A 72089-nucleotide genomic window follows, 5' to 3' on the forward strand; every position below is an offset into this window, starting at 1 on the left:
TTAACGTTTTTTTATGATTTATCATGCATAAAGAAACCAAAATAAATTCGAGTATTTATAATTTATAATTTACATGAATCTCAAACTTTTTGTGTAGCTAGATACATAGAGCTGGCCGATCCATATTGTCACCCAAATGTCTCATCAATATCAATATCTACAACATTAATGTATAAATACGATATTTATATTTGATTTTTATAATTACATAGTTATTGAGAAGAATATAATGAGTCTAGACTCTAGAAAACCAACTTGCCATATGTGCCCCCACACTAAAAGGCTGTGATAGATACATACACATGCACACGAAACTTTGTAAATACTTTTATAAAAATCTTTTTTCAAATTATAATTTAGGTTGGAATTTTATTTGAATTGCTATTCTTATTACAATAGTTTTTAGTTTTTGTAACGAATTTAATCGGTAAAGTTGTACTTACATTTTTAGTTAGTGGTAAGGCGGTGGTGGAGGCATTTAACTATACTTTTGTTGGTAAATATCTAGTAAAATTAGGTTAGAAAATGAATCACATGTCACTTTAATTATTGTATGGGTGGTGTGAGCCTATGATATTATCAAGCAATGGATATTAAAATATAATACACGCTAAGCTAGTTATGGGCTGACATTTTAGTTATATTCTAAACATCTAAATAAATTGAATAAATATTTGATATTTAACCCAAAAGAAATTGGTAATAATAATACAATTTTATTTTATATTTATATGATAGTGGTTACATTCAATATCTCTGTCATTATTAGAAGAAAAGAAATCAGTTAGGGCTATGAGTAGTAGAGGGGTTATAAACGGGGCGAATTGTGACACGTGGTACCCAATCAGCAAAATGGGCGAATTTGTTTTTGGGGTGTAATGGTGTAGGGGCTACAAATTGAGCCCACAGTATCTTTTTTTATTATTTTCTTTTTATAATTAAACTAATCAAATAAAAACAATTTCTTCAAATAATTAAATAAAAACGCATTAAAATTAAAAAGAAATACAAAAAAAATACATAACTAAAAATATAAAAAAAACATATAGCTCGGTTGGCGTACATGTTTAGGTTCGGGTCGGGAAATTGAAACGGATAGTTCGGTTGGTTTAGGTTCATCGGGTTCCATTGTAAGTTCACGTTCGGTTGGTTTTGCGAACCATGATGTTGACCGAAAGGACGGAATGGGTGGTTCGGTTGGTTCGGGTTGTTTCTAGGATTCATTTTTCATATACATATATATATACACACACAACATATATACATATACATATACATATACATATATATATCACACACAACATGTATACATATATCTATACTATATATAATACACCAAACAAGGGCAAATTAAGACACCCATTTTAAGTAATTTACAACACTTAAAACATAAGGTACATGTGTTAGTAAGGGTAAACATGTCTTTTAAACACAATCCATTCAACTTACAAGTTTGGTCCCTCATCTTTAACCATATTATGTTTTTAATTTAACTTGTAAACTAACTTCCCACCCATGATTTTTAAACGCCTATAGCCTTTTCATACGTTAATATTTTTATAAACAAATTGCACTATAAAAACTAGCATTTTATTCCCTTTAATTTGGATATGATACTGTTGTAATTTTTTTCATTTTAAATAAATTAATATGTTACGTAGGGGTGTTCAGTGTCGGTTTTGATGGTTTTTAAGTTAAACTTGTGAGTCCAACCGTTAATACTGATTTTTTGTCGTCAAAACCAAACTCAGCCATTGAAAGTTAAAACCGAATCGTTACTAACGACCTTGTTCCAGTTTGGTTTCACAGTTTAAACTTTAATAATAAATTTAGTTTAAAATAATTAATAATTTAAATGTACCGTCAATTTTAACTAAAAACCAACATAATGTGATACTTGAGATGATCATAAATAAAAAATGATAATTCTAGCCACATAAATGGTAAATATTAATGGAAGATCTATGACGTGAAATAATAACAATAAAGATCACAAAAAGAATCATATTGCAATTAGGTTAATTTACAATCTATTCTGGTTTCAAATGGCCAGTTGCCGATATAAACTGCGAACCAATCGTTCACTACGTTTTGAAAATTTTGAAACCGACCAACAAACCGAAAGTAAAAAAGAAAAAGAAAAAAGAAGTCAAACCAATGACCGATTTAAACGATTTCAAGGTTTTAACTGAACCATAAACACTTATATTTGTACGTGATTAACAGGTTCAAATACCCGCTGCATCGCGCAGGCACCCATCTAGTATATATATATACACACAGACAACACATATACATATACATACACACACACACACATATATATATATATATATATATCACACACACAACATATATACATATACATATATATACAATAGTAATATAATAATATATAATATAATAATAATAACCTTCATCTCCTCTAGGCGATAATTAAACCCCGCCCCCGTCCCAAATCGCCCACATATCGCCGGGGGGGGGGGGGGCGGTGTTCGCGCCCAAATTCGTCCCTTTTCACTCCTAACTCACGCCCACTACAGATAGCCTTACATAAAAGTTAGATCCTTGAAAAGTAGATGTGTGTAAGACTATTTATAACCCATTAGGGACATGCCAAATAAACGTTACCTGATGGTCATCACGAACTTCACTCTATCTCTCTCCTCTCCCATGTATTGCATACTTTTCTCTAACCACCCTTCTATGGAAAAGGCTAGGGCCTCACCATGCACGATTTGTCGATAAACCGAGTAATCATACGGGTTAATGAACGACAACCTTATTTTAAACCCTTTAATAGTAGATAAAGGGAAAAGGCGATCACTTAATAATATATATACTTTCCTAAACAAACACTCAGGGCCGTCTTTGAGGCATGACAGGGTAGTCGACGACCACAGGCCCGACACCCTGCTAGGCCTGAATTTTTTTTTCAAAAAAAATTATATGTATTTTTATAAAAAAAAATATGTATAATCAATGTTTCAACACAATTACATAACTACTAGTTTGGTCTAGTAGTAAAGGGCTATGACATATAACCTAAATGTTGTGAGTTCTAGTCTTATTTAAGACAATTTTAAGCTTATTTTTATACATACAGTTTTTACACAACTCAAATCATAATTAAATAAGCCCATTTAAATTAAATTGTTATATCCAACAAAATGTTTCTTTTACTTAAGGGTAAAAAAATTTTTCGCATTTGACCCAAAAAAAATTTCGCCTTCTTAGAGCCGGCCCTGCAAACACTATATGACTTATATTCCAATACATTTTTATTGGAATAGTTTTACATAGTTTCCAAATTCTATTTTTGGTGCTAGTGGGTGTATTATCTTGTAGCTTGCCACATGGAAGTATTGAAACATAACACGGGTGTCTGGCCCTGGAAGATAGTCCACTTGGATATATTCATACCGACTTGTTGGTTCCCAAAGCCACCAAGGTTGGTCTTTTATTGGAAAAGATAAAACCTTTAATACAATAATAGGTAGGGAAGTCTTTACTTCAAATATTTTTCAAGTATTTTAGATGACAAAAATTCGCCGTTAAAAAAAACTGAGATTTATAGCCTAAAATACCGTGTTTGGGTTCATCCGTCCTATAGTTAATATTAATAGATTTACATTACACCATGCTTGTAAGTTCTTTTCTTTTTTGAAGACTTGTACCCAATGCTTTCAACCCTTCGGCATTTAAAAGTTTTACCTTTGTCAGCCGACTACCAACCCCTTGCCCGTTCGTTGCAAGTAGAGTAACATATTTCACACTTTTTTTTAGAATCATTTAATCGTAGTTTGATTTCTTTTTTTGTTAATTTGTAAATTAAAATTACTTAATACATTTAACAACATTTTTGTTTTTTTATTATTGATCAATACATTTAGAGAAAAAGTTTTCTAAATCAAATTCTATACGTTTCTGTCAGAAAGGCCATTTTAACTTGCCACTATGATGATTTGGAAAGAGCATCTTTTCCACAAAAGGAACTATTGAAGCAATAATAATAGGACATGTCACTATAATAGTGATTAATAATTTTTATTTTTTATAGTTTGTAGTGGGGAATAAAGTTTCCTCAGTACCTTTATCCATTTTATAAAACTTTATGATTATTCCACGAATTTTATTATTTTTCTGTTATATTATAATGTAGAATAATAACTTTGATCTAAATTATCACACGTTAATATAGTTTAGACGTAACATGTTATTTTACTTAAACTATAGAGAAAAATTATATAAACAGTCGTGTAATTAAGCCAATTTTATGTATTACGATGATTGAAAACTTTGTATCACATATAACTTGATTTAATTTGTGATAGGCGTGTGGCAGCAAGACAATGTAACTGAAAAAGAGAGGCCAAACATAAAGCAAGCCTTGATATCGTCTTACAACGATTTGCTAGCATCGAAAGTAAGAGACGCGTGTCTGGATACTGTTTCGAAAGGGCATGCGCTTACGCCTGTGAAGAGTCGAGAGCCAAAGGAGTACAGGACGAAATGCACAAACGGTGTGACCACATGGTTCAACCAGTTCTTTGTTCTCATCCAAAGAAGCCTCAAGGAAAGAAAACACGAGACCTTCAACCCACTCCGCGTCTTCCAAGTAATCGCAGCCTCGTTGCTAGCCGTTTCATGTGGTGGCATTCAGATTATAGGGATGTCCAAGACCGACTCGGCCTCCTGTTCTTCTTTTCCATATTTTGGGGCGTGTTTCCATCGTTCAATGCAGTGTTCGCGTTCCCTCAAGACCGAGCAGTTTTCATGAAAGAAAAAGCTTCCGGGATGTACTCGCTATCCTCGTATTTCATGGCCCGAATAGTCGGAGATGCACCCATGGAACTCATTTTACCAACCATGTTTCTTTCAATAACCTACTGGATGTGTCGGCTAAAACCTGAACTTGGTGCCTTCCTATTGACCTTGTTGGTCTTGCTAGCATATGTTCTTGTTTCCCAGGGACTCGGGTTCGCAGTTGGTGCGATTATAATGGATGCTAAGCAAGCATCTACGGTAGTAACCGTGACAATGCTTGCATTTGTTTTAACCGGGGGGTATTAGGTGCATAAAGTGCCTAGTTTCATTGCTTGGATGAAATACATATCTTCAACATTTTACAGTTACAGGTTACTCATCTATGCACAATATGGACAAGGGCGAGACATATGGTATATGTTGGGTTGTTTTCAGTATCACAATAAACATGCAAGCTGCAAGTTTATTGAAGACGATATTGAAGGTCAAGTATCCATTGCTTCGTGCATAGTTGTTTTGCTTGTTATGTTCTTTGGTTATAGATTATTGGCGTACCTAGCCCTAAGGCGAATCATGGCATGAGTCGAGTCATAGCGTAACTATGTTTTGTAACAGCCACGCGCGATAGTAGGAAAACGCACACAAGATGTTGCGATTAACGGATTCAAGTTATAGATACTTAAATAAATGTAAAGTGTTCTATTTTTCATCTCATTTGACAACAACGGAAAGAACTAATTATTTCTTTTGTTATTGCACCCGTAGTAGGTTGTATTTTACATAACTTAGATACCGAACTTTGTAACACAGCACACACATTGCAACAAAATTGTGTTGTCTAACAGACATCGACTTGTGTGGTTGAATGACACGATTGTGTGTTTATCGTCATGGTTGAGTAACGATATAATGAGACATAAGATTCCTTATCTAAAATCGTTTTTCCCGCAAAATAGACATGTTAAGAACTTCCTCTCGTCATTTGCCTGCTCGTGTTTTGGTCGTATCAGGCTTACGCAGTTTGATACTACGATTACTCTCAACTTTTGGGATTTGAAAAACCAATACTTTGTCAATCCGTTCACACTGACCGTTATATATGCATCTTAGTATGATCATCATGTTTTATCACAACAAATAATGGTAAAGTGGAACATCATATACTTTCGACACAAACAAAGAAAAATAAAGGTTTCCACCAAAATCAACAATTGTTTATTAAAGTATCTAGAATTCTAGATGCAACATATTACACAGGGGATTAATTAAATTTAACCTATAGTACAAACCAATAAAATCAATTATATATTTAACCAACCATAATATTAACGAGTTTACTTGACTATGTCGCCAATCGTCATCACAATTCACAAGATCCTTGTTTGTGCCGAAGACCCTCAAAGTTTATCTCAACATTATGAAAACTTAGCGAACACCATGTTTAAAACTTCTCACGTTGTAATTATCACTCAAAATTTTTAAAGAGTTTTACAAGTTCTTATTTAAAACTTTTTAACCATGATTTTGAAACCACATTTATAACACTTCGTATCCAACTTAAAGTATTGCAGTATCCTCAATGCAACTTCTAAGTTACAATTAAGTTAATAATAATTAAGCTAGAAAAATAAAAAATATATGTATTATTAATCATTTTTTAAGGCCTCACGATTGCTTTTTGACGTATACAACATCGTTTTTAAACCTCTCCATAAGCCTGTGGTGATGGATGAAATCTTGCAAGTGTATCTAGTGAACACACCCATATAGTTCTGGGATAGCCTCTCGCCCTCTCGACAAAGTCTTTATGTGTATCGTACCTGTTTTTCGTTTAAAAAAAGTTTCCAACATGTGCTCGATGGATGACATGTAAATTACACATATGTTTATCGTGAAATTAGGGGGCTCTTAATGATTTTCCAATTCCTTTCATTGTCACATTCTCATTTTTATTTATTTAAATAAAGTGAGTTTACAAAGAACCAATCACAAACCGAAATAACAATCAACAAACCTCACTTTTCATAACTAAAAACCCCAAAACTAATTTAGCTTGGCCAACATGCCCGAAGTTTCACATAACCAACGCCTTCAGTTATAGTCCAGTTAGAGGTAACCGACCCATGCACACCCGTGATTTAAGCAATAGGCAGAGCGTGACGCAACAAAATCCTAAATAGATGTGAAATGTGATGCAAAGTATATGAGTATATCACACATAGGGTAATGTCATGTGTCACTTACATTTATCAATAACAAGACGAATTTACTTGGGATACACAAATAAATGTGACATGCAACATACATCATAGCTATGATAAAGGTATTTTGGTAACATTTTATCTATACGTGTGATTTAACTTCAGTCATTACGGAAAAACGACGAGTGGCAAGTAATCCAAACGTTGTAACATTTTATTAGCCTATATTAATACTATATATAATGCACTACTCATGGGCAAATTAAGACACTTAACTTTAAGTAATTTACAAATTTTTAAACACATAGTACAACCTTACATAGGGGTAAAATAGTCATTTAAAAACTAAATTTCACACGTATTTTATATTTATTCAAACTAGGTAACTAACAACCAGCCACGTTGCGACGGCGCAATGAACGTGAACTAAGTCGGTATCAGTTAAGTTCGTTACAACACTGGTACTACAAGTGTCCAAAACGATTTTGGCACACACATAACTTATGATTAAAATGACATTAATTTGATCGGTATTGGTTTGGTTCGTTATGGTACCTCAGTAGACGCCGATAATTGTAGCAACACTCGTATAACTTATGAACAAAAAATTAAAATATTTAAAACGATGTTTATTCGATGGGCAAAACTTTTGCTCGACATTGCGACAAGAACCGACTTTAATTCAGTTGGTTTCGGAATATAGCCAAATAATAATTTCATCATATTAAATTATTTAAAACACATAAAACATTAAAAAAAAAGGAAGCAAATGCAATGCTAAAGAAAACCAACTGCAACAAAAGAAAAGGTCTATCCCATATGTCCACAAACAGGCTCAAACCCGCGTTCAACATATCACTATGTTTTAACACAGCCACAAACTACCAACACGCCACACAATCACATTTGGTAGAATTTCATATTGATATAACTAAAACCATTAACAAAACTAATAAAAAAAATCCTAAAATAACTTTGTGGCACCAACCACTAATATTTATCTATGTATACTAGGTTATTGACCCGTTGACGTCACGGGTGGAAAAATATAAATAATGTAACATGCACACTTTTCTAGCATCAAGTGAAATATAAATAATGTAAAAACATAACATTCAACTAAAATAACATCGATTTTACAATTACAAATTAGTAAATAGTTCCTTATAAACCACATTTGTGGTTTTATTTGTAACTTATCTTCCTTGTTTAATATAAGCATTTTAACACCGTCTCTACTCTTCACTCGTGATAAAGCCACACATAGTTGGCCATGTGTAAAAACCGGTTCTCGCAGGTATATGCCAACTCTTGCTAGTGATTGGCCTTGACTTTTATTAATGGTCATTGCAAAACAAACTGCAACAGAAAACTGTCTTCGTTTCAATTTGAATGACAGTTTCTTATCTAAAAGAGTTAGACCACTACGAGTTATATAAGTGCGAACCCAATGTTAGTACCTGAAATAACCTTTACTTCGATAAAACGCCTCCCTAAGTTAATTACTTGTAATCTGGTTTCATTGCATAAACCGTTATTCTAATCAATATTCCTTAGTAATATTATTGGCACACCAACTTTTAGAACCAATATATAATTAGGCATACCAGGCATATTTAAACCATTAAAAAAATTCAGTTAGTGTAATACTGGATCGAAACCAGGACCAACACCATCAGAATTTTCTATACTATCAGAACGGAGATGTTCAACTTCTTCTCCAGGAAATAAAGACAAAAATCTGTCATTAATATCTTGGACAACCTCATTTAAAGGTGCAAGTATGACCCTTTCTTGAAAAGATTAAATATCATTAAAATTTTCCAATAATAATCGGATGAATCACTAATCAAAATATCATCTGGTATATCTATAATGGCGTTACCGTCATTGTCACCGCCAAGTTTTCCTTCACCAAGCTCCAACAACCATTCGGCAAAATCTACTGGTCTCTTCCAAATTTGATGCCTGACATCCGACCATTAACCTCATGTTTTTTGTTAACCTAAGAACCTTGCATTTGGACCAAATGTGGGATGAACTAAGTGAAGCATTAGCAATGTTACTACGTGATCCGTTTTGTACTACTGGTAGGATTTGTCTAAAATCACCTCCAAAAACAATAACTCTCCCCATAAATTGATGTTCATAAGTGTTACGGTTACCACTTTTTAAAACATCTTTTAAAGTCCTATCCAAGGCTTCAAAAGCATGTTTATGTATCATAGGAGCCTCGTCCCAAATAATCAGATCTGTTTTACTCATTATGTTGCAAATATCTGGATTCCTTGTTATTGAACAGGTAGAATCCTCAGTTAGATTTATAGGAATTAAAAATCTAGAGTGAGCGGTTCTACCTCCCTCAAGTAACAAAGATATACCGCTGGAGGCAGCGTTTAAAACTATTTTAGCTTTAGATCTTATGGAAACCGATAATGTCTTCCAAATAAAAAGTTTTCCCCGTCCCTCCATAAACTATAGCTACGATTTGAAAATATTACATTAATTAGAATATTTTGTGTTGTTATTTAATTAATCTAAATTTACACTTTTAGCTGTAATATTAAAATATTACATTATTACATTATTATTTGAGTATTCAAAATGAAAATTAAAGAGTAAAGGAAAAAGGAAAGATAATAATTAAATAGCATTGATGAATCTTATTTTAATATATTATTGATTTATTTTATTCACTTGAAAATTAGAGAATGCATTGATATACATGGAAAAAATAAGAATCAACCAATAGAAAAGGGGTATATGGACTTAAAGCTTATTGCTTTAATAATATAGTTAGATACTAGGTTATTGTCCCATGGGCGCCACGGGTGGAAATATAGAAATCGTCTAATAAACACATATAATTTCAAACGACAATATTTCCCATCCTCGAAAGTAAGTTAATAGAACTTGTCTAAATTTGAATGATAGACAAAGTCTATTAAATCAGATATTGGATATAATGAATTGTTGATTAGAAGATCATCGGAATTTGTACATTCATCTGTCGTCATTTGAACCCCCCCCCCCCACACACACACACATTCCCTTCACCTATATCCAATAGTCAATTCGCAAATTATTTTATCTCTTCAACATGTAAGGATTGACATTTAACTATGAGCCTCGTGTTTTTTTGATAGTTTAAGTACATTGTGCTTTTACAAGGTGTATGAAGAACTACTTTAAGTGTAATTTAAAATAAACATGAATAAACTTCTATACAATTTAACTATTTATTTAACAAAAGTATCATAAATTTAGTATCTACAACTCCCTAAATACTTCCATGTATATAAGGTTTATACTTTAATTTGTAATTAATCAATTTAAAGGTCAAAATTAAATTAACTACGCAATTGACGAATACATAGTAAGAAATTACCTTGTATTCAAATTCCACTGTCAAGCTCTTGATATGTAATTATAATAAAATATAGTTTATAAAGCTTTCGATAAATAAAGTAAAAAACCTTATACAACAAACACCAAATAAATTGAGGTTTTAATAATTTCTACAAAAGTAATTGATATAAATTTAAGTAAACATAATAAATAAATTAAATATGAAAATTTGTTATTAAGCTTGGTATCAAATGTTGTGAAACTGAATCTCTTAATTTCTTAAAATTAAAAAAGTCAACACATTTTTCCATTTATATAAAGAATAATTAAAGATTTTAATTACAATTAATTCATAAACTAATGATTTCGCATAATTATGGTAAATTGAATGATATGTGGTTTTGGTAATTGAATGTGATTTTAATCTGATTATTCAAATGATTTTGAATTTTGGGATATTTAATGATATTAGAAAAGTTAGTCTCACTATTTTTATTATAGAAAGTAATTAATTTTGATAAATGACTATCATAAAGTAAATTAAGAAATTTATTAAATGATTTATCATAAAGTAAATTATCCCTTCTTCAGTAAACATCATTTTAATAAAGAAATATAGTATATACATATGCTTAATTAATTGCATCATATCCCGTATAATAAACATCCTTTGAAGTTAGTTTATACATTTATTTTTAATTAGTTGACTCAATTAAAATTTTCAATTTCATATCCCGTCTCTAGTAAAAATTATTTTAATATATAGGCTTAATTAGTATACATTATTTTTTTATAAAGCTAAACAAAGTTATATTCTAGGCTTAATTATTATGTTATTGCTAAATGGGTCTAATTTTAGATGTATGGTAATTGACAATTCATACCAGTTACCAAAATTCATTTAATTGATATGATTAATTATATTAATAGTAATAAATATCAATTACTAACTTATTTTTGTACATTACTAATTTTATGCTCTAGCTTGAAATATGGTGTAGAGTTAAACATATCAATTTTAATTATATTGTAATTAATCGTGTTTAAAACATTATATCGCCTAACCTAACTAAAACACGTATTATAACAATCTTTATAAAAACGTAAATACATTAATTAATTAACAACAATAATTTATTGGTTACCTTAATTAAAACACGATAATTAAAAAATTATAATAAAGACATATTAAATTGGTCAAATGTATTAAAGATTCCATAATGTACGTGAAAACCGGATTCTTAACTATATAACATATTTTTGTAAGTGGTCAAGAATTCGAATTTCAAAATGGTTCAAATAATTAATTTTTATTATTCACTTAAGGAATTTAGTTGAAATTGACATTAAGTTCACAATAACTTGAAATATTTAGAAGAAATTAATAATTTTTTTATTTAATGCACGAATATTGAATAATTATGAAATGAGTTTATATTTATGGATGGTATTCAAAAAAATAAAAATGGTTGAAAAAAATTAGTCAAATTATGAATGAAAATTATGTTTGTATATGTAAATTTTATTTAAACCTATTCAATGTAAATGGTCAAATTGAGTCAAATAGTTAATTTATTCAAATTGTTGTTATTTAAACATATTCAGTATAATCAAATATGTAAATGTTATTTAAACCTATTCAATATAATTGGACTTTGACCAACAACAATATAAGATTGATTATCTTACTATAGATAATTTAATGTATTATAGAATAATCAACTAAATTTCATTTCGGGATTATATAATAATCAATTAAATTACATAAATTGTGAAAAATAAATAAATACATGAATACTAACATAAATATAAATCAATATTAAACAAAAATAAAAGATATCTTATCAAACAATTCTCAATCCATGAAATTAGTTATATCAAGTTGGGGACAATAACCTGAAATGATAAAATTAAATACTAATATTAATATCACATAATAAATATATTACAAATTATGGAAGATTTGAATCATGTGAAAAAACGTAAAATTGATGTTATAACTTACAACCGAAAATTTGAATCGCGCTACCGGAAAAACGAAATGGTGAATATCTCCATTGAATCTTCGATTTTGATATATAACATAAATATATTATAAGAAAAAATCATATAAATATTAATATAAATACAAACAAAAACTGAAAATTATCAGTTTAATCTTGAATTTTGATATAGAATCTAAAGATACTATAACAAAGTAATATAAAAATTAAAATAAATACAAAACGTTACCAGAAAACCGTAATAACTTCAACATATTAATTCAATCTTGGATTTTGATTTACAACCTAAAGAGATTATAAAAAAATTATATAGCAATTAAGATAAATATAAAACATTACCGGAAATATGAATACAAAAATGGACGGTAAAATAAAAACAACACAAAATAAAAACCTTTGGCACAAGGCTAATCTTTTTTGCTAAAGAGGGTTTGATGGTGTAAGAATTACCCTATCAAAGTTACGTATTTATACGAAATGAATTATGGGAGACTCATTTATAGAAGGAAGGTATATAGCTAATTGATTAGAAACAAACATTTAGGAAATTTCAAAAATTTTCAAATAACTTTTAGTAAGAACGAATAAGAGGGAAATCGTAATTAATGAAATTTTCAAATTTTGAATTTAAATCCGTAATATAAATCTAAATGCTGACTATATTTAAACATTTAAACATCAATTATAACACAATATATTATGTAATGTAATTTATATAAGGTGCGAAAATAAAAGTTACTAATTTTGTTTTTATGTATTAACATTAACATAATTTGAATACAATTGAACACTAATTATCAAATCCAATATAATCAATTAGAATATTTAAAATCAATAATTATTTAAATTAGTCAATAGGTCAACATTTGTATTTATAGTAAATCTTAAGAATGGTTAATAAAATATTTAATTAATTGAGACGAATTATGAGAGACTTTTTAATCTAGGAAGGTATACATGTAATTTATTAGAAACAAAAATGTAGGAAATTTAAAAAATTTTCAAAAAATTTATAGTAAGAACGAATAGAATGGAAATCGTTTAATCTTGGAAGGTATACAGGTAATTGATTAGAAAAAAATGTAGGAAATTTCAAAACTTTTCAAAAAACTTATAGTAAGAACGAATAGAATGGAAATCGTAATTATGGATTTTCCAATTTTGAATTTACTAAAATGCAATGTTACAAAATTAGATTAGTATATATATAATATTATTTAATCTAAAAGTTGACTATATTTAAACATTTAAACATCAATTGTAATGTAATTCATATAAGGTGTGAAAATAAAAGTTAATAATTTTGTATTTATTTATTAACATGCGCCGGATACTATGATGTATAGTGTTTTAATTTATCCAATATAATCAATTTTGTTATTTTAAATCACCAATTATTTAAATCAGTCAATAGGTCAAATCACCAATCTGTATATTATTTGATTTGATTATTTGTTAAGTATATTTGTTATGATTAACCATCATTAAGTTTTACTATATTTACTAAAATCAATTATTGTATATTATTTGATTTAAATCCAATATAATCAATTAGAATATTTAAAATCACCAATCTCTATATTAAATCCGTAATCTCTTCTGTTGATAAAATATCAAGTAATTATCTAAATTATATATTATATATTAAATCCGTAATCTCTTATATATTAAATCCATATATTATATATTATCTATATCTATTACATATAAAAAAAATAAGCCTGATGTAAAGAAAAAAAGGTTGTGAATGAAATAAACCAAAAATAATAAAATAAAATTAGTTATAAAACATAATTATGTGGAGAATTATTAAGTTCAAATATAATTATAAAATATTCAAAATTCAAAATTAAACATTAAATGAAAATGAAAGAAAATACTTTAATAGCATTGATGAATCTTATTTAAATATATTTTTGATTTATTTTATTAAGATAAAAAATAGAGAAGCCATTGATATACATGGTAACTATAGTCACTAACCAATAGTAAGGGGGGATTTTGACATAAAGTCTATTGCTTTAACAGTATAGCTAGATAATTATTTACAAACTTGCCCCTCAACTTTAATCAACTTTTGAAAATTTAAAGAATAGTTACAACTTTGATCCATATATTATTTATAATTTCACTTTTAACCTAAATTCCTTCACGATTTTTAAACGGCTATAACTTTTTCGTACGTTAATATTTAAAAAAAAAAATGCACTAAAAAACCAAACATTTAATTCTCTTTTATTTGAGTATGATATTGTCATAGTTTGTTTTCTATTAAAAAATAACACTTACGTATATGTGTTTGTGGTCTGGTTTTGATGGTTTTAAACTAAGCCGTGAGCCAAGCCGTTTTTTGTCATCGAGAACTGAAACCAAACTGTTTTGAAAATTAAAACCCAACTAAAACAAGCCATTAACAATGGTTTGGTTTCGGTTTCATTTGTACTTCAATACTAAATTGAGTTTAAAATAAGAATTCTTAATCCATGGTTTCAAACAGAAGGTTGGGCACCCAAAAATCTCAGTACATGTTTGGGATTGCTTCTTTAAAATGTTTTTTGCTTTTTGAAGGGACAAAATTTCCAAAATGCTCTCTTCAAAAACATCTAAAAGCACTAATTTGATACTTTTAGGTACTTTTGAAGGGTATTTTAAGGGTATTTTGAACATTTTTTTACTCCAAAAACAAAAAAGCAATCAATCAATCAATCAATCCCACACACCCCCTCATGATTAATAGAACCACCACACCTGTTAATAGTCTCACTTTCGTTCCTCAAAACAGAAGAGAAGCGCGGGAAAAAAGCAGAGAGGATGGCGCCATTGATGCAGAGCTCTCAACCTTGGGTCGAGAAATAGTAATCATTCTCCGTTTATCGTTCTTACTGATTTCAATTGTTGTTTTATTATTACATATACAGTTTTATTAGTTTAAATGTATGTAAAATGAAATCATCGCAATTTCAGTCGACCGAGGCGAGTAAACGAAGTGGCTCATCAAGATGAGGTTGTTAGAGTCCTTACCAACACGCTCGAGACCACTAATGTAACGTCACATAATTTAATCTGCTCCTATTCTTGATTTTAAATTCTAGGGTTTCTTTTATTATTTAATAGTTCATAGTTATATGGTGTTAATTTATAATTTTGCCCAAATTTTGTGATTGGAAGCCTTATGTTTGAAAATCGATAAATGAAATCCAAAGCTTTTAGTTGGATTGATGGATGTGTTTTGAGTTGAATTGATTTCTGGTGCAGTGTCCTCACATGCTGTTTTATGGCCCGCCTGGGACCGGCAAGACTACCACTGCGCTCGCCATTGCTCACCAGCTTTACGGGTAACAGTGACTGCATATATTCTAATGTCATTTTTTTCTTGTTAGGTTTTTTAGCCTAGGGTTGTATGAGTGAGTCTGTACATGTTGTAATACTTTCTGTAGAGATTGAATTAACTTTGATGGTAAACAGGCTGAGTTAGAACAAATCAGTTTGTTTTAGGCAGTGTGGATTTGATTTCTTTCTATATTGATTGTGTTGTACATACTTGTATGATTTGTTTTGTTTTTTATACTTGTATGATGGAACTACCTTCACTTATCAATTTGATGTCATCACTGTCTCTTTTTATTTTACAGTCCTGAACTCTACAAGTCTAGGGTTCTTGAGCTCAATGCTAGTGATGACCGTGGAATTAATGTAGTTCGAACTAAAATTAAGAATTTTGCTGCAGTTGCTGTTGGTTCTGCTCAGCAGGGGTATATAATACACCCCTTCTCATAAATATTTATGACCATCCAAGGACCTTTTGAGTTAGTTTGATGTGCTGTTTTCTTGAATTGCATTTGTTGCTTTTTGTAATGCAGGGGTTATCCTTGCCCGCCTTTTAAGATTATCATTCTTGATGAGGCAGATTCAATGACTGAAGATGCACAGGCAAGTTCTCTACTATGTTTTTTTTACCAATATCACACTTGAATGATAATTATATAATTAATCTAATGATGTCCGTGTGTATCTTGTTGCATGCAAAAAGGGATTGATGTTTTTAGTTTTAATAATGCAGTCCAAGATTGTTCGCATTTAGACAGTGATTCATGTGTAATATGTTTTTTGTATTGCAGAATGCTTTACGTCGTACTATGGAAACCTACTCAAAAGTAACAAGATTCTTTTTTATATGCAATTACATCAGCAGGTCAGTACTCTAAATTTTCTATGATAATACTTGCTTTTGTGTTAGTGACATATCTATATACATTTCTTTACTTATGTAGATTCTTTGATTTGATTGTTTCTAAATTAATGAACACTCTTAATTTTTATACATTTCTTTTTGATTTCTTGTTCATGCGTCTTCAGTATTTCAATTTTGTTTCATACCTGGTGCAGGATCATAGAACCTCTTGCTTCTAGATGTGCCAAATTCAGGTTCAAACCACTCTCAGAAGACATCATGAGCATTCGTATACTGCATATATGTGCTGAGGAAGGCCTTAACTTGGACCCAGAGGTGCTGACCTGGTCAACTCTGCAGTTTCTACATTTTATTGTTGTTGAAATTGGCCTTTTGAGTTTAAACAAATTTAGTTGGTTTGATTGTGATTGCTTATAGGCTCTCTCAACCTTAAGTTCAATATCTCAAGGAGATCTTCGCCGCGCTATAACGTTCTTGCAGGTAATAAAAATTCTCATTTTTAATCTAATTTGTCCAATTAGTTGTGACATCTGTCTTGTGTTTTGATGTCTCACAGGGAGCTGCTCGCCTGTTTGGATCTTCAATTTCTTCCAGGGATTTGATTAGCGTTTCTGGGGTAACAAAACTTATTTTAAACAATTACACGAACAGGGTTTTCTTGTTTGTGTTCGTTTGTTAAGAAAATGAAGTTGTTCTTGTTCGCTTATGTTCATTCGTTAAACGAACATAGATGAAAGTATATAAACGAACATAACTGAGCATATACCAATTAAAAGTAAATGTGGATACTAATATGTTGGACCTAAAAGAGTAATAAAAATAGACTAAATTGTAATGAGTGATATTTTAAATTCAATAAAATTAGACTAAATTGTAACAGGCCTGACAATTAATGTATAAAAACAAATGTAAACTAACGAACGTAAATGAACGTCCACAAACATAAATGAACGAATGGACATAAACGAACTTCAAGCCTAACGTTTCACTGAACGTTTGGGTTGTTTACAGGCGTAAACATGATACATTTTGTGATTATCTAATTTGGTCTGCCAAATCAGCGAATAGTGTGAAGTGTGACTTGTTTAATGCTCTTTTAGATGCAATCCTTTTTCTAATTATTTATCAAATACTGAGATTTGGAATTTTTTAGGTCATTCCACGTGAAGTTGTTGAGGCTCTTCTTGCAGCTTGTAAAAGTGGATCATTTGACAATGCAAACAAAGAGCTCAATAATGTTATTGCAGAGGGGTATCCAGTCAGCCAGATGCTTTCCCAGGTAAATGCTGTTTTCTTAATCTATGATATAATTATGTCAAATTGTGTCTTAAATAGTTAATTTATGTGATTGCAGTTGTTTGACATGGTTGTTGAATCTGACGATGCATCTGATGAACAAAAAGCAAGAATATGCAAGAAGCTTGGTGAATCGGATAAGGTACTCATCATATCAAACTACTAATCCAAGTATTACCTGTGGTTTTTTAATACCTCCTGACACATTTTACTGTAATATATATTTTTTCAAATCATAATGATAATGTTAGCGTTTAGATCATGATTAGGGTTTGGGGCTAAGACTTATTATTATGGGTGTCCCACTTAGAACACATCCATACATTCATCTCTAATGGGACATGAAAGTTGACATTTACCAATGATTCAGACCATTTTGGGACAAGTGGTAGGGTCAGACTTTCAGCATGAAAGGGGCCGACTATATGTTTAATTTTAATATTAACTTTGGAGAGATAATAACACTCTTCAAGTAAAAGAAAAGGGTTGGTGTAAAGTAACGTATTCCTGTTAAAAAGACGGCAACGTTTGACCGCAGATTTTTGTAGTCTTTTTGACTAATAATCAAATTTGAAAATATACATTAACAAAAGAACATTGAGAATATGTTAATGGAAGTCAAATGTCATAATTACAAATGGAGAAATCGGCATATTTAGATTGAAATTTTTATCAACTCGAATATCGGATTTGCCTTTAAAAGTCAGGCACACTTAATATGTTTGCACTTGCTAAACAATACGAATATGCAAAGTTGATTGTTCTTGTATTATGCAGTGTCTCGTTGATGGGGCAGATGAGTACTTGCAACTGCTGGATGCTTGCAGCTCTATGATCAAAGCATTTACAAACATGCCTGAAGTATTTTCCAATGAGATGTAATGTTTCTCATCATTTTACTATGAGCCCGTCCTTGGATAATTTTGGTGTATGACCGTGTTAGGCTTTATCCTAATCACGCAATGCATAAAATCTTCTAAAGTACCATATTCTAATGAGTTGGTTTGAACTGACCAACAAGTGTGCTCACAATGCACAAAACCTCCAAAAATGTCACATATTGAAGGGCTTATAACATTAAAATATATTCTACTTCTTACGTGATTTGTTAGATGTGTTCTAAAACTTACGTTCTAATGTAATCAACTTGTAAAACTTCTGTTTTGATGTAGATGATTACCCAAAACCAGCTTGTGTACAAACTAAACAATTCAATTTATATCACACATTATATTATATTATATTGGTGATAATTGATAAAAGGAGACTGGTTCACATAATAAAACCAAAACTTAAATCATTAAAAGGCTTGAGTCGGATTCACACTGACACTTCAACATCTCCCATATGAATGCATACAATCATACACACACAAGGGATGTAAACTCGGTACTTGAGATTGACTTGTTAAAAGTTTGAATGGATTCGAGCTAGCCTAGCTCAAACTTATATTATAAGTTTTGAACCCACTAACCAATAAATTGTGTAGTCTCACATTCCCACACAACCCACTACTCACATTCATTCTCCAAGTTCTCTTACCTGTATATATCCACCTCGGTGCACAACTGCCACACCATGGTGGTGTGCTGACCTTAATTAACTTGCAAGGTGGCGAGTAGAACACTTTGTCCTCACTTAGAGATGTAAGGCTTTTAACAAGCTAATTTCAAGTAACTCATGAGTCGTTTTGGCTCATCTACGCCCCCTAATTCAGCCATTCTGCATTTTAATGGCGAGTTAATTAGGATTCGTGAATGAAAAAAATTGATCCTTCCACTTTAGTTCTTTCACAACCCTTACTGTTAGCAATTGTAATTTGGTTTTTAACTCTATTTCAACCATGAACCGAGCCAAATCGAACGCATGCTCTCTCATAACTGGTTTGGTTTAAAACAAGGCTGAAATGAGCGATTTGAATTTAAAGAAACGCGCAATATGTTCATGCTTGAGCTTGGTTTTGTTTGAAACCGAGCGGCTTGTATCGACTTGGTTTCGTACAAAGATTTCAATTTTCAATTTCTAAAACTCCAAAGTCTCATTAATTCAAGACTTTCAACATGAATAGACTTCAAGTTCTAATTATAAAATGTCTAAAACTCAAAGTTAACAAAATAACATACATAAATCAAGCAAATGCGTTTTAAAATTGAACTTGAAGTCAACGCAAAAGAACAAAACTTAAAAAACTTTAAAATAGTTGTATGCATAAAATATATACATAAACAATAATTATTATACAATACATATAAGAACTTTGGTGCCGCTAAGTCCTCATTGGGCCACTTAGCGGCACTATTGGTCAAGGTGTTTTGAATTTTTTTGGTCTCTTTTTTGCTTTTCGTTTTACTTCTGGTACCGTAACGAACGTAACAAAAACATACCGGATGCCAATTTTTTTTCCGGGTTTAATTTCGATACCCTAACGAACGTGACAAAAACGGACCAAATTCGCGAATACTCACCATGTTTTGTTTTAGTTCTGGTATCGTAACGAACATAACAGATGTTGATCGAATGACAATTTTGTAATTGTTTTTTGTTTTAGTTGTGGTACTGTAACCAACGTGACAAAAACTAACCGAATTTGAGTAGACTCACCGCCTCAACATCCAGAATCGACAACGTTTGGTTTTATTAATGTCCGAGTTTTACCCACTGACACCACCCGATTATCCACCTCAATTTTCATATATATATATATATATATACTTTTAATTTTGCTTTTAGTTCCGGCATCATAATGCGTGTATTCGAAACCGACCGAATATGTGTTAAATTAACGCCTCAATGCTTGGGTTTCTCACCGTCTAAGTTTTATTGACGTGCCCGTGACAGGTAAAACACTAGTTAACTATAAAATAATTCGAGTAAAACAAACCAGTTGAAATCGAAGCAGCATTTTCCGAGGCATTTTGGACAGCCCTGGTAGCAAACCTCAACTCCACAGACCCAATAATTAGGGTTTCTTTCAAGCCGTTACTTCACTCCACCATTGACACTGAGAGCGGCATTTGTCAAAGAAAAATATTCAAGTTAATAGTTGTCAACGGAGGACTTTGATTCATAAATTTGAAGGTAATTAATTTTGTTCTTACTCTCCAATAGGTTTCAATTTTTGCAATAGCAACTGGTTATGCTTTGCTTGCTGATTTTATTTCACCTGTTTGTATTAAATGTTGCTCAGACCATCTATCTAGCTATGAAATGCTAATGACAGTTGTAGATTTTGATATTATCTTTATCAAGTTTGAGCATGTTAATGTTCTTTGCAGTACTCTTGAAGATCCTAGCTAGCTCCACCTAATTTCTACCAACCTAATGGCTTCAAACTATGCATACTGTCGTCATGCTCCGTTTGTCAACCAAATCCTGGCTGCAATCATCCAAAACCGGCCATTCCACTCGCATCTTGCTAAACCATCCTCCTTAACCAATCAAATTTCCAACCAACAATGGGCAACAGACCTCGTCACCGAGGTGCTAAGATCCATATCCCGATACTTCTTCCAATCCACAAAATCCATCGGCCGTCAAACTGGTTTTCGACACCGAACCCCTCTCAAACAACGAAACCTTCACGAAGAATCCATCAAAATCCGTAAAGGCGTGCTTGTTCTTGGCCCGGCTGCTTACAGAGACCCTCAAAAGGTAAAACTAGGGGTACATAAAGCCCTCGAGTTCTATTACTGGATTGAGTCTGAATTAGGGTTCAGTCATAATGAAATGACTTGTAGAGAGATGGGTATTGTTTTAATTAAAGCTAATAGATTGAAAGATCTTTATGCTTTCTTGAAAGATATGTCAAGAAGAAGTAGCGGTGGGCTTCTTACGACCACGACCATGACCTGTTTGATAAAAGTCCTGGGAGAACAAGGGCTTGCAGATGAAGCGTTGTCTGCGTTTTATCGAATGAAGCAGTTTCACTGTAGACCAGATGTTTGCTCGTATAATACAGTAATCTATGCGTTATGTAAAGTCGGTAACTATAAAATGGCGAAATTTTTGTTTGAGCAAATGGAGCTGCCCGGGTTTAGGTGCCCGCCCGACACTTTCACGTATACGATTTTGATCAGTTCGTATTGTAAACATAGTCTGCAAACCGGGTGTAAGAAGGCTATTAGAAGAAGAATGTGGGAAGCTAACCACTTGTTCCGGTTGATGTTGTTCAAGGGTTTTATGCCTGATGTTGTGACTTATAATTGTTTGATTGACGGTTGTTGTAAGACTTATAGGATCGAGCGGGCTTTGGAACTGTTTGATGATATGGTTAAACGTGGTTGTTTACCAAACCGTGTGACATACAATTCTTTCATAAGGTATTATTGTGCAACTAATGAGATTGATAAGGCGATAGAAATGTTGCATAAGATGCAAGAATTGAATCATGGGTTACCGACTACAAGTTCGTATACTCCTATTATTCATGCGTTTTGTGAAGCGGGAAACGCGTTAGAGGCGTGGAATATTCTTGTTGAACTGGTGGATAGAGGATCAATACCTAGGGAATATACTTACAAATTGGTTCATGAAGTGGTGAAAAATGCAGGGAGAATGGATTTGTTAGATTATGAGATTTGTGGAAGAATTGAAGACGGGATTAAGGTTAGATGTACGCAAGTAATGAAACTGAAACCGGCTATGTCTGCAGAGGCCCGGTTTTCTGTGGGAGATGACTGCTATATGGAGTAACACGGGCTTCTGATGGAATGTATGCTTTCCTTAATCTGTCAAAGGTAACATGAGTCTATTATGGTTTCAGATTTTGGATTTGGGTTAAGGCTTTAAATAACCATCAAGTCATTGACCCAAATCCAAAATCTGACCCAAAACACTTCCTGTTCAGTTAATGACTTGATGGTTATCAGTAGGTTTTCTATGCTCTGAATGGACCTGCCCCCAGACATTTTTTATTCAAGATTTTTATTTTTACATAAACAACTAAGGTGTCAAATATGATTATGAAAACTATATTATTCAAACATTTTTTTCGTATGAAATGATATATGATGTTTTATGCACAAAAAGTGTGTTGTTTTTAACTTTTTATTGTTGGGGTGTATCATACAGTGGTCTTTTTTGGGTCATTGTTCAAATACACTGCTAGCAAATGGCAATGGAGTATATGGCATAGCATTATGGATCGGGGTATGTTCGGGTCTGCAAATGTTTATGCTAATTATTTACAACCAAGATACAATAGTGAAAAAACGTTGTGCTTGAATTCATTTCACACGTCATCTATGTTGCAATTTTGGTGGAATGACAGGTCGCTATGGATGATGATTGGATTAAAACAGGGAATGACAGGCCCATCTGCATAAATATATAATCATTTAGGTTAGTTTCAAACTTATCTATCAGAACTAGAGGTGGCAAAATGGACTCTTGTTGTTTAAGCATATAGTTAGAATGTCAAATAAAATTACAAAACTACATTGTTACCATAATAAGCTATTTTTGGGTCAAATGAATGAGGAGCTTCTGTTTGGCATGTTCATTTTTAACCTTTTATTGTCTCTGTTTTATTCATTTGGCCTTTTATAGTAAAACATAACCCATCCAACGAATCATCTCAAATCAAAATACTTCTTAAATGTGTATTAAACATGCTCGGTAAATGGTTAATGTGTTTTTTAATAAACAGTTGCTCGATGTCTAAAGTCGAATATCATGCTCTTGCACGTGGTGTTGAAATTCGTTGGATTATTAATATGCTAGTAATTATACATGTTATTACTGCATATTGCCCCCGATTTTGAACGCTTTTAGTTGTGAAATAGTTTGAATCTACATTTTACACTTATCTGGTTCATCATTGAATTTGCAGGTTTTGTTGGCTAATGGATGGAAATTAAAGATGAGTGGAAACATTCGTGGAAAGTTAGCAAGCAAAAATGAAAATTTGGATTTTGGAGATTAAACGGTCGTTTAGAATTCGTTTGGTCGTTCAAATCTTATCCCGATCTTATCTTATAAAGCCGAATACGTACATCTTAAACGAACGTTTAGTAACGGTTTACTCCAGTGTTAAACGACTGGTTACTTAACACACTTCATTTTAAACTCCAAGTCGGCTCATTTGCAGATGAGGCCATTTTGGGAGCAAAAACTGATGACCGTCGTTTGAGTCAATCAAAAACCTAATTATTCTAAATAGTTAGAGCAAGTAGGGTATCGTATCACAAGGAGTATGTGATCAATGTATTCATGTAACAGATTTCTAATTATGAAGTGAATGATTTTTTAGTGTTGATCACCCAAGCAATAGTTTGAATTTAAAGAACTAAGCAACGAACAAGTAAACGAGTATTAAGCAGTTAACAAACAAATCACACCCGGGAATTCAAATAAGCAACCAACAGTTTTCTCATGCAACCTAACAGATTAATTATTGACGATTAACTGAAAACTGATCAATTAGACAAAACCTTAGACATCAACAATTACTTTACACACGGCACTGGTTATCGAACAGTCCTTGCCAGTGTGACTCAGTTAAGGTCAATTGTATGTTTTATCGTATTCAATCTAACCAAACAGTTATATGACTAATTATCTAGCAACTGGTAACAGATCGTTCAGACCAACGTAAACCTAAACCGACCGAACACACAGAAATACTAAACATCAATAATCATATATCAATCATAAATAATAATACACAAGTGTTCTTAATCACATGAGAAAAACTGTAAAGGTTACAAACTATACATCCCGGGTGCGATTCTAGGAGATTAGCCGAGCCTAGACATCATCAAATCTTCGATACGGATAATATGAATCATGCGGAGGGTCTTGGCACAAGCTATGATGGTGGAAATTGCCTCTTGGAGCTGCTGGAATCGCCTTTGGTTCGTAAAAACGGAGTTAGGGTTATTGTTTGATGAAGAATGAGATATAACCTAATTTTCCCGTATGCACACCCGTCGCAGTATGCGACGGGACCTTCTAAGGTTGATCGCGTAGCACGATTGACCAAAAGTCAAACCTTCATTAATCTCCCATCGCGGTACGTGATGGGGACCTCAGCAAGCCCATCGCGTACCGCGATGGGTCCTGCTACAACAAACTTCTACAAATAACATCGTTTCGCGTACTGGACATCCCGGGTCTTCGTTCCGTGTCACATCAGGTCCAAATTGAGTACTTTAACGCATGTGACCTGAAATACAATAAACACGTATGAAGTATCGATAGTTCTAAAATAAACAGCTAAAACTAAACAATAAACGAACTACAACATATACAAATTAACCGACCATCACATCCCCACACTTATCTTTTGCTTGCCCTCAAGCAAAACTCTAAAGCAAATGTATAATGTATGAGGCCCAACCCCCAGTACCCACACTCTCGCTCATCCAGACGAGGCTTAACCTAATTTGCCTCTATCACTTTTTCATCTTGCCAACTACGATCCCGTAATCCATGAACATCAGTGAAAGCACTCAAATGACATGTGTGTACTATATATTATATGTGTATTATATATATTTGGGTCAACTCACACACGTACTGGAGGAATAGGGTTGGCGATATAAATATGTGTACCTGTCCCCATGACTCGTTATCCCCGCCTAGACGACCCCATTTTCAACTTCTCGTTATAAAAACATTTGTGAGTAAGACTAATGAGAAGCTAACAAACCAATCATGACCAGAAACCTATGACTTGGCATTAATGGCAATAATTAACAGTTAACAACTTTGGTTTCTGAACACTCTTCGAGGTACTATCGGGCTAAAATTTTTCAAATCCCCCCCCCCCCCCCCCACACTTGAGGTTTACATTGTCCTCAATGTAAGAACACTTAACATTGTTATCAAAGTTAAAAATGATAAAACGATTAATGAACATTTGAGGGACGGGGTTGAAATTGACTTTTTAACTATTAAGCAATTTTAAAATTTCAGGGCTCACATGTGGCGGTTCTACTAACAATTATACAATTACACTTTTAAAGTTTAAAGTAATAAAAACAGAATTAAATTATGAAACTGAAATCACCTGAAATCAACGTGATTGGAGAAGGACCAATCGGCTCGTGAACTCTCATAAACACTCGTATACTCTCGTCTCATCCAATTACCAAACTGACAATCAAACCTGCAAAATCTGGAGATGTGTAGAAGCAAGCTTCTCACAAGTGTAAGACATAGGTCTTTTAAGATTTATGAAAATGAATATTTGTTAATTTTATTAAAACAATTACCGAGCCAAATTAAGTCGTTTCATAATAAATTCTGTCAAATTAGTTAAAAACGTTAAAAGACCTAACTCACTTTCGTAGGAATCACGATTGCATTTAGCGTATGCAACAAGCCCTGTAAACCCCCCGGTAGCCCGGGAGGACGAGTGGGGTCTCGTGAGGGTTTATAGTGAACTACACACACAAAGTTCGATTACAACAAAATATACAAATAAATCAAACACAACAGCAATCAAAAGATATATAAACATAACGCCCAACCAGTTACCCAAACATGAATCCCCAAAATATAATATAAAATAATACAGACCATGATACTAATAAAAACAAAATAAAGTGAAAAAAGGTAACCAAAAAGCTACTGTGCTGGTGGATCATCAGCTGCCTCGTTTTGCGGATCCACTGGCTGCTCCACTGTAATGATCAATGACTATGGAAGCGGTACCTGCGAAGCAACAAATAAAAAACGAAAGTAGTCATCATGGCGGGCCAAGTGGGCCCGCGTCTCCAGCCTATGTGCTCGGGCCTCCTCCATCTCGGCTCGAACCTCCTGTCGATGGGCTCGAGCCTCCTCCATCTCGGCCCGAACCTCGTCCAATATCTGCTGCTGCTGATAGATCATCGCAAGTGTGACTGGCTGCTGCTGAGGTGGTAGCTGTGAAGAAGATGATGCTGATGCCTGTCTCAGCGGATGCTGCTGCTGCAGTAGCATGATGTGTGGAGTCGGACGACGCTGCCGATGTGTCGGAATACCTCTCTGTAGAGAGACTGCAACGTCCGATCCCTCAGGTGGTGGTGCCTGCGGACCGTGTCGAACCGAGACTAAAGCTAGTGGATCATGCTCCTCAACGATCCCGACCCGACGGGCCTCCAGTAGTCCGAACACGCCCGTAACTGGTCCCACCGTAAAATATCGGACCGGATAACGCTCAAATACCCCAAGTCGCTCGGCGATCCTCGTAATATAAGGCCCTAAGGGTAAGCGTGCCGAGGATCCCTGTAGTCTGCTACCCTGAGCGAATGACGTGAGCAGGATCATAGCCACATTGGCCGGTCGCTGGCCAAGGATAGAATATAAGCACAACATATCTAAGTTGCTGCACTTCTCGTGGCCCGAATGTCGGCCAACGAGAGTATAGGCAATGATCCTGTGAATGTAGCGATGGACAGGGTCCCTAATAGACGACTCCACAACAGCACTGGAGTGGGCCCCGTCGGCGATCTCTGCCCAATACTGGCCGAGCTGGGTCTCTGTGAGCCAGTGCTCACGGGACGCCTGCTGATGTGTCGTGTAACCACGGACACTCTGCATGAAGTCAGACGCCTGAACCTCCTCGGCCGTATAAAATCCAGAGGCCACCGCGAAATCTGGGTCGGACATCTCGTACAGCTGCCGTCCCAGTAAAAATGAAACCGCACGTGGCTCACTGAAGTCTGTGGGCGTAAAGTCAAAGGTCGAGTAAAACTCATGTGTGAGCTCGACATATGGAATCGAATCACACGCGAGCACAGCTGCCCACGGACGTGTCAATAGTGCCTGTACCTGGACGTCAATCTCCAACTGGCGCAGCAATGTCTAGTCAAACGAACGGTGGTGAAGTAGCTGCATCTGCTTGAACCCCTGAAATCTCGTATACTCACCTAATGTTAAGTAGAATCGGAGAACCTGATGAGGTATACGTCCATCTCCCATAATATCCGCTGGCTCAATGCCCTAGACAATCTGCACCTCCTCACTATCATAGCGTATGACACGAGGGTCAGTCCTCTACCTCTTGCGCCGTGAAGGCGCTGGTGCAATAGCCATATCTGCAAAATCAAGCAAGCAAGTTAGATATGTCAACAGTCAATGTGGCGACGACCGTATAGCATTTCGGTTGCGGTCGTCCCACATAATAAAATAATATTAAAATATTAATAAAATATTAAAAAAATAAATAAAGAAAGATGAAAAATTCGGGGACACCCTGTGGATATTTCTAAAAACCAGATTAACCCGCCCGAATGGAGATTGAGTACGGGCGGGTATTCAATTAACAATTCAAAAGCATCAAGTTCAAACTATCAAGGCGTTCCCGAAATACAACACGACTCGATTAACCACACACAACCAAAAAAAATAAAACACAAACTAACTGACTCGAACTAGCTAACAAAGAAATTAACAGTCTCGAAAAACGTGCAAAGCAAAACGAAACATGTCAGCGACAAAGAAGATATAACAAATCGGGTTTTATGAATAGAATATTGATAAATGAAGTTCAAAAAAAAATGTTTTATATCAATCCGTCACTATCAAAATAATGATTTTTAAGTTTTGAACTTAAAACCCGTTTTCGCCATAAACTCGCATTCAAAAAAAACCAACCCGACAACTTTTCGAATTACACCAAGCCACATTCCAATGACAATAAACATCCTGACAACCCGGCAACTAAAATCCCAAAGTAATCAATAATAACCCCAACCAACATCCCGACACACCCAATAAACCCAACAAACCCGGCAATCCGAATGATAACATTCCCAATAATACCCGCCCGCAACAAAACACATATTTTAGCGAACAATGTCTTTAATAATTCCGGCACAAACAATATAATAATGATAAAAATTACCTCGATGTCGGCTCGAAAACTGAACTAACAATAGTAATACTAAAAGCTAGGACGCGATACTGATGGTGACGGTGGTCTACGGTGGTGGTTGACTGTGGTGATGGTGTAGCGGCGGGGTGGCAGTGGGTGGTTAATGGATTGTGAATGGGGTGTGAGTACGGGGAAGGTGAACGGATAATTGTGGTGGTGGTGGGTAAGCAGTGGAAGAGGTGTCGGGGATGATGGTGGACGAAGGTAGACGGCGGTGGTGGGTGAGATGGTGATGTGGTGGTTAACGGTGAGAGTGGTGACTGTGAGAGGATGGTGGACTGTGGGACGAGGAAGACGAGTGGAGATGGTGGTGGTGGGTGTGACTGTGGGTTGTTGGGTTCGCCTGAGAAGAAGAAAGAGGGAAGAGGAGAAGACGGGGAAAGAAGAAGAAGAAGAAAGAAGAAGAAGGTGTTATATATAATTGGGTCAGGCGGAGCTCCGAGATCCATTGCGGTACGCGATGGGTTAAAATGAATTGGGAGCGTACCGCCACCCAATCTGGGAGAAATTAGGGTTTGCACCCCATCGCGATACGCGATGGGGTGTTTTGTGACGTCATCACGTATCGCAATGACGTCAGCTACCAGGTATGCCATCCTCTATCGCGTATCGCGATGGAGGTAATAAGAATTCCATCGCGTACCGTAATGGGTTCTCTGACAGAATCAAAATTTTATAAAAATGAAGCTTTTTGGCATCCCGACATCACCCTGGACACGTGAAAAACTCAAAATACCTTGACATACCTGGAATGACGTGTACTTAAGCAATGCTTACCAAACTTCTCAATTTTCCACTCTTCAACGAGCTCCCCCACACTTGGCGTTTACTGAACAAAACTCGAGACAACACTAAGTACAAGACTCAATAAATTAAAAACAAATTGGACAGACACTTACAAACCCCGTGTTGCCTCCTGTAAGCGCTGAATTTAAAGTCTACAGCTCGACAATGCTTCGAACTCAGTTATCTTCATAAACCGGTGAAGTCACAACGAAATTCACCGATTCCTCATCCAGCTCGTGTATGTCCTTCATCTCCAAATATGGCTTCAGTCTATAGCCATTTACCACTTGTCTCAAATGATAATCAAAATCTTCAATCTCGTACTGACCATGATTCCCGACTCTTACTATCGAGTACGGGCCCGTCCACTTACTTTTTAACTTGCCCGGTAAGAGTTTCATCCTCGTGTTGTACAACCACACTCGTTGACCAACTTCAAAATTCTTCAACCGGATATTAGCATTATGAACTTTCTTCATCTTTGCCTTGTAAGCGGACGCGCAATCGTATGCCTCGTCTCTCAACTCCTCGATCTCGCACAAAGCCAATTTCCTCGCTTTACCTGCATCATCATAATCCATATTAACCTGTTTAGTAGCCCAAAACGCTCTTTGTGAAATTTAAACTGGTAAATGACAATCTTTTCCATACACAAGTCTATAAGGAGTGGTTCCAATTGGCATTTTATAAGCAGTTCGGTAGGCCCATAGAGCATCAGTCAACTTAGTTGACCAATCTTTTCGGTCTGCCCGAACAGTTTTCTGCAAAATTTGTTTAATTTGCCTATTAGAAACCTCCACTTGTACACTCGTTTGTGGATGGTAAGGAGTTGCTATTCTATGGTCAACACCATATCGTTTAAGCAATTTCCCGAATTTAAAATTCTTAAAATAAGATCCCCCATCACTTATGATAGTTCGGGGGACTCCAAATCTCGAGAAAATATTACTTTGAACGAAATTGCAAACGTTTGTATGATCATTTGTCCTAGTTGGTATTGCTTCGACCCATTTAGACACATAATCAACGGCCACTAGGATATACAGATTACCGTGAGAATTAGGAAACGAGCCAATGAAATCGATCCCCCAAACATCAAAAATATCAACGACAAGGATCGGGTTCAAGGACATCTCGTCCCTCTTAGAAATTCTCCCGAGTTGTTGACACTTTAAACAGTGTGTCGCAAACTCGTGAGCATCCTTAAACAAGGATGGCCAAAAGAAACCACTAGTTAAAACTTTTCGAGCGGTTTTCTGGCCACTGAAGTGACCACCACACGCAGACGAATGTGCGTGTTCCAACACCGATCTGACATCCTCGTCGGGTATGCATCGTCTGATCATCTGATCGGCACCAATCTTGAACAGGTCCGGATCATCCCAAATATACTGTTTGGCCTGTGAAATCAACTATTTCTTCTTTCTTCTTGGCCAATGCTCTGGTAAGTCACCTGAAACTTTAAAATTAACAATATGAGCAAACAAGGGATTTTGAGGAATTGACAAAATATGCTCATCCGGGAAAGACTCGTTAATGGGCCCGTCCTAGTTTCCATCTTCCACAATAATCAGGGATAAGTGATCTGCAACCACATTTTCACTTCCTTTCTTGTCTCGGATCTCTAAATAAAATTCCTAGAACAACAAAAACCATCTGATAAGCCTCAGTTTTGCATCCTTTTTGTCCATGAGGTACCTGACAGCGGAATGGTCAGAATATATAATGACTTTACTACACCAAATATAAGACTGAAATTTATCTAGAGCATATACTACTGCTAGTAACTCCTTCTCGGTTGTGGTATAATTCAATTGAGCATCCGAGAGGGTTTTACTTGCATAGTATATAACAACGGGTTTCTTATCAACCCGTTGACTCAAAACAGCCCCGACTGCAAAATCACTTGCATCACACATTATTTCAAAAGGTAAACTCCAATCGGGTGACTACAAGATCTGGGCTTCAACTAATTTCAATTTCAGAATGTCAAAGGCCTTAACACACTCATCGTTAAAATCAAACGGGGCATCCTTAAGAAATAAATTACATAAGAGTTTGGTAATATCACTAAAACCTTGAATAAACCGTCTATAAAACCCGGCATGCCCAGAAACGATCTAATGCCTTTGACATTGGTGGGATGAGGTAACGTAGAAATGAGTTGGACCTTAGCCCGGTCCACCTCGATCCCACGACTCAAAACAACATGGCCCAATACAATTCCCTCTTGGACCATAAAATGGCTCTTTTGCCAACTAAGAACCAAGTTCGTTTCGACACATCTTTTAAAAACTCTTTCGAGTTGATTTAATCATGACTCGAAAGATGTGCCGAAAATCGAAAAATCATCCATGAAAATTTCCAAAGACTCCCCCACCATATCTGAAAAGATACTCATCATGCACCTCTGAAAGGTGGCGGGGGCGTTACATAACCCAAATGGCATTCGCCTAAACGCGAATGTGCCATACGGGCACGTAAACGTGGTCTTTTCCTGATCTTCAGGATGAACAGCTATCTGGTTATACCCGGAATACCCATCTAAAAAGCAATAAAATTTCTGACCAGATAGATTTTCAACAATTTGATCGATAAACGGAAGCGAAAAGTGATCTTTTGATGTTGCCGCGTTCAGTTTACGATAATCAATACAAATGCGCCACCATGTTACCGGCCGGGTGGTGACCTCGTTACCTGGGTCGTCCTTGACGACTTGGACGCCCGCCTTTTTCGGTGCTGTCTGAGTCGGGCTCACCCACGTGCTGTCTGATATGGCGAAGATAATGCCAGCATCCAACCACTTCAGCACTTCCTTCTTCACCACTTCCCTCATGTTCGGGTTCAACCTCTGCTGAGCATCGTGTGTGGGTTTTACAGCCGGATCTGTTAAAATTTTGTGCATCACAATTGAGGGACTGATTCCCTTCAGATCCGCTATTGTCCACCCGATTGCTTCTTTATTCGCAACCAGCACCGCCATCAAAGCATTTTCCTGTTCAAAAGATAAGTTAGAAGTTATAATAACAGGCAATGTATTATTCTTACCAAGAAAATCATATTTTAAATGCTTTGAGAGCTCTTTCAGCTCGACTTTTGGTGCTTCCAGCATTGACGGTTTCAACCCGGTATCAATCTTCTTGGGAAGTGGTTCCACCTGAACTGACCATGGTGGACGGTCTCCTCGCACAGCTGCGATCTCCATTTGTTTTTCTTCCTCTTCCAGCAACTTATCTGTCTCCACCTGTAACCTGTCAAACAAAAAACACGTCTCCACTGTGCCATACGAGCTGACGACAGAGTCGTATAGCAGGATGCACTCGTCAAATGACATCGGCCATGAAGCACTCGTCATCGACCGGAGAATTATCTTCTCGTGTGAACATTAATTCTCAGCTTACGGTTACCGAATGCCATATCAACAGTACCATTTCTGAAATTAATGTTGGCATTTGCGGTAGCCAAAAATGGTCTACCGAGGATAACCGTAGGCTGTTTGGTCCTTTCACCCGAAACATAATCGAGGACCAAAAACTCAACTGGAAAATAAAAGTCTTCCACCTTAACAATAACATCTGTCAGTATTCCTCGGGGAAGTTTCGGTGTCTGGTCAGCCAAGACAACCGTAGTGGCAGCCGCGCGAAGCGGGCCAAAGTCATACTGATCGTATAGACTTCCCGGGAGAATACTGATGCTAGCTCAAAGATCTAGAAGCGCCTGAATCATTTTAAAGTCACCCACTTGAATGGGTATAATGGGCGTTCCCGGATCTTGTAGCTTCGGTGGGAGCGAACCCGAAATTATTACACTCATGTTATCAGTAAAATCAATTTGTTTAGGAATCTTATGACTCTTTTTCTGTGTGCACAACTCTTTCAAGTACTTAGCATAGGCGGGAATTTGTTTTATGGCATCTAAAAGAGGGATATTAATTTTTACTTGTTTAAACGTTTCCCACATTTCTTCTTGTTGTGGGCCTCGTTTTGATGCCGTCTTTGCATTTGATGGCGCCAACAAAGCATCGGGATATGGAACGGTTTTCACCTTTTCTTTATCCTTAGAGTTGTTGGTGTCATCCTTCGGAACCGATTTGTTAGTTTTAGTTTCACTTTTGTTAGATTCATTTAGTTTAATTGGTTCCGGCTCGTCATCACTGACGAGATTTTCATCAATCTCTTCCACCACCCCATCAACCAATGGTGGTGAACCCCAACCTTATTATCATATTTCTTACCACTACGTAAAATACTTACCTGGTTGACGTGCTTCTTCGAACTCGAGCTGTAGTGATTCGGGTTGACTGTGGTGTCGCTCGGGAGTTGGCTCGTGTTCTTCTTTAACTTTTCCACATCCGAAGCGAGCTGACCGATCTGCTTCATCATTGCCTCTGACGACTTATCCCGTAACTCGAACTGTTGCTTCGTCTCGGTTTTATGATCAGTCATGACTTTCAATAACGCATCCAACTTTGAATGCACCGACTCATCAGAATTTCCCGAGGACCCTTTCTGTTGATCCTGATTACCCGAAGAATTTCCGCCCCGGTTACCGTCTTTGTTACACCCCCGATTCTGATTACTCGAACCCTGCTGATAACTGCTCTGGCGGTAATTACCCTGCGATCTGTTCTGGCTCGATCCCTGAAAGTTTGGGTTCAACTGCGAAGATGCGTTCCCGTAACGAAAGTTCGGGTGATTCCTCAGGCCCGGGTGATATGTGTTCGAATTGAAACCTTGGCCTTTAGAATCCCCGTAAGTATAATTAACTTCCTCGGTGTCATCCTACACATCATCATAATACTCGGGACAATTTTCTGCCTTATGCCCGAGTTCACCACAATCTTCACAAACCGGGAATTTAACACCAACTTTCCCGACCTCCTTTTTCTTACCCCTTTTCAACTCAGCCAGTTCACGTTCCAATTTAGTAATTCTTTCAGACACTCGCAACTGACTTAACTGACCTTGATGAATTACCTCGTCTTCGTCTTTCAGTTGCTGCTTCAGATTTCTAATTTTCACACATAAACTCTAGAAAATCCCAATCATCTTCCTCAGGCTGATTCAGCAACAGACCATTACATGAGGCCTTAAGATGCTTGTTTGATCCCGTTTAACTCGTTCTAATCAATATCTAATGCTTAGATCTAATCTAGATCTATATGTTAATATTAATTATCCGGATCTAACTCTCTAATACCTTAGTTCGATTGCTATTAGTATGTAGTATATATTATCAGTATGTATGTATGTAATTATAATATTAATTGAAGCTTGAGGGAGAGTAAATACTTTAAACTTTTCCTAATAATATTATTTCACTCCAAACCTCTACTTTACAAGTGAACAGTGGTTCACTATATATAGAAGGTGACCTGGTTCGCTAACATCCCCTAGCGAACCAGCTTCCCCTTCGTTACATAACTTAACTTAACGAACCACCCCCTGATTCGTTAACATCCCCTAACGAATCAGGAGGGAATACATTATAATGTCCTAGTTCGCTAACATCCCTAGCGAACTAGACTCAATCTTAACGAACTAGTCTTAGTTCGCTAACATTCCTAGCGAACTAGACATAACTTTAACGAATTAGATAAATATAAACATTAAATATTACATTTAAAAATCAAATAAACATTAATGATAAATACAAAGACTCTAGACGCAAAACCGTGCACTAACAGACACCCCCTCGTCTTGAGCTCTTTGTCTTTAACTTATTTGAAACGCTTTGTCTGCCAATCTCTGCAACTATGAATCCCATGTTCATGGCATACACGAACGACACGTTGGAATTGCATAGCCAGGTCGTAATCTTCTTGGCGTTCAAACAAAATCTGCTTCCTGTGTAGCACGTCATTGTCTGTCTCTGATAAATTAACCAACCACATCGGATCGATTATCTTGATGAGCTCAGTCTGTAGTCCTTGACCACGAACAATAACGGCCTCGCCAGTACGATTGTCATGGTACCAACGGTTGAAAGACAGATAAATATCTTGAGGCATTGTCTTCACAGGAACCCTTTTCATTGTCTTTGGTGACTTCACTTTCAAGACAAGTTTCTTCCAGCCGGTCCTTGGATCAATCTCATTAGTACGTTTACGTCTTGGGACCTGGGGCTTGAAGAATTTGAAGCCATGATTAACCTCGAACAGTAAGTGTTGATGAAACCACTCAGCAGTTCGGTTACCCCCACGATTGATAAATGGACGTCTCGCGAGGGTGCGTACATCCCAACGCGGTAGTGTTAAAACATCCATTATCCTCTCGTAATATTGGACACCTTTTTCCCATTTCACAATACATACCTTAAGGTCTGAATCATAGAGCCAGGAGACAATATCACCATGTACCTTAGAAACAGTCTTGAAGGTAGTCATCTGATTTGCCTCAATCCAAGCAGCAACGGTATCCTTTCTTTCTTTATCTACATACCGAAAAGCACTGATGATCTTACCCACTTTCTGGCGTTTGAACCATCTTTCAATGTCATCATCAGTCACTTCTTTGAGTGAAGTAACAGTCCGTTGCACAATCTTCTCCAGATCATCCTCAGTCTCTTTAATTACGTCTTCATGAAATACCGGAGCACCTTGATCAGCATTTGCGTGTTGATACAAGTCCGGGTACTCTTCAGCTGTAACATCCTCCATCTCAATCTCCTCGTTCTCATAAAGAAAATCTGTATTCATAAATAATGGATCAACTTCCATTTCATCCTCATTGATCACTTCGACATCGGGCTCAGTCTCTAATGCAGTCAGCTGATCGTCATTTAGCCCAAGCAGAATCGAAATCTGCTCCCGTGTCAAAGATCTAACCACAAACTCACCGATCTGTATCTCATCTTTGTTCACCATACTTCTAACCATCCCCAATTCATCAATAAATATCACCGTGTTAGCCTCAATCATTTCTATTGGCTTGGCAGCTGTTGGATCTTGATATGAAATTATCTGCTTGTTCGAATCATCAGCGCCACTAACACCAGCACCAGAGGATGAACCGTGCGATTGTTTAGGCTCATCTCCTGCATCAGACTCGTCAGGATCATCATCATCATTTTTGAGTTTCTTGAGGGCATCTTCTTTACAAGTTAATTGTAAAATTAACTCATCTTGTTCTTTTAATTTCACCCCCTGAGACTCAACAATCGTACGTAACGCCTTGGTCTCCTTTTGACAGAAAGAAATATAACTCATCATCTTTCGTTGATTCTCCATGAGTCGTTCTTGAGTTTTTCGGTCAGCTGCCATTTGATTTTCATATAAATGTAGCAGATTAAGTAGCATTTCCGTTTGTCGACCTGGTGGCAAGTTGTATACAGATGGATGAACAGGTTGAACAGGTCCTTGAGGCTGAGTGATTATCATGAATGAGACATCACTAGGCGGAGATGGAGGAAGAGTAGTTGTTGGCATAGGAGGAGGTCTCATTGAAATGGTGGAAGATACTGTAGACAACACAGCAGGAGGCCTCGGTATCTCGGTCAACGCCATTTGAGGAATTAAGCCGACCCTCTCATGTGACACCATCGTCGTGGTCAAAGTAAGCATCGGAGTGCTAGTAGTTAGCGGCACTGCCGAGCTTTGAGTAGTTGTTTGACGTGGTGGTGGTGTTCCAATAATCACTCCAGCCCCAGCAGACACACGGGGCTTCTTTGGTGGCTCACTAGTAGCTACAGCTTTACCCTTTCGTTTTCTTTCTTGCTGAGCTTTCATGGTGGCAGCTAGAGCAGCATCGACTGCATCTTGTTGTTCTTTCAGAGCTCGCTCACCAGCTCCATCATCACCATCACCATTGTTACCATCATCATCTCCATCATCATTGTTCCCACCTACTCCCCCTTCACGCTCGGAATCCGAATCATCATGGATCCAGCGCTCATTAGGAGGACATACATAATCCGGATTGATTACATGACCAATCATCCGTTTGTCCTGTGGCTTGTCTTTTCTATATATTAACATACGATGCACCGTTTCAGCTTTCATATGTTCCATATCAAGAACATCGTTCACCAATGATCGATCAATCACCAAATTCGGTATCAAATCCTGAATGATTAGTTGTAGAAAGTGAGGATACATTAAGAACTTCTTTGACGGTAGAGTTTGCTGAACTTGCTCTTTCAGATGATCAAAGATGAGTTCTGAATAGTTGAAGGGCTTGTTCAGGATTAGTGCAACAAAAGCTGATTGCAAACTTAATCTGCATTCATCAAAACCTCCGCGACGTCCACTCATACAGTGAAGCAAAACATGCAGTAGATACTTGTATGGTGGACATAACCCATTCTTGTTCAACATAGACCGACGAATATCACCCCCATAATTTAATCGTGTGAATAAACCCCTTACCAACGTCCTATCAAATTCACTCGGGTAATCATCAATATCGTCAAATTGAAGTACTCGACGAATGACCTCAACATCAATCGTAATAGGGATCTGATTAATTGTAGCTTGAACCCAATTATTTTCTTCAACATATACCGCCGTGTTCCAAAACTGCCTGATTATACTAAGATACACCTTAGGTTTAGCAGTGATTGCATAATGTATCTTCGAACGGCGTAAGAAAGTCAACATAGCTCCGAACGTTCTCAAATTAGTCACGTCGTGATCAACATAAGCACAGATGTTGTGCTTCTTATCACACGGTAATAAAATCATGTCAGCTTGTTGATCATGTTGTTGTGGTTGTTCATGACGAGGTTGTTCCTGTTGTGGTTGATTTTGTTGTTCTTGATCAACCATGTTTAACTATATAAATAAAAACCGAATATGAGAATAGATATCATTATATATAATCAAAAGATATGTGTAATTAAACTAGTTACGCGTATTAGTCGATTTAAATCCTTTAATTAAATTAAATGAATATTAAAATTAGTTAAACAATTTAAATCCTTTTTTTTTAATGTCATTCGTTAAGAATCACACTGATTCGTTATACAAAGATAACGAATCAGGCGATTCGCTATCAAGTAAATATCTTAACGAACTGGACCTAGCGAATCACTAATTAATTTTAACGAACTAAACTCTAGTTCGTCATATTTTAAACGAATCAAACTCTGATTCGTGTGACATCTTATTCGCTAAGCCAGTTTGTGTAAAATCTTAACGAATTGGACACGAAACCGTTCCAATTCGCTAAGACTAACGAATGGTCATAATTAAGACTTATTCTTTGACTTCTGATAGTCAAAGTCAAAATTAAGATGAACAACAATAGTCAATCATCATAAACCCAGAAACAATTAGGCCATGACCAACGTCGAATCATCACACTAAACAGCTCATTGAGCTCGGAATCACACTGGTAAGCATAGGTGGATGAGATTGAGACTCAATACCTATATGCACTGAGGGTAAAACGAACCAACAGTACACAACAATAACACAAACAATAATTAATCCGGAAAACAACAATCAAACGTGATTGAAGTCCACCAAGGGTATCGGAATGTGAATCCGATCACAATAACATTAAAATCATCCAGTTATGAGCATAAATTATACATCAATGGTTTTCAAAAGTTCAAAACCCATTAACCCCAAAAATTACATAATTCAACAGTTAATTCATTGTTATTTTTGACGAAAATGATATCGCCAAGAACATTTATACCTTAGAAACTCAAATTGATCTTTGAAATGTTCAAACATAAAGATAAAAAAAAATCAGAGAGAATTTGAATAGTTTCTTAAAGATGAAGAAAGAAGACGAACAGTGGAATACTATTCGTTTTCTTGTCTTATATAGCAGTGCACGAAACCCTAGGCACAACTTGTACGAATCAGACGATTCGTTTAACTTAAAGTTAGCGAATTAGCCCATTCGCTAACTCAATTCGTTACCTTATGTTAGCGAATCACAATGTGATTCGTTAAATTAAAGATAGCGAATCAAGACATGATTCATGTCATGATTCGTTAAATATGTATAACGAAGGGATGATTCGTTACAGAGTGCGGAAGCGAATTAGGTTAGCGAACCAGAAGCTAGTTCGCTAAAGAATCACCTAGTTCGTTAACCATGAATAACGAATGGGAGTTTAGCGAATTAAACTCTTTTATTTAATTTTAAATTAAATAATTAAATGAATAAATTAAAGAATTAAATAATAATAAAAATTTAATAAAAGAATTAAGTAAATTATCGAGAAACCCTTTTATCCCGACAACCAAATACATTAAACTTGTTTCAGATTTCCGAAACTTAACTTAAATATTTATTTAAATATTTTGTATAAAGAAGACGAAAATATTTTTGGTATTTTGAGAAAATTTAAAAAAAATTAAAGAATGTATTTACAGAAGAATATCCGAACTATTAAAAAAATAGACAATCTTTTTGTATTTTTCAATGATTTTATCAAAAACAGTACATATTTTTGTAATTTTGTTGAGTTTGAGCAGAGAATCATATTGGCCAAATTGCCCTTCCATCACAGTTTTATATTTCAGCGATATTATGACTGGCGATAAGTCGGTCATTGGTATTGTTGTCCACATAAGTCTAATAACACACATTCAAGTATTTTTGTGATATCATTAAATAGTTCAATTAGAGCACAGAATATCAGAAATTATCAGCCTCTAATCTCGGTTCAAGCTTAATTTGATTTTTGCCAAATCACCCCAACTTGACTTAAACCATTATATTGTTGATCAAAATTTTGATACCAATTGTAGAAATTTTGAGCAATGCATCAAGTTTCCTTTACTGTGAGTGAGTATGCACGAGTCCATCTGTCGGCTTACATACATTGTATCCCCTGGGGTCCGTTTCTTAATGGTATTAAGACGCACGCAAGGGAGGAACAATTGTATGACTAACAGCGGATTTTGATCAAGTCAGTAATTTAAATTGTACGAAGTACAGCGGTGATCAAGTTTAATGACTTTGGGTTTGCTCTAGAAAGCGAGTGAAATATTCTTGCATATGAATACCCAGATGGTTAAGCCGCATAAAGACTCACAGTGTCCAAAATCCTAACGCTTGTTATTTGCTTTATTGTAGTTTTGGGTGATCAACAAATATAAGGCTTGAGTATGAATGGTTATTACATTTCTGCCATCCTCACCAAGAGTTTTTCTAGAGACTAACACCCCTTTAAATTTGGCATTTCTTTATATTTATATCACATACTTTACTCTACTGGGTTGTTTTAAGACCTACCAATGCACCAATGCAATTAAGCACGCAGTCTTTTAAGCTTACTTTTTACTGAATTTGGGGTCAAGATAATCAATGTACTATCATGTTCCCTTTTTGCTTCAAAAACTCAAAATTTTGAGGAGCATAAAAAAACTAAAGAAAAGATAAATTTAATCGCCCCAGTTAACTTAAGAGTTTAAATAAATGGCTAACCAATAATTCACGAGTGAATCATAGGACCAAGACATGCAAGCATGCTTCATAAACTTAAATAACCGACTTAATTTTCAGCGAGAAATAATCTAAAATCTTTTTGGTTTTTCGAATACAAACTTTAAAACACAATATTTTTGTCTTTTTCAAAATTTTTCTGTACAAAATATAAATCACATTCTTTTTGGTTTTTCAAAATTTTAAAGGAAAAACATTAAAGAACAGAAATCACAATATTTTTGAATTTTGAAATTTTTTAATGTTTTTGGATTTTATCTATACAAGCTAAAAAACACATTCTTTTTGTATTTTCTAGAATTTTCACCCCCTAAAACCTAAAACATAAAAAAATAAGACTAAATCTATAAAGCAATTAAAAGATAATTATCTTAATTTTAGGATCTCAGCAAGGGTCTTCAATCCATTTAAACCAAGCAAAAAAGTAAAACGTGTTTTATCAAACGCTTTGGTAAATAGATCGGCTTTTTGAAAATATGTGTGTACTTTCTCAAGATCAATTAATTTCTTTTTTTATAGAAATCCCGTATAAAATGATATCGAATCTCGATATGTTTCATTTTAGAATGTTGTACGGGATTCTTGGTGATACTAATAGCAACAGAATTATCAATCAAGATGGGAGTAGTAAGAAACTTCAAACCGTAGTCGCGAAGATGTTGTTGTATCCACAGAACCTGGGAACAGCAACTCGAGGCTGCAACATATTCAGCTTCGGCGGTTGAAGTAGATACCGTTGTCTGATTTTTACACTGCCAGGAAACAAGCCGGTTTCCTAAGAATTGACAACCTGCAGTCGTTGATTTGAAGTTGATCTTGCATCCTCCATAATCTGAGTCTGAGTAGGCGGTAAAATCGAAAGTATTATCTTTGGGGTACCATAACCCGATGTCAGGATTTCCCCGAAGATATTGCAAAATACGCTTGACCGCTGCCAGGTGAGTCACTCGGGGACTAGCTTGGTACCTAGCACACACACAAACAGCAAACATTATGTCGGGTCGAGAAGCAGTTAAATACATTAGAGAACCAATCATAGCACGATAAAGGGTCGGATCAACGGTATCCTCCAATTCATCCGGTGATAAATTGTGACCCACTGGAAGAGGAGTTGAAGGGATTTTTCCGGCAGTTATCTTGAATCGGCTCAAGACGTCGTTCACATATTTAGTCTGATGAATGAAGATTCCCTTATCAGACTGATGAACCTGCAGCCCTAAAAAGAAATTCATCTCTCCCATCGAGCTCATTTCGAACTTGGTTTGCATGGACTTCTCGAACTCCTTACATAAAGTGTCGTTTGTAGACCCAAAAATAATATCGTCAACATACTGGACTAGAAGAAGATCATCACCAACAGTTTTATGAAATAAAGTGCAGTCAACAGTTCCTCGTTTGAATCCATTATCAGTCAGATGGTCGGCGAGCGTGCCATACCAAGCTCTCGGGGCTTGATGTAGACCATACAGGGCCTTGTTTAAACGGTAAACACGGTCTAGATAATCAGGATCTTCAAAACCAGGTGGTTGTTAAACAAACACTTCCTCATGTAGTTCACCATTGAGAAAAGCACTTTTAACATCCATTTGATAGACCTTGATATTCTTGTAAGCAGCATAAGCAAGGAAGATTCGAATCGTCTCTAATCTTGCAACTGGAGCATATACCTCAGTATAATCAATACCCTCTTGCTGATGAAAACCTTGCACCACTAGACGTGCTTTGTTTCTGACAATCACTCCTCGATCGTCCTTTTTACATTTAAATACCCACTTAGTCGGAATAGCTTTCTTGACTCTAGCAGGCTTGTCTATTAAATCCCAAACACCCAATCGTGCAAATTGCTGTAATTCCTCTTGCATAGCTTCTACCCAAGAAGGATCATCAAGTGCCTTATGAGCTGTCGTTGGCTCAACTTGAGATAAAAAGCAATTGAATTTAGCAATATTCACAATTCCCGAAGAGTGTAAATTAGTGTAAGCACACAATACGTTATTGTCGCTTGACGAAGCAACTTGATGACGTGTACGAACGCCCACATCAAGTTCTCCAATGATATTGTAAGTAAATATTGTAGTGTACTTTTTATCACAAATCTGCGATACACTCAATAAGTTATGATCAACCTTGTCACAATAATTTACTTTTTCAAATGTAATATGACCATTTGAAACATCACCCTCTTGTGTGATCATGCCCCCAGAATTCCCAGCAAACGCTACATAACCCCCTTGAATATTTCTTACGTTGGTTAATAGGTCGAGATTTCCAGTGATATGACGAGAACATCCGCTATCCATGATCCAGTTTTCACCAGAAATAGTCTTGGATGGACCCTACACATAAACAAAAGTGATTAGTTCCAAAAGGCAGCCCAGGCCTCAGTCTTGGGCACCTTTTGGTTTTCTCTTTGATCATTAACTTTAATAGTTTTCAATTGTTGTTTTGCCACTTGTGAATAAGTTACAGGCTTCTTAGACTTTCGTCTTAAGTATGCTTCCTGAACAATGATTGAATTCCTGTTTTGACATATAAGTTCAGTTGGAATGAATTTTGGTTTCACTTGACCGTGTGTCTCATTGATATAAAACACCTTCCGAGGATTCACATCAGAGAATAAAATATGTGTATCATCAGCATACGACACCGGTCGTTTCAGAATCTCCTTAACCACTGGAATTGGCTTAGATTTGTCCTTGATAAAAGGATGAAGATTTTGAAAGTTTTGCTGATTACAATTTCTCACAACATGACCTTGTTGACCGCATAAAAAAAACGTTCGCATGTCCACATGATGATGTTTAGAAGAAATTGGAATAGATGATTGATGATGACTCACATTTTTAGTCATGCAGTTAGCAAACTCATCAGTCAATTCAGCTTTCTTCTTTAAATAGAAATCTAAATTAGAATGGTTTGAAAAGCTTTTTGGTGTATCTGTTCCAGTTGATTTCACAAAATTAATCTTCTTTTCTTGTGTTAAAAATTGTTTTGCTTTAGTCAATGGATCAGATGAGACTGATGTTTTCGCTTGAGCATTCACACGTTCAAGTTCACGAACCTTGGAAGTTTCATTGTAAAACACACTCTCAATTAGTTCAGGCTTAATGATACTAATTGGAATATCCTTTTCAGTGAACATTGTGTCCATTCCCTTTAACTTAAAAACTCTAGCAGCAGATGGCTTAGAACTAGAAGGATTAATGAAACGCATTAAATCCTCATCAGAAATTTTCGGTTTAACTGACTTCTTTGCCTTGATAGAGTTCACTTTCTTTGAATTTTCCTTTTTCTCTTGAGGTTTGTGTGAACCATACACTGCTTCCTCAAATTCGTGAGGTTCGCACAGAATATGATTAGAACTGGGAATGTTCTTATTCTTGTGTATAATCTCTGGTTCAAACACATCCTCGATAATGACCTCGTCATTGTGTTCAACAAACACCTTTTTGCTTTGGACATGAGATTTTTGAGGAACAGATTGGGTTTTAACATCTTTAGATTTAACAGATTCAACATTTTTTGAAATTACAGATTCTTTCAAAATTACCTCTTCTTCCTTTCTAGCAAAAGGATTCATTTTATAGTCGTTGTGAAATGGTGGAGGAATTTCTACAAAACCTATACCCTTTTTAGAGTCATTTTGTTTTCCAGAAACTTCAATAATTTCATTCAACAAAAATGAAGAATTTCGAAATTTACCCAACTTGTTCTTCAACTCAAGAACCTCATTCTCAAGCTCAGTTATCTTAGAACGATGTTTCAAGATTTCCTGAAACTTTTGGTCATTAATGGTCATTTTCACAGATAACTCGGCTTTGAGATCGTGATTACTTGTCGACAATGCTTCAATCTTTTCTCGAGATTTCATTTGAGACTCAAGAGATTGTCGATAAGTGTCCTTAAGAGAAGCAATTTCTCTTATAAGATTATCATTTTGATATTTCAAAGCTTCTAACTTAGAGTTGTTAGATTCATAGTCAACACATGATGCTTTACCAAATGAAGTAGAAGAAATAGAATTACTAACCTCATTGATCTTAGCCATGCAAGCAAACATTGATTCAGAAGGCTTGTTGCAAGAGTCGTCAGAATCAGATCCAGAATCATTATCTGAAGACATCACACTACCAGTAGCATCTTGACAATCTTCATGTAACCCAAACATAGCTAAATTTGCTTGAACATCATTGCATAGTAGCCGTTGTGACCAATCAGTTCCGTCTGCTAACATTGCTTGTGTTGTAGAAGAAGATGGTTTCTTTTCAGCATCACTTCCTCGTGGTGAAGAAGCATTTTGACTTTGACCACGAGGTCCAGTGTATTCTTTTCTTGGTTTGTCACATTCCTTCGCGAAATGCCCGAATTCTTGACAATTATAACACTTCACTTTTAATTTGTCAAAACCCAACTTCTTGTTTAACGCTGGAAGATCTTTTCCAGTTCTCTGCATGAATCTTTTAACTTTACGAACGATCATGGCCATATTCCATTTCAAATCCATGATCTCTAGATCATCCGGATCTATCTGATCATAATCCTCATCAGTTAACTCACTTGTGGCAATTTTACTACTCACCAAGTTTTCATATGAAGACATAAATGCCGTCGGAAAAGCAAAGTTTTGCTCAGCTTCCTTCATATTCACACTAGGTGGTGTAGCAAATGGATTGGTACTAGTAGAACTTCCAGAACCACCTGAATTACCAGCAGAGTAGAAACAAACTTTTGGATCATTAAATATAGCAGATTCTTTTTCACTTGCGGCATGAGTAAGAAAAGCAGTGATTGGTGAGATTGTTGAACTGAGAGGCATACTTCCACCATAGAAAGCTGGATCTTGATTTTCTTTGGAAGATTTTTGACACTTAAGATCATATTCTCTAGCTTTGATCTTTTGTAGAAATTCAAGTGCTGTCAAATCTTCATTCAGAAAATAATCATTCTCTTTCAAAACCATGAGAAATGTTGAGTATGAACTAGGAAGCACACTCTTGATAGTGTCAATTTTATCTCTTTCAGAAATTTCCATTTTCATCTTGTCCATTTCAGCAATTAAATGACTAAATCTTGTAGTCATCTCTTCAACTGTTTCTCCTTTCAATAAATTAAAGTTTCGAAATTGAAACTTGAGCATCACTTTCTTACTCTCAGCTGTGTTTCCCATGCTTCTCATACGCAGATGTTGAAACAAAGATGCACATCTCTTGATACTTCCAACTTGATGAAAAATATTCTCTGGTAAAGCCATAGTCAAAGTAGAATATGCTTTATCTCGATTTCTAAAGCTTTCTTCTCTTCTTGTGAGTATTGAGAGACAGCTTTAGGAGTATACCCAATAGTATCATCACCAATCATTGGTGCAACATAAACCTCATCAAGACAATATGAGCAGTCAGGATGAACCGATCCCAATGTGCACGAAACCGAGGTTCCCATTTGGCAAAGTCACTGAACTTCATCAATCTTGGACATTTAGAATGTGAACCTATCTCGGTATCAAGTTGCAACATCTGTTGCATCAACATATTTTGAGACGCCAATGCATACATACCAGCCATCTTTGAAAACGAATCAAATAATAAAATATCTTAACGAATCAGTGAACAGCAATAGCGAACTGTGAACAATTGTAGCGAACTGTGAACATTTGTAACGAACTGTGAACAGTTGTAGCGAATCAATCCTTAGCGAAGTTAAGACTGGTCAATAATGGAGTATCTTAACGAATTAAAAGTCAACTTAACGAGTCAATTTAACGAATCACAAATAAGGTTAACGAATCACCCAAATGACGAAACAGATAACGAATGTGATGAAGGTTTAATGAATCACAAGTCAACTTAACGAATTGACCAAACAAATTGACCAAACGAATTGACCAAGTCAACTTAACGAGTTGACCAAACGAATTGACCAAGTCAACTTAACAAATTGACCAAACGAATTGACCAAGTCAATTTAACGAATTAAATTATAACGAATCACCAAAATAAACTTAGCGAATCACTAAAGAATTATTAGCGAATCAGCTACAGTGTATTAGCGAATCACACTATAACGAATCAGGTTGTTACAACCGTTTGTAACAAACTCTGACACCTTATGCCACGTGGCAAAGGTTGTTATGACACAAATTCCAAGACAAACACGTGTCAAACGAATCAGTTATCTAGTTTAACGAACTAGATAACTCGAATTGATTAACTCACACGAACCAGTTAGCGAACTGATCAGCGAATGGCAAGAACTGATAGCGAATCAAATTAACTGACATAGCGAATCGCCTGGAACTTTATAGCGAATCGCATGCATCTTCAAATCTTCAAACATTCAACGTGTTTTTCCAGATTTAAGAAGATCAAACCCAGAAACATAGTAATGCCAGATCCGTAATACACACTCAATTGTCAACCCAATCTAACAAATAATATACCAAAATCTTCGTAATCACAACACGAATCCTGCTTAACACATTTCGTAACCGATTATCACAATACACTAACCAATTTCGACAAAAACTAATCCCCTGTTTACGGACTCAAACCGAAAACACAATAAACATCACAAATCCAATCCACAATCCAATCCACTTACCTAAACACCAATAATACCTTAACCAAAAAAGATTCACTCTAATCCATCCAGATTCAATCCAAATCAGCTCAAATTGATTCAAAATCAATCCAAACAGAAAATAAACACGAAAACTATAACAATAACAATCAAACCAAGCGAATTGAGCCCCGAAAGCTCTGATACCACTTGTTTGATCCCGTTTAACTCGTTCTAATCAATATCTAATGCTTAGATCTAATCTAGATCTATATGTTAATATTAATTATCCGGATCTAACTCTCTAATACCTTAGTTCGATTGCTATTAGTATGTAGTATATATTATCAGTATGTATGTATGTAATTATAATATTAATTGAAGCTTGAGGGAGAGTAAATACTTTAAACTTTTCCTAATAATATTATTTCACTCCAAACCTCTACTTTACAAGTGAACAGTGGTTCACTATATATAGAAGGTGACCTGGTTCGCTAACATCCCCTAGCGAACCAGCTTCCCCTTCGTTACATAACTTAACTTAACGAACCACCCCCTGATTCGTTAACATCCCCTAACGAATCAGGAGGGAATACATTATAATGTCCTAGTTCGCTAACATCCCTAGCGAACTAGACTCGATCTTAACGAACTAGTCTTAGTTCGCTAACATTCCTAGCGAACTAGACATAACTTTAATGAATTAGATAAATATAAATATTAAATATTACATTTAAATATCAAATAAACATTAATGATAAATACAAAGACTCTAGACGCAAAACCGTGCACTAACAGACACCCCCTCGTCTTGAGCTCTTTGTCTTTAACTTATTTGAAACGCTTTGTCTGCCAATCTCTGCAACTATGAATCCCATGTTCATGGCATACACGAACGACACGTTGGAATTGCATAGCCAGGTCGTAATCTTCTTGGCGTTCAAACAAAATCTGCTTCCTGTGTAGCACGTCATTGTCTGTCTCTGATAAATTAACCAACCACATCGGATCGATTATCTTGATGAGCTCAGTCTGTAGTCCTTGACCACGAGCAATAACGGCCTCGCCAGTACGATTGTCATAGTACCAACGGTTGAAAGACAGATAAATATCTTGAGGCATTGTCTTCACAGGAACCTTTTTCATTGTCTTTGGTGACTTCACTTTCAAGACAAGTTTCTTCCAGCCGGTCCTTGGATCAATCTCATTAGTACGTTTACGTCTTGGGACCTGGGGCTTGAAGAATTTGAAGCCATGATTAACCTCGAACAGTAAGTGTTGATGAAACCACTCAGCAGTTCGGTTACCCCCACGATTGATAAATGGACGTCTCGCGAGGGTGCGTACATCCCAACGCGGTAGTGTTAAAACATCCATTATCCTCTCGTAATATTGGACACCTTTTTCCCATTTCACAATACATACCTTAAGGTCTGAATCATAGAGCCAGGAGACAATATCACCATGTACCTTAGAAACAGTCTTGAAGGTAGTCATCTGATTTGCCTCAATCCAAGCAGCAGCGGTATCCTTTCTTTCTTTATCTACATACCGAAAAGCACTGATGATCTTACCCACTTTCTGGCGTTTGAACCATCTTTCAATGTCATCATCAGTCACTTCTTTGAGTGAAGGAACAGTCCGTTGCACAATCTTCTCCAGATCATCCTCAGTCTCTTTAAGTACGTCTTCATGAAATACCGGAGCACCTTGATCAGCATTTGCGTGTTGATACAAGTCCGGGTACTCTTCAGCTGTAACATCCTCCATCTCAATCTCCTCGTTCTCATAAAGAAAATCTGTATTCATAAATAATGGATCAACTTCCATTTCATCCTCATTGATCACTTCGACATCGGGCTCAGTCTCTAATGCAGTCAGCTGATCGTCATTTAGCCCAAGCAGAATCGAAATCTGCTCCCGTGTCAAAGATCTAACCACAAACTCACCGATCTGTATCTCATCTTTGTTCACCATACTTCTAACCATCCCCAATTCATCAATAAATATCACCGTGTTAGCCTCAATCATTTCTATTAGCTTGGCAGCTGTTGGATCTTGATATGAAATTATCTGCTTGTTCAAATCATCAGCGCCACTAACACCAGCACCAGAGGATGAACCGTGCGATTGTTTAGGCTCATCTCCTGCATCAGACTCGTCAGGATCATCATCATCATTTTTGAGTTTCTTGAGGGCATCTTCTTTACAAGTTAATTGTAAAATTAACTCATCTTGTTCTTTTAATTTCATCCCCTGAGACTCAACAATCGTACGTAACGCCTTGGTCTCCTTTTGACAGAAAGAAATATAACTCATCATCTTTCGTTGATTCTCCATGAGTCGTTCTTGAGTTTGTCGATCAGCTGCCATTTGATTTTCATATAAATGTAGCAGATTAAGCAGCATTTCCGTTTGTCGACCTGGTGGCAAGTTGTATACAGATGGATGAACAGGTTGAACAGGTCCTTGAGGCTGAGTGATTATCATGAATGAGACATCACTAGGCGGAGATGGAGGAAGAGTAGTTGTTGGCAGAGGAGGAGGTCTCATTGAAATGGTGGAAGATACTGTAGACAACACAGCAGGAGGCCTCGGTATCTCGGTCAATGCCATTTGAGGAATTAAGCCGACCCTCTCATGTGACACCATCGTCGTGGTCAAAGTAAGCATCGGAGTGCTAGTAGTTAGCGGCACTGCCGAGCTTTGAGTAGTTGTTTGACGTGGTGGTGGTGTTCCAATAATCACTCCAGCCCCAGCAGACACACGGGGCTTCTTTGGTGGCTCACTAGTAGCTACAGCTTTACCCTTTCGTTTTCTTTCTTGCTGAGCTTTCATGGTGGCAGCTAGAGCAGCATCGACTGCATCTTGTTGTTCTTTCAGAGCTCGCTCACCAGCTCCATCATCACCATCACCATTGTTACCATCATCATCTCCATCATCATTGTTCCCACCTACTCCCCCTTCACGCTCGGAATCCGAATCATCATGGATCCAGCGCTCATTAGGAGGACATACATAATCCGGATTGATTACATGACCAATCATCCGTTTGTCCTGTGGCTTGTCTTTTCTATATATTAACATACGATGCACCGTTTCAGCTTTCATATGTTCCATATCAAGAACATCGTTCACCAATGATCGATCAATCACCAAATTCGGTATCAAATCCTGAATGATTAGTTGTAGAAAGTGAGGATACATTAAGAACTTCTTTGACGGTAGAGTTTGCTGAACTTGCTCTTTCAGATGATCAAAGATGAGTTCTGAATAGTTGAAGGGCTTGTTCAGGATTAGTGCAACAAAAGCTGATTGCAAACTTAATCTGCATTCATCGAAACCTCAGCGACGTCCACTCATACAGTGAAGCAAAACATGCAGTAGATACTTGTATGGTGGACATAACCCATTCTTGTTCAACATAGACCGACGAATATCACCCCCATAATTTAATCGTGTGAATAAACCCCTTACCAACGTCCTATCAAATTCACTCGGGTAATCATCAATATCGTCAAATTGAAGTACTCGACGAATGACCTCAACATCAATCGTAATAGGGATCTGATTAATTGTAGCTTGAACCCAATTATTTTCTTCAACATATACCGCCGTGTTCCAAAACTACCTGATTATACTAAGATACACCTTAGATTTAGCAGTGATTGCATAATGTATCTTCGAACGGCGTAAGAAAGTCAACATAGCTCCGAAAGTTCTCAAATTAGTCACGTCGTGATCAACATAAGCACAGATGTTGTGCTTCTTATCAGACGGTAATAAAATCATGTCAGCTTGTTGATCTTGTTGTTGTGGTTGTTCATGACGAGGTTGTTCCTGTTGTGGTTGATTTTGTTGTTCTTGATCAGCCATGTTTAACTATATAAATAAAAACCGAATATGAGAATAGATATCATTATATATAATCAAAAGATATGTGTAATTAAACTAGTTACGCGTATTAGTCGATTTAAATCCTTTAATTAAATTAAATGAATATTAAAATTAGTTAAACAATTTAAATCCTTTTTTTTAATGTCATTCGTTAAGAATCACACTGATTCGTTATACAAAGATAACGAATCAGGCGATTCGCTATCAAGTAAATATCTTAACGAACTGGACCTAGCGAATCACTAATTAATTTTAACGAACTAAACTCTAGTTCGTCATATTTTAAACGAATCAAACTCTGATTCGTGTGACATCTTATTCGCTAAGCCAGTTTGTGTAAAATCTTAACGAATTGGACACGAAACCGTTCCAATTCGCTAAGACTAACGAATGGTTATAATTAAGACTTATTCTTTGACTTCTGATAGTCAAAGTCAAAATTAAGATGAACAACAATAGTCAATCATCATAAACCCAGAAACAATTAGGCCATGACCAACGTCGAATCATCACACTAAACAGCTCATTGAGCTCGGAATCACACTGGTAAGCATAGGTGGATGAGATTGAGACTCAATACCTATATGCACTGAGGGTAAAACGAACCAACAGTACACAACAATAACACAAACAATAATTAATCCGGCAAACAACAATCAAACGTGATTGAAGTCCACCAAGGGTATCGGAATGTGAATCCGATCATAATAACATTAAAATCATCCAGTTATGAGCATAAATTATACATCAATGGTTTTCAAAAGTTCAAAACCCATTAACCCCAAAAATTACATAATTCAACAGTTAATTCATTGTTATTTTTGACGAAAATGATATCGCCAAGAACATTTATACCTTAGAAACTCAAATTGATCTTTGAAATGTTCAAACATAAAGATCGAAAACATCAGAGAGAATTTGAATAGTTTCTTAAAGATGAAGAAAGAAGACGAACAGTGGAATACTATTCGTTTTCTTGTCTTATATAGCAGTGCACGAAACCCTAGGCACAACTTGTACGAATCAGACGATTCGTTTAACTTAAAGTTAGCGAATTAGCCCATTCGCTAACTCAATTCGTTACCTTATGTTAGCGAATCACAATGTGATTCGTTAAATTAAAGATAGCGAATCAAGACATGATTCATGTCATGATTCGTTAAATATGTATAACGAAGGGATGATTCGTTACAGAGTGCGGAGCGAATTAGGTTAGCGAACCAGAAGCTAGTTCGCTAAAGAATCACCTAGTTCGTTAACCATGAATAACGAATGGGAGTTTAGCAAATTAAACTCTTTTATTTAATTTTAAATTAAATAATTAAATGAATAAATTAAAGAATTAAATAATAATAAAAATTAAATAAAAGAATTAAGTAAATTATCGAGAAACCCTTTTATCCCGACAACCAAATACATTAAACTTGTTTCAGATTTCCGAAACTTAACTTAAATATTTATTTAAATATTTTGTATAAAGAAGACGAAAATATTTTTGGTATTTTGAGAAAATTTAAAAAAAATTAAAAAATGTATTTACAGAAGAATATCCGAACTATTAAAAAAATAGACAATCTTTTTGTATTTTTCAATGATTTTATCAAAAACAGTACATATTTTTGTAATTTTGTTGAGTTTGAGCAGAGATTCATATTGACAAAATTGCCATTCCATCACAGTTTTATATTTCAGCGATATTATGACTGGCGATAAGTCGGTCATTGGTATTGTTGTCCACATAAGTCTAATAACACACATTCAAGTATTTTTGTGATATCATTAAATAGTTCAATTAGAGCACAGAATATCAGAAATTATCAGCCTCTAATCTCGGTTCAAGCTTAATTTGATTTTTGCCAAATCACCCCAACTTGACTTAAACCATTATATTGTTGATCAAAATTTTGATACCAATTGTAGAAATTTTGAGCAATGCATCAAGTTTCCTTTACTGTGAGTGAGTATGCACGAGTCCATCTGTCGGCTTACATACATTGTATCCCCTGGGGTCCGTTTCTTAATGGTATTAAGACGCACGCAAGGGAGGAACAATTGTATGACTAACAGCGGATTTTGATCAAGTCAGTAATTTAAATTGTACGAAGTACAGCGGTGATCAAGTTTAATGACTTTGGGTTTGCTCTAGAAAGCGAGTGAAATATTCTTGCATATGAATACCCAGATGGTTAAGCCGCATAAAGACTCACAGTGTCCAAAATCCTAACGCTTGTTATTTGCTTTATTGTAGTTTTGGGTGATCAACAAATATAAGGCTTGAGTATGAATGGTTATTACATTTCTGCCATCCTCACCAAGAGTTTTTCTAGAGACTAACACCCCTTTAAATTTGGCATTTCTTTATATTTATATCACATACTTTACTCTACTGGGTTGTTTTAAGACCTACCAATGCACCAATGCAATTAAGCACGCAGTCTTTTAAGCTTACTTTTTACTGAATTTGGGGTCAAGATAATCAATGTACTATCATGTTCCCTTTTTGCTTCAAAAACTCAAAATTTTGAGGAGCATAAAAAAACTAAAGAAAAGATAAATTTAATCGCCCCAGTTAACTTAAGAGTTTAAATAAATGGCTAACCAATAATTCACGAGTGAATCATAGGACCAAGACATGCAAGCATGCTTCATAAACTTAAATAACCGACTTAATTTTCAGCGAGAAAATAATCTAAAATCTTTTTGGTTTTTCGAATACAAACTTTAAAACACAATATTTTTGTCTTTTTCAAAATTTTTCTGTACAAAATATAAATCACATTCTTTTTGGTTTTTCAAAATTTTAAAGGAAAAACATTAAAGAACAGAAATCACAATATTTTTGAATTTTGAAATTTTTTAATGTTTTTGGATTTTATCTATACAAGCTAAAAAACACATTCTTTTTGTATTTTCTAGAATTTTCACCCCCTAAAACCTAAAACATAAAAAAATAAGACTAAATCTATAAAGCAATTAAAAGATAATTATCTTAATTTTAGGATCTCAGCAAGGGTCTTCAATCCATTTAAACCAAGCAAAAAAGTAAAACGTGTTTTATCAAACGCTTTGGTAAATAGATCGGCTTTTTGAAAATATGTGTGTACTTTCTCAAGATCAATTAATTTCTTTTTTTATAGAAATCCCGTATAAAATGATATCGAATCTCGATATGTTTCATTTTAGAATGTTGTACGGGATTCTTGGTGATACTAATAGCAACAGAATTATCAATCAAGATGGGAGTAGTAAGAAACTTCAAACCGTAGTCGCGAAGATGTTGTTGTATCCACAGAACCTGGGAACAGCAACTCGAGGCTGCAACATATTCAGCTTCGGCGGTTGAAGTAGATACCGTTGTCTGATTTTTACACTGCCAGGAAACAAGCCGGTTTCCTAAGAATTGACAACCTGCAGTCGTTGATTTGAAGTTGATCTTGCATCCTCCATAATCTGAGTCTGAGTAGGCGGTAAAATCGAAAGTATTATCTTTGGGGTACCATAACCCGATGTCAGGATTTCCCCGAAGATATTGCAAAATACGCTTGACCGCTGCCAGGTGAGTCACTCGGGGACTAGCTTGGTACCTAGCACACACACAAACAGCAAACATTATGTCGGGTCGAGAAGCAGTTAAATACATTAGAGAACCAATCATAGCACGATAAAGGGTCGGATCAACGGTATCCTCCAATTCATCCGGTGATAAATTGTGACCCACTGGAAGAGGAGTTGAAGGGATTTTTCCGGCAGTTATCTTGAATCGGCTCAAGACGTCGTTCACATATTTAGTCTGATGAATGAAGATTCCCTTATCAGACTGATGAACCTGCAGCCCTAAAAAGAAATTCATCTCTCCCATCGAGCTCATTTCGAACTTGGTTTGCATGGACTTCTCGAACTCCTTACATAAAGTGTCGTTTGTAGACCCAAAAATAATATCGTCAACATACTGGACTAGAAGAAGATCATCACCAACAGTTTTATGAAATAAAGTGCAGTCAACAGTTCCTCGTTTGAATCCATTATCAGTCAGATGGTCGGCGAGCGTGCCATACCAAGCTCTCGGGGCTTGATGTAGACCATACAGGGCCTTGTTTAAACGGTAAACACGGTCTAGATAATCAGGATCTTCAAAACCAGGTGGTTGTTAAACAAACACTTCCTCATGTAGTTCACCATTGAGAAAAGCACTTTTAACATCCATTTGATAGACCTTGATATTCTTGTAAGCAGCATAAGCAAGGAAGATTCGAATCGTCTCTAATCTTGCAACTGGAGCATATACCTCAGTATAATCAATACCCTCTTGCTGATGAAAACCTTGCACCACTAGACGTGCTTTGTTTCTGACAATCACTCAAATAAACATTAATGATAAATACAAAGACTCTAGACGCAAAACCGTGCACTAACAATGTTTTCGGTCATCGTATGTCAACCCATTAACAAAGCACTTTACCAGTTCCCACAGTTCGATTTGGTGATGTGGGCATTTCCTGATCATGTCTTTATACCTGGTAAAGGCTTCATGAAATAACTCACCATATAACTGTGAAAAGTTGCGAATGTCTGAACGGGCCTTGGTAGTCTTCGACTGTGAATAAAACTCGTTTAGAAACACCTGCTGCATCTCGGCCCAATTTCTGATACTGTGCATCGGCAGTGAATTAAACCAGAGTTTTGCTTTATCTTTTAGAGAAAACTGGAATAATCGCAACCGGACTTCATCCTGATCAAATGTACCCTCACCAATAGACCCAGAAATAGCCGAAAAATCGGTCAAGTGCGAATACGGGTCTTCCGAAGCCAACCCGTGGAAATGAGGAACGATGTTAATGTAAGATGGCCAGGACTTGAAAGTTTGTTGTCCCTTCACTCGTTCCTGTGGGACCAACGGGGATGCTTCGTCCGAGATAGCCGGTCTGAACCGACTGTTAACACCATGAACCGGAGCCATATAATTCCTCCTAAGCCCCCGGGGTTTCCCAAACCGCCCCGGTTAACCTGAATACCACGAACTCTTTCGGGCCGTTCCTCCCGATTTTCCCTGTCTCGACCCCTTCCATTTCTGTTAACTGGTTCAGCCCGTCTTCGATTAACTGGCTCTTCTACCTCTGCCCCTTCATTTTCCCTTTCATACCCCTCGTTCTCGGGCTCAACATCCCGATTCCTTCTAACCCACTGATCTACCTCATCCTCAACTTCAAAACCCTTGTTCCCATCATTATTATTTTCCCCCTCTTCTTCATCTTCTGTCGGAATACTCGGTTGAACATTATCAATATTTATCCGAACTTTGCGATTGGGGTTATTATTTGGAGCTGATGGTCCGGCTTGGTCAAAGTTTAAGTTTAGGTTTCGGTTTCGACGTCGGGTTCTGGAAGCACGAGCTGAGTGATTTTGGTCATTTTGGTTATTGAAGTTTAGTGGGTCACGTATGTTGTCTGGGTGAAACACGTTATTTTGTGGGAGTGGGTATCGGTTTTGGTTATTGTTCTGGTTCTGGTTTTCGTGTTGGTTCTGGTTCTGATTCTGGTTCTGGTCTTCCATTTCTGAATTTCTGTTTTGTACTCGCTTCTGCCGAGCCAACCTCTCGATTTCGGGCTCATAAATTAACGGAGACCGTCGACCCGAATGACGGGTGTGCATAAACCTGTAATCTGCACAACTAACACAACCCGCGTAAAATACAGAAAAATAAATAAAAAACCAAAAATAAAATTAAAAATTACTAAACTAAACTAAAATAAACAAAGAAATCAAATAACACGAAAAACACTAAGCACACTAACTCCCCGGCAACGGCGCCATTTTGATGACCGTCGTTTGGGTCAATCAAAATTCTAATTATTCTAAATAGTTAGAGCAAGTAGGGTATCGTATCACAAGGAGTATGTGGTCAATGTATTCGTGTAACAGATTTCTAATTATGAAGTGAATGATTTTTTAGTGCTGATCACACAAGAAATAGTTTGAATTTAAAGAACTAAGCAACGAACAAGTAAACGAGTATTAAGCAGTTAACAAACAAATCACACCCGGGAATTCAAGTAAGCAACCAACAGTTTTCTCATGCAACCTAACAGATTAATTATTGACGATTAACTGAAAACTGATCAATTAGACAAAACCTTAGACATCAACAATTACTTTACACACGGCACTGGTTATCGAACAGTCCTTGCCAGTGTGACTCAGTTAAGGTCAATTGTATGTTTTATCGTATTCAATCTAACCAAACAGTTATATGACTAATTATCTAGCCACTGGTAACAGATCGTTCAGACCAACATAAACCTAAACCGACCGAACACACAGAAATACTAAACATCAACAATCATATATCAATCATAAAGAATAATACACAAGTGTTCTTAATCACATGAGAAAAACTGTAAAGGTTACAAACTATACATCCCGGGTGCGATTATAGGAGATTAGCCGAGCCTAGACATCATCAAATCTTCGATACGGGTGATATGAATCATGCGGAGGGTCTTGGCACAAGCTATGATGGTGGAAATCGCCTTTTGGAGCTGCTGGAATCGCCTTTGGTTCGTAAAAACGGAGTTAGGGTTATTGTTTGATGAAGAATGAGATATAACCTAATTTTCCCGTCTGCACACCCGTCGCGGTACGCGACGGGACCTTCTAAGGTTGATCGCGTAGCGCGATTGACCAAAAGTCAAACCTTCATTAATCTCCCATCGCGGTACGCGATGGGGACCTCAGCAAGCCCATCGCGTACCGCGATGGGTCCTGCTACAACAAACTTCTACAAATAACATCGCTTCGCGTACTGGACATCCCGGGTCTTCATTCCGTGTCACATTAGGTCCAAATTGAGTACTTTAACGCCTGTGACCTGAAATACAATAAACACGTATGAAGTATTGATAGTTCTAAAATAAACAGTTAAAACTAAACAATATACGAACTAAAACATATACAAATTAACCGACCATCAAAAACCCAGAATTGTTCTTAAAAGTTTAAAATTGTTCTCACATTACTTCATAAAGCTGAAGATTATCAACTCCAAAGGAAGCGTCTAGTGATCTACAACTCATATCATCTTCATTTCAGCTTGGTACATTCTTGTTTAAGCTATGTTTCATCTTGCTTTCAAAGTGTTTTGGTGTTTTTCTTAGCTACAATGAGCTAAAACTCGTTATTCACTTATTTGATTAGATGAATCCTAACAAAACTTTGAAAGATGTATATACTATTTTTGGTGATGAATATCTTGACGGGTTGAACTTGTTTATGAAACCTCTTCATTAATTACGTGTGGTTGTTTAACATGATTTAAGTGTTTGATCCTGTGGGTATTTATTCATGAATATGCATGTACGTTCATGGTTGTATGACTAGGAACCGCGGACGGGGATTCTAGGACTGTCAACCAACCGTTATGTTTTTGTGGATTTCTCGTATCATTGTGTATGTGTCATTACGGGATTCAAGATGGTTAATTGGTTAGTACGTGTTTGTCATATTAACTTTCTAAATAATTGTGGGATTAGCTAACAACGACAGGAGCTTAATCCGTTTATATTCAACATAATTGTATCATTTGAAATGGTGAGGTTACATTACATAGGGTGAGGTAAAACGGTATTAATCGGCTGGCAAAATGATATGCTGGTCGCCAACCAGAAATAAAATCAACATTTCAATTTAATTTAATTAATTCAACAATTAAATATATTTATTCAAATTAATGCAATTAACTCAATGATTAAATATATTTTTTCCAATTAATAAAGTCTTTCTTTCTTTTTAAGTTTCTGTTTTAATTTAAAAAAAATCATTTAAGTTCAACTAAAATTAAATGCATTTAAGTTTTAAAATACTAAGAATTTCAAATAAATATTTGTTTATATTAATAATTGTATTGTTACTAAAGGTTAATAAATGTGTTTATTAAATAACAATTAATACAAGGGTAATGCTAAAGATAGTTACGTACATCCTACCTTCTTCACATACTCTTCCCGTAAAAAAATCGCATCAAAACCTGTCATATTTCTTTCTTGAAAAACATATTATTTTTGTTATATTTTATTTAAAGAAAAAACTCATAGAAGCAAATCATTACATACAAGAAAAATATGATATTAGTTTTGACGGACATTAGTGAAATATAGTTTGTAAGTATGACTTTGTGTTTAAGACTTTAAGAGTGTATATATATTTAATTTTTTTTTTAAATAAAAATCTACACATATTACTAACAGGCTAACATGTCTTTAACAGTTAAGAACTAAATTTAAACATGTCTTAAATAGGTCGACCTGTTTAAGACCCGAAACATGTTAAGCTCAAACCCAAACTTGTTAAAACTCGTGCCGTGTCATGTCATAATAACATGCCCGTGTTATAAATTGACAGCCTAGTAATTCATCAATAACTCATTGATAACACATGAGATTACCATAATCATGATCCATCATTATAGTAAAGTGATATGAAAATATGCATTATATTTGCAACATAAAAAGATCTTTGATATTCATTCTATATTTACATATATATTAACAGTTTTGGTCCCATGAACCTAGTCGAACAACCCATATAAATCAAAGTGTCGGTTTTGATAACCAAAACAATTATCGAAGAACCAGCTAATCCATTTGATTTGAAGGGGTGCTTTTGACGAACATCGTACTTGGATTCGAATCTATAATCTTCAGTTCGAGCATTCGCTTTTCATCACCATTGTATTAGCTTTCCATCACATTTGTATGTACTTCAAGTCACCACAACATTATGTTTAGTGACATTGAAAAACGTTTTTATGTTTAGTTGATGAAGTATGGGGGTGGTTTGCAATTGCCAAGTGGGGCCAATAAATATAGCAAAAAAGAAAAGTTGTTTGTAACAATAATGAGTATTTTGGTCATTTTGAAGTAAAAAAGAATAAACATATGAAAGAATTATGATTTACGTTTCTCTAATCCTTTTATGGAATTGAGGATCATTATCCCTTCCACAATTCATGTGACATGCTTTGCTTTCTCGCTTGTTACACATCACGTGTAGGTAATGTTCTTGGCCTCACGTGATCCTACATCGTCTTGGTTATAAAATAATGCAATATATACATTCTAAAACATATATTGTTTAACATCAAACTGTTGTTTTCTTATCCAACTAATAATTGATCAACTCTTGAAACCAAAAAAATTGTAAGTATGCTTGTACAAACTCAAATATTAAAACAGTATATATATGTTCATATATATGATAAAAATAATATTAATATGTATGTATGTATGTTTGTTCACACATAAATAATGAGCATAACCCACCAACCTATTTAAACCATGTTTGCCGTGCAATGCAACAAATATGTTGTTTGTCATCTTTAACAACTCCGCCATCTCTTTCCATTTCATTTCACATCATTCTAATTCCAATGTATAACTATATTACTTCTCAATTTCCTCTCTCTCACTTTGTTTTAGAGATAGAATATTTAAGAGATGGTGTGGTTCGGGTGGTGCGTTATTCTACTAGCGGTACTGGTAAGTGGCAGCGGAAACACGTTGGTGGAGGGAGCAAATGTGAGTTATGACGGGAGGTCGCTTATCATCGATGGGCAACGCAAGATTTTGTTTTCGGGTTCAATTCATTATCCTAGAAGCACTCCTGATGTAAGTATATATCTCTTTCTTTTGTGTTTAACTATTAAAATTAGGATTCATACACGTTGTGTTGTAAATGGCCGTTTACCTTAGTGTAAACGATAATTCACGTGGGTTTAGTGGTGTATGAAACCATAACCCCTTGTTAAATCATCTCTCCTCTACCTCTCACATGGTTGGAGGTTTTTTATATTATTATTATTATAAATAAATAATCAAATATGATCAAGAGTTTTAATTATAAAACATTTTTGAATTCTATGTGGTCCGGTCTATGCTTACCTCTTTCTATACTTTTGGTTTCAAAATCGGATTGGTGGTTCGGTATATTTTTCTTAGTGGTTTCCTGTCATCTGGGTCGATTTATGAATGTTCATATAACCTACTAAAGTTATTATCATGAAATACTTGTAGTAGGTACAAATTATGAGATTGGCATGTATAGGTAAAAAGCTACTAAAGAAAACACGATATTCCTTTTGGGAAAAGCATATAATAAAAGATTTATCCCGTTTAGATATGAAATATGTTTTCTTAATAATATATAAAAGAAAGACTATACATGTTTGACTCGTGAATAACCGCTATTAATGATATTCCTTTTGTTTTAAAGACTGCTATGTTAGCCCAATATATATAAAATTTTTTTCACACAGAAATTAAAAAAAAACAATTTATTGTATTTAAATTTTAGTGTCACATGAATAATTCAATATAATTAAAAATTTTAAACATATATAGAATAAATAGCGGGAAAATATTTGCACAGGAGCTGACCAACAACGTTTTCTGTCCGCATATGTTGTGACAGTTGTGGCGCCAACAAATCACAAGATTGCCAACTGTGCCTTGTGTATTCAGACGATCTTTCCCATGCCTTCCTTTTGTTTTTTCTGTTTGTAGTGTATGTATAATAATAAATATATAATAAAAGGATAATATACAAAATGATTAATTAACACTAATCAATGGTTGAGATACTTAAGGTGTGACACGTGTATAGAAAAAATTATGTGAACCTATCAAGTTAAACTGACAACTAAACACTATATGTTTAGCTAAACGTGTATATGGGTTCAACCCGACCGAGACTGATTTCTGAATCTATTTAGATTAAATTCTAGTCAATCTTTCATACCCTATATGTTTTTAACTTTTTATAGGGACATTTTTAAGAGATGTTAATGGTTGAGTATATATACATGTGAAATTATTGGCAGATGTGGCCATCTTTGATAGATAAAGCCAAGCAAGGTGGTCTAGATGTCATACAGACCTATGTGTTTTGGAACCTCCATGAGCCACAACCTGGCCAGGTCTCTTGCTAACTCACACCCATGTGATAGTAACATGTTACCTAATCATATACATGTATATAATTAACAATGTGTTTTTTCCGATCAACTTGCAGTATGATTTTACTGGTAGAAATGACATAGTAAGTTTCATTAAGCAAGTCCAACAACAAGGTCTTTATGTAAGTCTTCGAATTGGACCATTCATCGAGGCCGAATGGAGTTATGGGTATGTAATTGATATTTATAAGTATAGCACATATATAGTTTTCGGGACGAAAACCTTAAACCATTGAGTATGAATACATCTTTCAGAGGTTTACCATTTTGGTTACATGATGTTCCTGGCATTGTCTTCCGAACGAACAACGAGCCATTCAAGGTGATCACATCACTTTTGACCATAAGTCAAAGTCAAAGCAGACTTAAAAGAGTAACCCGAATTATAATAAAAGTTGTTCGTTTTGTAGCTTTACATGCAAAACTTCACAACCAAAATTGTGGACATGATGAAGGCAGAGAACCTGTTTGCTTCACAAGGAGGCCCGATTATTCTCTCACAGGTTTACAAGTTTAATGCTTAAAATGAGTTGAACTAAAACATTAATGAAAATAAAACATGTGATATAGATAGAGAATGAGTACCAAAACATCGAAGGAGCGTTTCATGATGACGGGTCACGATATGTGAACTGGACCGTGCAAATGGCGGTGGGCCAAAACACGGGTGAACCATGGATGATGTGCAAGCAAGACGACGCCCCGGATCCTGTGGTAATTAGTCTCTTAATCATACTTTTAAACAGTAAAAACAGTAAAAACACAACTCGATCACACGCTCCATAAACTTTGAAAGTCAAACATATATGTAATTGTAGATCAACACTTGCAATGGGATGAGATGTGCTGAAACATGGAAAGGACCAAACTCACCAAATAAGCCTTCCATGTGGACTGAAAATTGGACTTCTTTGTAAATACAAATTACCTTCTTATTAAAAAGAAGTCAAAATTCAAAAGGTCAACTTTACTAATTGTTAATTAACTTATTGGTGTTCTTGAAGCGTGCAAGGATACGGAGAAGATCCATATCTGAGATCAGCCCAGGATTTGGCCTTTCATACAACGATGTTCATTATAAAGATGAATGGAAGCTTTGTAAATTACTATATGGTAATGTTACTAATATATCATGGGAAATTCACATAGACAACTATTAACGCGCTTGACAAAAACATGAGATCCGACATTGTACATGTGTATATAGGTTAATTAAGTAAGCATGCTTGAACTATACCTTTTGTTTTATGACAGTACCATGGAGGAACAAACTTTGGCCGGTCGACGGCCTCGTTTATTATTACAGGTTATTATGATCAAGCTCCTCTTGATGAATATGGTATAATCAGACAACCAAAATACGGTCATCTCAAGGATATGCATGCAGCGTTGAAACTATGTTCACAGACATTGCTCTATGGAAACTTAGCAATTGAACATATGGGTGATAATCAAGATGTATGCACATGTGTTTTATGTCAGATTCTATGTTTGTTGTGCCTATATATAAGTTATAACAATCATGGTTATGCATTCGTATAGGCGTACGTCTACACTGGAAACGCGGGCGAATGTGTTGCATTTCTTGTTAATAACAGTAGTAAAGAAGGTGTTATGTTGTTTAATAATACTTCGTACACTTTGCCATCGAAGTCGGTTAGCATCTTACCTGATTGCAAAAATGTGGTCTTCAATACTGCCATGGTATGTTTTTTGGATTCTAACAAATTTGTTTGGGAATCTGTGTGATGAGGTTAATGTTTTTCTAAATGTAATAGGTTAATGCACAAGTTAGTACGCGATCAATGCAGCCGATCATAAGATTCGACTCGCCTCAACAATGGCAGGCCTTTAGTGAAGCCGTACCTCAATTCGACCAGACTTCATTGAGGTCGGATACATTGCTAGAACAAATGAATACTACGAAAGACACATCGGATTATCTTTGGTACACAATGGGGTAAGGCTAACTAATGCTCATTTTGATCTGATTAACCAGTAAAATGAGAAGCACTAAAATAAACAATTTACAATCCTATTTACTAAAATAGTGTTGATTGAATATAATCATGTTAACGATGAAATCGTTTATTCTTGTGATTTTCCTCGTAGTTAAATAACAAACACAAATGTATTGTCTGTGAACATATAGGATGCAGACAAACTCCTCAGAAGCTCAATATACGCTTAAAGTGACCTCTCTCGGACATGCTTTACATGCTTACGTTAATGGAGCTCTTGTGGGTATGGATCTTAAATTAATATTTGTATCTTGTGATCATTAATCTATTGTGATTAATGGTCTTGTCTTTTACTTTGTGTTAGGTTCTGCACACGGATCTCGTAAAGTTACAAACTTCACGTTCGAAAACACCATTTCTCTCCCAACTGGAATCAACAACATTTCCTTGCTAAGTATAATGGTTGGAATGCCGGTAGGTGTCCTAAACTTTAATAGTCAAATTTAGTAAAAAAAAAAACATAAAGGGGGCAAACTATGTTACTGATTTTTGGGTCGAATGATCGAGTTGTGAAGGATTCAGGAGCGTTTATGGAGCGTCGAAGCGCAGGGTTACGTGAGGTGTTGATTCAAGAACTCAACTTCACAAACTCACAATGGGGATATCAAGTAAGCCATTCCAGCTAGCAAAGTACTAGCTTGTTAACTTTTCTTTTGGAAAAATCACCCTCTGATTTGTACGCTTTCGTCAATCCATAAAGATCGGATTGCTTGGGGAGAAGCTATCAATTTACACAGACGAAGGGTCGAGTAATGTCTCATGGAGCCAGTACCAAAACCCTGGCACTCTAACTTGGTATAAGGTGATCATTATTAACATAAACTTCCAACATATTTATGTGTTCTTTTACTAGTAGTGATCATTGTTTTGTACTTAACAGACAACGTTTGACGCGCCTGAGGGCACCGAACCGATTGCATTGAACCTTGGTTCGATGGGGAAAGGAGAAGCTTGGATCAATGGCCAAAGTATTGGAAGATATTGGGTCTCTTTTAAGACCCCTGAAGGATCTCCTTCACAAACATGGTTTGAAACACGCATCCAATATTTGCTAACTACTATCACATGTTTGATCATTTTGTGACAAACAAAAGTTTCGGTCTATGTTTGGCAGGTACAATGTACCCCGATCATTCCTTAAACCAACGGGAAATCTACTAGTTTTGTTCGAGGAAGAAAATGCAAACCCCTTAGGCATTTCACTAGATACTATTTCGATCGACAAAGTTTGTGTGCACGTATCAGATGTACATCATCCTAGGGTAAACTCATGGAAAGTACTTGAACACTATCGATGGAGACCAAGACCAAGATTGCACTTGCGATGTCCTAAAAGCCGAATCATCTCCAAGATCGTATTTGCAAGTCACGGTAACCCTTCGGGTGACTGCAAAAACTATTCCATTGGGAAATGCCATTCCTCTAATTCTCAACAAATCGTTGAAAAGGTGATCTAGCTTCTTCTGTATTAAACTGCTAGCTAGTGGTGTTGTAGTCATTTTACTAAACACTTATAATATTTCAGGCTTGTTTAGGGAAAAGGCAGTGTTCGATTTCTCATACGACAAAATATTTTGGCGGAGATCCATGTCCAGGCACGCCCAAGACGCTTTTAGTGGATGCACGATGTGAATAAGAACAAGTAGTTTACTTGGTTTGCACACAACATAGGAAGTAATAAACGCACAACAAGTGATATAATTTACATGCTATTTAACTTACTCATATTCATTTATTATACTTTGATATATGTTTATTTTGATTGTACATTGATAATAATCTCAAATATAGTTAGAATGCAATGAGAAAGACAACTTTTGTTATATGTTAAATTAACTAGTTTAGTGTCGGGGGCGGACCTACGTTGATGCCACAGGGGTCGGCCGACCCCCGTGAAAAAATAAATAATTAGTGTTATACATGTGTTAAAATTCTGACCGACCCTGTGAAATTTTGACACCGGCCCCTATGAAACCAGTGAGATTGTAAGATGAAAAAACAAAGACTGAATTTGCACTAGCGGGAAATTTTCCGTTGTCTGTGAAGATGGAGGGAGCTCAAAGTGTTGGTTAAAAGAGGAAGAAGATGACTTAATATTTAAAAGTGGGAATTGTAATATAGACCACAAAAAGGTGGTCTAGTGTACAGTAAATTATGAGACATATCTATCTTTTTATATCTTAGAGCATCTAGAATGGGCTACTTATCCCAAGGTCTGGATGACGTGGCCAAGCAGCAAACATGAGAAGCACAAACATCACCGTTGTGGGCATCAAGTTTGGTGAAGCAGTCCGGGACTGCAACCGGATCTGCGGACGAGAGATACGGGTCCCATTAAATAAAACAGAAAAAAACAAGAGGAAGGATGGATCAAAAAGTGGTTAAAATTCACCTTAAACCCAATTACGAACCCTAATTTTTCAACCAGAAAGAACAAAATCTTCAGCGAAAAATTGGAGAGTGAAATTCGAAGATCAAACCTGATTTAATTAAGGACAAATGTGTTGACGGAATTCAAGAGTGATGAGATTTGTGACGCTGATGAAAGATGAACTGAAAATAATGGAAGAGGATATCGAAGGAAGGGATGAACAAAGTGATGGGATTTGTGACTGTTGCTTCTTTTTTCTAATTTTATTATTTAGTTTAATATTATATTCTATTATTTAACACTGACTGTTGCTTTTTTTTTCTAATTTTATTATTTAGTTTAATATTATTATTCTATTATTTAAATATCATATGCCATGTATAAAATATAAATAATTAACATATATTGTAAAAGACAATTTATTCTATATAATTTAATTGGAGAATTAGGTGATGATGTGTCGGTTTGTAAAGGTTTGTTGTTGTGGAATAAATAGGAGTTTTTGAGAAAAGTTTGGAATATGACGTAGAGCTGACGTGACGGTTTGTGAAGGTTTGTTGTTGGAGATGCTCTTAGTTCATTATATTAATAAACAAATTTTCCGTCTTTCATTTGTTGTATCCTTAATATGTATTCATTTACTATATTTATTGTTTTATCAGTGGATCATTTCTAATCATATCTTTTAATGTTTAGTATACACATGCTATTTTTTATAGAATAAAACTAGATGCATATATGATTTTGTGACCTGTCGTTACCCGACCCGACCGAACATAATAGTTTATCGGACATGCATATGGTAGTAACTTTCCGATCCCCAAGAAAAAAATTATGCCCATGAAATTTAAGAAAGTTAAGAGGAAACATTGAAGTTTGAGATTTTTCAATAGCTTTACTAAGGAATAATGACACAAGGAAGAACATGAACTAATTTTTAGTTTTAAGTTATTGAATATATAGTTACGACAAAAACTAACATTTAGTTGCTAAAAATATTACGTTTCACGTCCTTTTTTTTGTTATATGGTATTTTGTTTAGTTATTTTGTTATTTTTTATACGACCGAACCCGATTTGACCTGACCGAAAAAAATGAATCGGTCTGGAAAAGAATTTGTATACCGATTTAACCTGAACCAAACAGCCGAACTGAACCATAATAAATCCAAATACCGATAGCCAATTGAGTACCGACCCAAAAATATTCCGGCCCCTGTGAAAAAAATTTCTAGGTCCGCCACCGGTTAGTGTCCCGTGTAACGCACGGGTGAAAAATATAAAGCATCAAATATGCATATATGAATTAGAGAAAATTATTGTTTTAGTCCCCGTGGTTTTTAAGCGGAGTCACTTTTAGTCCCTGAACAAAAACTGAACTGTTTGAATCCCCGTGGTTTAAAAATTGAACCGTTTTCCTCCCTCCGTTAAACAGCCGTTAACCTGAAGGTTAAAAACAAGGGTATATGTGTAATATTGGACCTTAAACATATTTTACCCTAGAAAATATTATTAGCCGTTCAATCAATTTACCACCAGCAAGAACAAAAAATCAACCGGCCTTCATGACGGCTACGTCTACCTCTTTCTGGCCTTCATGGCGCTATACAGCAACAACAATCGGCCTTCACGAGGCTCACATTCGCCGGATTAAGTCTTCACGAGGCTCACCTTGTGACCTCGATTTCGCCGACGAAGAAGAGGAGAGTTGAGACATTTTGGCTCCAATCGAAGATGATAATTACCTAGGGCTTCAATTAAATCGAATAGGAGGAAAAATAATCAATCAATTAGGGCTCCATATTACCATGGAGGTGTAATCTAGTGAAGAATGGGTTGTAAATTAGGGTTCAGGTGATGATCGTCGTTGTGTCTTTTACCTAATATAATCAATCAGGGGTAAAACTGTAAATGCAGACATTATTGGATGGAAAAACTAACGTGAAATTGATGGAGGGACGAAAACAGTTCAATTTTTATACCACGAGGATTAAAACAGTTCAATTTTTTGTTCAGAGACTAAAAGTGACTCCGTCTAAAAACCATGAGGACTAAAACAGTAATTTTCTCTATTAATTATATAAGAAACATTATAATTTTATAAATAATAATGAGGGTCAAGTTATTATATATATATATATGTATATATATATATATATAGGTTTAAGTTCAAGAAAAAATCAAATTATTGCAAGAAATGAGAGAAATGAATATGAATCACTAGTTTTATTTTAGGTTTTAATTATTTAAAAATAAATAAAAAAGATGTAAATGCAACAATAAATGCTCTCTCTCTCTCTCTCTCCAATTAATACAACTAATATAACCTTAATAAATATCTCTAATTAATATATCTAACTAATTTAACTATAATAATTAAAAAGAAAAAAACACTACTTTAGTTTTATTTGCAGATTCTTTATTTTATTCAACATAAATACAATTTATTCATATAATACTATATTTTTAATTATTAAAAAAATAATTTCCACTCAATATATTAGTATATATCAACGTATTTAAGTTCAATAAATATACAACATACACAAAGTTATATAATCTACACTTGTTTTGAGCAATAAAAACGTACAACATACAAAAAACATATAACTTACATATGTAATTCGACATCAACAATTATACAAAATACACAAAGATACACATACCCTACACATGCGTAGGTCATATGTTTTTCGTATGTATGCTATATGTTTTCTTATTCTTAAAACAAGTGTAGGTTATATGTTTTTGTGTAGGTTGTATTTTTTATTGAAATTTAATGCAACCATGTGTAAGATAGTTTTTTGTATTATTCATCACAGTGTAACTACGTGTTGATGGATATTGATATGTTGAATTTGAAGAAATTGGTTTTTAAAAGAAATTAATGTATGAATAAATTGTATTTGTGTAAGATAAAATTTCTGTGTGTAGGTTATATATTTTTTGTGTGTAGATTATATGTTTTCGTGTGCGTGTGTATTTTATTGATGATGAATTTTGTGTGTAGGTTAAATGTTTTTCGTGTGTAGGTTATATGTTGTCGTATTCTTGGAACAAGTGTCGATTATACACTTTTGTGTAGGTTGTATGTTTTTTGTTGATATCTAATGCAAACACGTGTAAAATTATTTTTTTGGTATTATTCATCATAATGTAAGTATGTGTTGATGGATATTAAAATATTGAGTTGAAAGAAATTAGTTTTGGATATAAAGAAATTTTAATGTATGAATAAATTATACTTGTGTATGATAAAAATTCAAGAAACAAAAAGTAAGTTATAAAAATAAATGAGTTCTTAGTATTTTCTAATTATAATAATTTAATTAGTTATATTAATTAAATAAATAAGTATTATGGTTTATTAGTTATATTAATTGAAGAAATAGAATAATTAATAGTTTCTTTATTTACCTTTAAACATTTAAAACTTAAAACAAAACTAGTGGTCCATATTCATTTCTTACATTTCTTGCAATAATATCATTTCTCTCTTGAACCATCCCCTATATATATATATATACTAGTAGGTGTGCCCGCGCGTTGCGGCGGGGACTTAACGTGGATTAGCTAGGTATGAGTAAGGTTCGTGGCGAAGACGCAACGAAAATTCGATGACATCGGTACGGTGAAAGGGGGGGGGGGACAAGTTGTCACGCAATACTTGTTTATGTTATTTATTAATCATCTCATGATATATTATATACAACTTCTCTATTAGTTTCCTTATTAATATAATATTTCGGTGAGGGGGGGGGGGGACAAGTTGCCACGCAATACTCGTTTATGTTATTTATTAATCATCTCATGATATATTATATACAACTTCTCTATTAGTTTCCTTATTTATATAATATTTTACAAATTAGATAGTAGTAGCAAGTGTAGTCTATCTATGTATTAATCCTTACACATGTGAAAGTGTAAAATAAGTGATACTTTAACATCAATGCATATTAGATTATACAGACCGTCAACATATGGAACCACAACTTAATAGTAAATAACACCATCCAGCTTCTACTTCTGCTTGTGGAATCACAACTTATATGGAAATGTTATAATTTTACTTGCCCATGTCATCAATATGGTCCGCAATATTGAATAGCGACAAACTTTTGATTTTCATTGACTTTGGTTTCAGGCTTGATTATTTGATAGGTCCAACTATTGTTTACAAGCAATTATTTGAACATTTTTTATTTAAATAAATATGTTTAATGTATCATGAATCAAAATACAAGTTATATTTACGTCGAGCCTTTGAGCAATCTATATTTTAGCATTTCAGATTCATTACAATGCGAAGAACCATTACATTACACGATACATAGAAAGAAGCTACAACTATGTTAAACTAACAACCTTGGCATCCGTCTAGCTTCTTGTCAGCTATTGAATCCGAATGAACTGCTATTTCATTGCAACTTTGCAAACTTCAAAGCATGATATTCTGACATTCATATTCCATAACCTTGAAGGTTGATATGTGGAGTTAAAACCAGTTTATGACAAAACAGTTTAATCCAAATACCACAAACCAATAATCTGCTCTTTATCACACGGAGAAGGATAGATTGTGGGCAAGGACAGTTTTTGCAATCCACAGCGGAGTTAGAATGTGGAAACCTATTCCGCTTAAGGCTTCTCTAATAGGGGTTTGGAAAAATATAATGAAGGTGGTTGATGACTTGTCGGTGGATGTGGAGGGTTAATTTAAGCCAGTGGTCGGTAGAGGGAATTCACATTATTTCTGGTTAGCACTGGGGATTGGAAAAGAGAGCTTACCTTGCCTGAACAACAACTGTCACAAGTATGTTGGAATCGAATTCAGCAGGTGGTCAGACCCTCGGGGGGTGGTTTTGGGTAGGAGATGAGGCGGGTCAGTTTTAACTAAGGGGTTGAGACGCGATATTGAAATTCAAATGTTTGGGCAAGAGACGTACGTGAATCAGTGGTCGAAATGAGCACCGATAAAAATTAACGCTTTCGTTTGGAGAGCGGTTGTTAATAAAATACCGACGTTGGAGGCGCTGTCAAAGAGGGGGGGGGGGTGCTTCTTCTTGGCTTGGTGTGCAATTCGTGTGGGGCCGCTGGTGAAGATTTGAGTCATTTGTTTTTGAATGTTGGGTGGCGAAACGAGTTTGGCAAGGCGTTCAAGAATGGACCAGATATAAGGTAGCAGAATGCAACTCATTCAATCAACTGCTCTCAATCCCGTTGTTGGATCCGCGCATGATAAGTGAGAAAGGCGATGTACGCGGTTATTCTTTCCACCTGTTGGTGGTTGTGGAAAGCCCGAAATGCAAAGATATTCAGGGGTGAAACGTTCAGAGTTGAGAAGATCTTGGAAAATATCATGGTGAGCACATTTTCTTG

At 35.5% G+C, this 72089-nt stretch overlaps 2 protein-coding genes and 2 pseudogenes across 2 annotated transcripts; all 4 read left to right on the forward strand.

Annotated features, from left to right (window-relative positions):
* The first annotated feature begins 4324 nt into the window (after positions 1-4324).
* On the forward strand, positions 4325-5697 carry LOC143570045 (ABC transporter G family member 25 pseudogene; annotated as a pseudogene).
* Positions 5698-15077: 9380 nt separating this feature from the next.
* On the forward strand, positions 15078-18788 carry LOC143570032 (replication factor C subunit 2-like). Its single transcript, XM_077055794.1, has 12 exons — positions 15078-15174; positions 15284-15362; positions 15575-15654; positions 15952-16071; positions 16180-16249; positions 16438-16511; positions 16706-16826; positions 16929-16991; positions 17068-17127; positions 17665-17790; positions 17866-17949; positions 18585-18788. The coding sequence occupies exons 1-12, from the start codon at positions 15131-15133 to the stop codon at positions 18687-18689; spliced, it is 1026 nt and encodes a 341-aa protein (XP_076911909.1). The 5' UTR covers positions 15078-15130; the 3' UTR covers positions 18690-18788.
* A 2339-nt stretch (positions 18789-21127) lies between these two features.
* On the forward strand, positions 21128-22677 carry LOC143570031 (pentatricopeptide repeat-containing protein At1g77405 pseudogene; annotated as a pseudogene).
* Positions 22678-60596: 37919 nt separating this feature from the next.
* Positions 60597-66135, forward strand: LOC143570028 (beta-galactosidase 16-like). Its single transcript, XM_077055792.1, has 18 exons — positions 60597-60970; positions 62182-62277; positions 62373-62485; positions 62572-62638; positions 62727-62819; positions 62887-63030; positions 63135-63229; positions 63321-63429; positions 63571-63774; positions 63859-64020; positions 64095-64276; positions 64469-64560; positions 64642-64751; positions 64853-64945; positions 65038-65139; positions 65218-65363; positions 65452-65785; positions 65863-66135. The coding sequence occupies exons 1-18, from the start codon at positions 60800-60802 to the stop codon at positions 65971-65973; spliced, it is 2424 nt and encodes an 807-aa protein (XP_076911907.1). The 5' UTR covers positions 60597-60799; the 3' UTR covers positions 65974-66135.
* The last annotated feature ends 5954 nt before the right edge of the window (positions 66136-72089 follow it).

Source organism: Bidens hawaiensis, unplaced genomic scaffold, assembly GCF_021521415.1.
Source record: "Bidens hawaiensis isolate Kalapana, Puna unplaced genomic scaffold, B.hawaiensis_p1.1 tig00024818_1, whole genome shotgun sequence".
NCBI classification, from domain to species: domain Eukaryota; kingdom Viridiplantae; phylum Streptophyta; class Magnoliopsida; order Asterales; family Asteraceae; genus Bidens; species Bidens hawaiensis.

Bases quoted from the DNA above. Each gene is read 5' to 3' on its own strand.
- LOC143570032 (XM_077055794.1), top strand. From the start codon at position 15,131: ATGGCGCCATTGATGCAGAGCTCTCAACCTTGGGTCGAGAAATA. The intron at 15,175-15,283 runs GTAATCATTCTC...TCGCAATTTCAG, and splicing joins CAACCTTGGGTCGAGAAATA to TCGACCGAGGCGAGTAAACG. The intron at 16,250-16,437 runs GCAAGTTCTCTA...TTTGTATTGCAG, and splicing joins CAATGACTGAAGATGCACAG to AATGCTTTACGTCGTACTAT.
- LOC143570028 (XM_077055792.1), top strand. From the start codon at position 60,800: ATGGTGTGGTTCGGGTGGTGCGTTATTCTACTAGCGGTACTGGTAAGT. The intron at 62,820-62,886 runs GTTTACAAGTTT...CATGTGATATAG, and splicing joins GCCCGATTATTCTCTCACAG to ATAGAGAATGAGTACCAAAA. The intron at 64,752-64,852 runs GTAGGTGTCCTA...CGAGTTGTGAAG, and splicing joins GTATAATGGTTGGAATGCCG to GATTCAGGAGCGTTTATGGA.